This window comes from Cavia porcellus, unplaced genomic scaffold, assembly GCF_034190915.1.
Source record: "Cavia porcellus strain 051 isolate PalLab524CR breed Dunkin Hartley unplaced genomic scaffold, mCavPor4.1 scaffold_25, whole genome shotgun sequence".
NCBI lineage: Eukaryota > Metazoa > Chordata > Mammalia > Rodentia > Caviidae > Cavia > Cavia porcellus.
The window spans coordinates 8,701,173-8,773,261 of record NW_026947508.1 but is presented as its reverse complement, the minus strand read 5'-3'; the positions used below and the strand labels follow the sequence as shown (position 1 = coordinate 8,773,261).

The window sequence follows — 72,089 nt, the reverse complement described above, 5'->3', positions numbered from 1 at the left end:
GAAAATTGTGCCTACCACCTGCTTGATCTTCATTCAAAAGTCTTTATTTGTTCTCAATTCTGGCTTTAGATCCTTCCTAGATCCCAGGGACCCATCTTCTTCCTTGTTTTCCTCTTTATATTGCTATATTTCAGTGTCTGTGAAGCAGTAAACTGCACAGGATCCCAAAGTCACTCAGACACAGAGTAAGAGAAAGCATGATTTTATTGCCAGCATCCCTCATGACTAGAATCCATGTGAGAGCCAAGTACAAAACTGTATTTCCACTTTCATATTGCTTCTATGCTATGAGGTCATTTATCATTGGAAAGCAGCACATAGCAATCATAGAAGCAAATGCAGTGGCTAAAAGGAAAATGAACCATGAGGCAGGAACTTCACATAGACCTTTCCAAGTCTGCCATGCTCCACCGACATTTAACTCACAGCTGAACCAGTGATAGCTGATGTCAAAACCATCAGTCTCTTTAGGGAGCTCAGCTACATCAATTTCCCAAAGCAATTATCCTGTACAGTTAGCCCATAGTTGCCCAGCTTTACCATAGTGGGTGTTCTTCTCTCTCATCTGGACATCAGATCTCAGACAGTCTCTTGCTTTTCTTCCTTCTACTCTTCCACCATCTCCCTCAAAGTCCTTGTTAACTAATTTTTAGGCATGCCTAACTTCTTCAATCCTCAGTTCTGAAAACATAGTCAAAGGTCTTTTTTCCTTTTTTCTTCTTTACGGTTTTTCTTCTCTGCAGTTTGCTTTCTTCTCTCTTCTTTTTCCTCCCTCTCTCGCCCTCCCTCTGTCCCTTTCTTCCCCCCACACCTTTTTTTGCAAGTTTGTGATTAAACCCAGAATTATGCATACTAGTCAAGGCTTATACTGTATGGAACAGTATCTTCAAAGATGTTTACAGGATTTTGATTCACTTGGCCATGAAAGCATATACCTATAATACCAGCACTCAGGGTGTTTGAAGCAAAAATATTTTAAGTCCAAGTGCAGCATAGGTAATTTAAAGACTTAGAGAGAACTTCTTTCAAAATAAACTACATAAAATGGCACACACCTGTAATCCCAGGACTTGAGAGGGTGACGCAGGAGGATCACTGTGAGTTTCAGGCCAGTTTGGGCTACACAGAGAGCTCTAGGACAACTTGGAATGCATAGTCAAGAACCTCTCATAACTAAATGAAAGAAAAAATGTTTTCAAACATTGTGTGCTAGTGTTTGGCTATCATTCCAGAAGCTGTGGGAAGAAGAATGCAAATTCAGTAGCATACAGAGACACATAATATAGTTCAAGGCCACTCTGGACTATATAGTATGTCTGTCTAAAAAAGAAAAAATTCTCATAGTATGTCTCCTATTTAGTCCAGATTGGCCCTAAATTTGCCATTGTCCTACCTAAGGAGATCTAGGGCTAGCTAGGCCCTGTCTCAAAGTAAACCAATGTGCTATATACCTGTAATCCCAGGGTGAACAAGGAGGATGTCTTTGTTCTTGTTATTGTTGTTACTTGGAATTGAACTCAGGACTTGACATTTGCCAGGCAAACACTGTGTTACTGAGCTATATCCCTGGCCTTTAGGAGGATGTCCTTGTGTTTGAGTGTGGACTACATAGTGAGTCTATGTCCAGCCTGAGGTACATAGTAAGATCATGTCTCAGAAACCAAACAAAACAAAATTTGGTGTAGCTACTCTTGTAAAGTATGACCTCCCTCAAACAGCTGCCTCCCCTGAAGCTGTAATTCTTTGTTCTGTTACAAAATAAAATTAGCAACTATGTACCTGTAACCAAAGTCTATGACATCCAAGGATTTGCCTTCCTTCCAGGATACAGATAAAGGTGACAACTTTAAGCAGAATCCTATGACATCCTGAAATTTTAGTTTTTACAAGGCTAAATTACAGAATGCTCTGCCCTTGTCCTGTTTCATGCAAACTTGCTCACCCACCTACAATTTCCAGGATGAAGACAAAATGAATGAAATTTTATCCACAAGTCTCCACCAGGCCACCTAGGTTTCCACCTAGTAAAATCCAGCTGTTTCCTTGTTGGTCTCTCTGATCTCTTGAATTCTGCAATACTTGGATCTCACACCCATAATATAGATGTCTGGGAGGCTGAGGAGAAGGACAGATCCCAAGTTCAAACCCAGCTCAGGCAGTACCTTGTTAGTGTGATTATCTCAAAATTAAAAATCCAAAAAAGCACCTGGGGATGTGGGTCCTGGAAAAGATGCTAGCTTCAATCTCTATACCCATAAAAAAGCCAGTTATTGCTGGAGTACAGCTAGGTGTTTTAACCCACCCAAAAAACAAGGCCCCATGAGATGAAAAACTGGTCAAGAACTCTGAGATGAAAAACGGGACAAGATGACAACATTTTTTTAAAAGAAGCGCTTTTATTTTAGCTGGCCCAGCGACATAGTACAGATGGAATTTGCAAATCTGTGCAACTGAGTTAGAATTTTGGCTGATTCTTATAGTTCATTTATGATTAGCTCATTGATCATTAAGTACATAGTGATGAGAAACAGAAACACAGTGGGCCTTTGTTCCCTTCTGCTTGAGGTCAGAGGCATTTCACAGTGGGTGATTAGCCAATGCATAGCCCTTGGTCTGCCAATTCCAGGAACATTTGTCTCTCATAAAGGGAACAATGGTTGACACAGCATCACTTGTTTCTTACAAGGGGAACAAAAGTTGACACAGGAAACAAGTTACTGGGGTGGGTGGAATGACACATACAGAACAGCATGACGACGTGGTCAGTTAATCTATAACTGTGTGGTTGGTGCTTGGCTACTAGGACAATAAGCATAGAGAATGACACTAAGTGGCAGAGAATACTGCGTTCAAACTCTTGTACCACACACACAGTGAAAATAACAGTTCATTTGAGGAATAAGGAATTTATATTGTGAAGATTACCACACTGAAGGAAGTGTTCGGTCTCAGTGTTCTGAGACCAAATCTCTCAATGGGTACGGATAAATGTGGGAGCAAGGAATTACTTGATTGGTTGCAGTTTCCAACTATTGGTTTTCCTTCCTTTCTTTTCAGTACTGGGGTGGAACCTCTGTCACTCTATCACTGAAATTTTGATCAGCTGAATTTTTTATTTTGAGACAGGGTCTTGCTACATTGGCTAAGCTTGACTTCCCATTGTGATCATTTTGTTCATGGAGTGTGTTGGATAACAGATGTGAGTTACTAAGTCCAGCCAAGTTTCATTTTATTTGATAACCTTGGTGTAGTGATGCTAGGTATACAATCACATATTTGTTCACTGCTTATAAATAACTGAGATAAACTTTCTTCCCATCTAACCAGAGCATTTGCTCACAATGACCCAAGTGCCGCTGGCCTCATTTTCAAAGTTGAATGGAGCTTTCAGCAATGCTTAAGGCTTAGTTGTTTTTGTTTGCTTGAAAACTTCTTCAAATTTGGCCCTCAGATTACTTTAGTTGCTGTTTTTCCCCTCTTCTAAATGACAAGTCTTAGTCTCCATTACTGCTATACATAGAGTCCCTGGGAGAAAGTAATTAATGAGTCAGGGGTAATATTCTGTTAAACAGTAAGGCTAGCAGGCCCCAAATGGTATCTGGTAACCCATAATGGAATTTGATGAATCACCACCCTCCAGGAATCCTTCCAGGTGTCCTCTGGCTATCTTGGACCTCTGCAGAACATGAACAGGGAGGTCATTGCCTCAAGGGTGTATGGGCTCTACACAGGTACTACTTGAACACTACATAGATTATGTCTCAAAAGTGTGTAATCTTCTATAGTCTAGTGGTCATCTTGCTGGCACAATTGCTTGATCTCCCTTGTAAACTCCTTAAAAGCTCTTAGACGAACAGCTTTCATAGGTATCCTGCTCAAGACCTGATTCTGGCTAGGAAGAGATCTACTTCCTTGCTCTTATATCTTTTAAATAAATTTGCTTGCACCTGGTGCCTCTTTGGTCACCGTGGACCTCACCCTCTTGTTCAATATGATATGTGGAGGTTCACTCAAAATTCTTAAAGGCGGTAAATAAAGTCTCTACTTCCTTACACTCTGTGCTTTCACTTTGCAGTGTTGTCCCCACAGTGATGTTGGGACCCCATCCACAGATTAAAAGTGATTAGTACAGTGGCCAAACTTAAAGTCTTAGGGGCCATGTTTCACTGATGTGAGCTGAACTGATTCCCCTCTAGCATGAGTAGAGAAATATCAGCCAATGCTAACCCGAGTTATTTTATTATTTTATGTTTTATTTTATTTTGAGATTGGAGCTCACTGTGCAGTTCAGACTGACCTTGAACTCACGATATATTCCAGGCTGGTCTTGAACTCATGGTAATTCTCTTGCCTCACCCTCACCAGTGCTGGGATTACAGGCCTGCAGCACCACGTCCACCACACTTCAGTTTTTCTTACCACTTTAGTTCATCTGCTGGCAACGACTCCCCCATTGATGGTTCTGGGCATATCGCTCCTTTAATTCACTCTGTGCACTGGAGAAAATGAATTGTCTTTCTCTATCTTGACTCTCTTTCCTGATGACCTGAGTCAAGAGGTAAGAAAGACCTCCCTGTGTCTTGTGTCATCTTAGTTTAGTGCTTGCTCTTTTGTGGACACCAGTCAGGGAGTTGAAAGCCTTCAGGGCATCTCTCACTCTCATAAAAGGTTAACTCACTCAGGCCCTCTGAGGACAAAATTCTGTAGCAAGTCTGCTAGGTTTGTGTTTACACAAACAGATCAAGTTTCTTTGCCACATAATCTTTTGCTTTTAAATATTTTGCCCTGGTTGCTTCTGAGTTCCGGTAGTCTCTCCAATAATCACTTACCTTTCTGAATCACATTCTTCTTGTCACTAAGCCTCTTCTCAACCACTCTCACCTCCTAAGTGGCTCTCCTACACTCCTGTAAGCCAATAAACTGGGGCTTTTAGACAAAAAACATGGTTTTCATTTCTAAACTTCCATGAGGTCAGTTTAAAAGCCTAGACATTTGGTGAAAAATAAAGTTCTTAGGCAATACACCGCCTACACTGGGTCAAAATCAATGACAAATTCAAGGTTGAATCCTCTCTAAAAGTACCAGAGGAGGACTGGAGATATAGCTCAGTGGTACAGTGCTTGCCTAGCATACCCAGACCCTGAGTTCAGTCCCCATCTATCCCGTGACACACACACCCAGACAGAAAAAAAAAAAAAAAACAGAGGAGGGAACAAGCTTTCCTGGTAACCTCTGAGAGTTAAGAAGAGCCCACTGGGACATATCTTGGATGACTACTAAATTTACTTTTAGATTCCAGTTTAAATTAATATTTTTCTCTGACATACTTAAAGTATTTCTTTTTATACATTTAGATAGTTCTATTCCTATAATTAGTGGTTCATTTCTGATTTCTCTTTGACTGAGATAAAATTCTACTCAGAGCAACTTTAGAGGTCTGTTAGTCAGTCAAACTGAATTAAAATATAAACACACACTGAGACCAAAAAGTAAAACCAGAATACTACAGACATTTTAAATTTCTAGAGTCTTGTTACAGAAAGAAATAAGTAAATAAGATACAAAAGAAAACATTAAAAGGTTTTAAGTATAAAGATATATTTTTGACATAAAAAGATTTCATATAAGTTTAACCAACATGGAAAAAGAAAATATAACAGCAAAACTAGAGCCCAAGTATGTCAAAAGTTTTATAAATAGATATAATTATACCTATATTCAGTTATATATGCTTGGTTGATTTGTGACTTCCATGAAGACAGCAGAGTGATAAGCAGCAGAGAAAGAGCCTTTCCGAGATTTGCTGCCTAGACACTGAAATACAGAAGCTCAAGGAAGATGAGAAGGGAAGTGAGTGCCATGGACCCCGGAAGGATGTGAAGTGAGAATTGAAAGCCACAGGGAGAGCAAAGAGAGAAACCAGCTGAGAAGGAGGGGGTAGTAGGTGGTGCCATCTGCCTCAGTTAGGACTTCTGCATGGGAGGAGTGGTGCAAACCTGTGGACACCCAGTGACTGGGTGACTGCTGGCAACGCCAGAGGCCTCCAAGAGAGAGATGCGGCAGTACAAAGAGGAACGGGTGGTCCAGACTGCACTGGCTTGTGAGTAGCATGGATTTGGCCATTCTGGGAGCACTTGGAGAAGGGCCAACCAAGTTCAGAACTTAGAACAAATGTTGGCTTCATTTAGCAGCTCCCAGCTGAATTTGAGCCTGCAGAAGGTGCATAACTGCTGCCAGATGAAAACTGTAGTTTCAACCCCATGGTCAGAAATTAACCTGAACTTCAGGGACAATGAAGGCACAGGCTCACTGAGGTTATCTACTGCCCCACCATAAAACTACTTCTGACTCGCTGGGATGAATCAACATGGATCTGGACCCTCTCTACATATTGTCTAACAGTAATAGCTATTGTCTCCACCTTGAATGAAGAAGAAACTCAGAGAAACTCAGAGAAAACAGTGGGGTTCCTGTCCAGGTCACTAAACAACCATGTTTCTGGGATATTGCTCATTCCTGTCCCTTCTTCCTTGTCCACTGCTGTTTGTAAGAATTTGGCTGCACTGTTATTCTCTATTCCACCTCATCTTCCCAGCATAGACTGGTCCCACTAGGCCATACTGCAGAAATAAATAAGCAAACTACTCATTGACACCCAACTTTCTAGTTCTTGGTGGGGCCCATCATCCTACTGCACCCCAGTCCTCAGACACCCTCTCACACTAGCATCTCTGCAATGCATACTCCTTGTCCACCAAGGGTCAATGACTCACCATGGGCTTGGGTATTTGAGTTGCAAGTGAAGGCTGGAGAGTAGAGGGTGTGAACCAGGAGATAGATGGCAAGGGTATGGAACAGAAAGGGACTGAAACTCCTAGGGAGGGAGAAGGTGGAAGAACTGGATAGGGATCACAATAATCATTTTTGCTCCTTCTCTTTTTCCCCTCTGCTGCCTGGCCTCAGTTTGTTGTATGGTCTTGGTCATGTGACATAACCTGATCAGTTCCATCACCAGCAAGTCAAGTCCAGATGATTGACTCGGTTTTCCTTCAGTGAATTTGAGCATGTGTGGTTACGACAGAATCCAGTCAGGCAAAACTTTACATTGTTACCCACTCAAATTTGCTGCCTTCTTGCTGTGTCTTTGACATAGACCTGAAATCTGAGACCCAAGTTGATGCTGCTGTCTCCTCTTTCATTACAATCATTACAATCAGTCCCATTAACGCAAGTTAGACAAGATCATCAGCTCATTTCAATTTCCAAGATTCCTGAAAAATAATTAATTTCTCCCTCTAACCCTTCACTTCCAGATCACTGCCTATTTCATCCACCACTCCTGGGTGAACAAAAAAAGTTCTTTTTTATAAGCAGTTGTGAAAACCATGTAACAGCATCATACAGCATTTTACAGTTAAGATGAGCAGTGCTAACTGTGAGATGCAGATTCCCACATACATCTCTTAGATACCGGAATTGACCCACACATAAAGCCACAAAATCTGTGGTTAATAATTTTAACAAATACAAATTAAACATTTGAAAGGCAAAGGAGTATGCCTAATGATGGATGCTTCTATAATTCTAGCTGTCTTGGAGCCTGAGGCCAAATGGGGAAAAACTTCAACTAAGCCTAGGGAATTTGGTGACTTAGGTCTTTTCTCAAAACAAACAAACAAACAAAAGATCTGGAAATAGAGGCAAATTTCCAGCTAGGCAGTTTGGAGAATTGTCACGACCCTATCTCAAAATGAAAACTGAGTTGGGGTATAATGGTACACATCTCCACCAATCCCAGCCCTCTAGAACGCTGAGGTAGGAAGATCATAAGGTGGAGCTCAATGTGGGGCACTTAGCAACTGGGTGACAACCTGGCTCAGCATTTAAAATTAAAAAGGGATGTAATTTATTTCAAAGGCTCTGAGTTCGATGTTCAACACAAATAAATGAATAAATAAATGGCTGGGGGTGTAGCTCTGTGTAGAAGCAATAGGTTTAATCTCAAATACCAAAACCACAAAAACCTTGAATGATTTTGGGTGATGAGTTCTTTGAGTGGAGTCAGGCCAAATCTATGAGAAGGAAACATGGAGGCCATGCAGTTAGGACAGGGCATTCTTCATGGGACCATGTGAAAAATCTCACCACAGTTTAAATACATAGGGCATGGTTTTGTTTTGTTTTGTTTTTTGTTTTGTTCTTGAGGGATCAATGTATGATTGTAAAAATTTTATGTATATAGATGGAATTTGAAAACCAAATAGCCCCTACAAAATCCTAATAAAAATCTCTCAAACCAATACTCCCTGAGGGCATGGAGGACCTGGTCATTGGTGCCCTAGAAGGGAGAGGGTGGTTCAGATGGCATCAATTCAGTGAACTGGCTTGAGAGGATGAAGTCCAAGTATGTGAGCTGAGCTGAGGGGCCAGTGTTACTGGCCACATCTGGGGAGTCACAGTTTTCCATGTCTAAGAACCACAGATAGAAGAAGCTAGGAGCCCTCAGGAATGTTGAAGAAAAAAATGTGCATCAGAGACCTGTGAGCCTGTTGCAGTGGCAGCCACAGTAGCAGATCTTTTCTTCCAGACCAACTTCCTTCTGACAGGGGCATTTCAGGGGTGACAGTCATTCCCAGTGGATTTAGTGTTTCATCATCTGGTCTCAGCTGACAATAGTCACACACTTAGGTTCGGGAGCCCTCTTAGACCTGAACTTGCAGATAGAGTTGGACCAGGAGTCACCATCAGACATACAATAGCACTTTTCTTTTTCCAAATGAAGCACAGTAAACTCAAATCAATGCTTCCCCCCATAGCATTCAAATGCTATGCTTAACCATCTAAAATACTAAGTTGAGGAATGACCCTGTTCTACATCAATTCTTTGACATTTTCAGGACACAATGAAAAGGAGACCCTATTCTGCCCTACCCTAACCTATGCTATTCCCCCAAAACTCCTTTATTGTCATTCAATTTAGATTGGGTCTCACAAACTTGGGTATCACTGACCCCAAACACTAAGCCCCTTTGGTGAAAGCTCTCCATTTTGGTGTTCTTCCAGAAAATTCCTTTCTTCACATTGCTATTCTTGGTACAAATGCACTTCAAGTAAGATTGGGTTAAAATGGAATTTGCTGAGAACAGTTTTGTAACTCCCAAGCAATTGTTTTATGAATTAATAATGGCCCAGCAGGGCCACTGTGTTGGGCGTCCCTTCTATTGGAATTATCAGAAATCAAGGAATTTACCTCAAAGTCTATCCAGCTATTTCAGTGAGCATGGTAGAGCACACACACAAAAAGAACTTCCCTGCTACTTTGGGGGATCCAGAGGGAACCTGTGAATACTGGAGAGTGACTCTTCTTGGGTTTCACAGGAAAACCTGGATCCCTTTGTCTGAGTGCAAGTTTGCTGAAAGGACTCAGGGATCTACCCTGAGCACTCACAATCATGTCTCAGGCTTTTTTTGTTTGTTTGTTTGTTTGTTTGTTTTGGTAGTAGTAATACTAAGGATTGAACCAAGACTTTAGCATTGAGTTTTACCAGCTTTTTTTTTTTTTTAAACGAAGGATCAGACTCAAAACTTCATACTTGCCAGGGAGGTGCTGCGCCTCTGAGTTATCACCCTGCCCTATGTCCTTTTAAAATTTTTTTTATGTTGGATCAAATGTTTCAACCTCCTGCCTCAAACTCCCAGAGTGTTGCGATTACACATGTGCATTGCCACACCTAGTTACACATTCCCTTAATCCTAACACCAGTGAATCAGTCCCAGCAGCACATCCTTGTTCCCAGCAGGACACAGTCTAGATTGAACCACCTCAAAAAACCCCATCTATGACTGCATGTAGCTCTGGGGGAACATCTATATATAAGCTGTAGCGATAGTTTCAACAGTGAGTGCCTTCTTTTTTTTTTTTTAATTTTATTTAAGAGGAAAAAGAGAAAAACACAAAACAAAACAAAGCGGTGTAAGGTTACACATAATACAGAACTACAAAAAAAAAAAAAACATAACAGTAAGAAATCACCTGTTAATAGATTACATATTATCATCTTGGAAATAGTTGCTCAAATCACAGTATCAAAGAATACAAAGTGGACATTCAAACAGAGAGACTGCAAACAACTGTGTTCAATGATCCAAAAACATTAATATAGTCAGCTATTTAACACCCCTAAACATACTTGCTGTTATATCCGTTAGAGCTCTTTTTTTTTTTTCCTCCCTCTCTTTTTTACAACAAAATTTACACATTTTGGACTTTATTACTCCTTAGTTCTTATTACTTTTTTTGGGGGGGGGGGAGATAATAAAGTCAAATATGGCAAAACAAAGCTGTCAGTCAAAACCAAGGATAGACATAGCACATGATGTAGAACAGAGTACAAGGTTATCAAAAATGGTTATCAACCTTGTCTCTTGTTTCCTTAAAAAGAATTGTCTATCTCATTAGATATTATAAAGTTGGACAAAACAGTAGAGAACAAGACCAATAAAACTGAGGCATTGTAAACATTACAGGACTTCCAAAGGAGACAATAGTCAAACCAGAATGGGCATCTTAGTGAATCTTATTGCCTTCAAAGTAGTTGCCTATACCCCCAAACTTGATACTATCGCACAGAATGGAACAGAGTCCAATCAGTCAAAACAAGATCGTGGGAGTATTACAGGACTTCAAAACAAGTTAATAGGAAATCAAAAAGAGTTACTATTATATATCCTAATTTTTAAAATTTTTCCCCTTAATTAAAATAAACATAAGAAATAACTAAATAATTTTTTAAAGAATAAGGGAGAGATTGAGTTAAAACAGGACATAACAATATAACAATAGAGGTCAAAGCATGACTGTTTCAGCAAACTAGTGCTTCACCACCAAATAACCCGATTTAATAGTAGTTACCATAGTATCTGTCTTTTTCCTTGAAATATTTGGATAAAACTTCATATACTATAGCTTCAAATATTTCCATATCAAGAAGCCCAGAATAAAGCCTTTATAATTAATAAGTGAAAATTTTATAAGGCTTCAAGGCCACATAATGGGGAATCATGATTACCACATATTTTTATATATTTGAATCATTATTTACATTAGGGAAACTATTCGGTATTCACACATGCGAGATTGATTTATTTCACTTATGAGTATGGTCTCAAGCTGCGCCCATTTATTGATAAATATCTCAATGTGATCCTTCTTTATAGCTGAATAATACTCCATTGTATAGAAATACCACAACTTTTTTATCCATTCCTCAGTTTATGGACACTTGGGTTGTTTCCAAGATCTGGCAATTACAAATTGTGCTGCTATAAACATAGGTGCACATATATCACTGTGGTATGATGCTTTCAGTTCTTCTGGGAATATGCCTAGAAGTGGAATAGCTGGGATAAATGGGATTTCCAATCCCAACTTTTTGAGAAATCTCCAGACAGACCTCCACAAAGGCTGTACCAGTCTACACTCCCACCAACAATGCAGGAGAGTTCCTTTTTCCCCACAGCCTCTCCAGCATTTGTTGTCGGTTTTCTTGATCCTGGCCATTCTTTCAGGAGTGAGATGGTGTCTCAGTGTGATTTTAATTTGCATTTCTCTAATGACCAATGATGATGAGCATTTTTTCATGTATTTATTTGCCATTTGCATTTCTTCATCTGAGAAGTGCGTATTCATCTCAGATGCCCATTTTAGGATTGTATCTTTAAATTTTGGAGGTCTGAGTTTTTTTAATTCTTTATATGTTTTAGACAAGAGTCCCTTGTCTGAGAGAGAGTTCACTAAAATCTTTTTCCAGTTTGTGGGTTTTCTTTTCACTATGCTGGAGATTTCTTTTGACATGCAGAAACTTTTTAATAAGAAGTGGTCCCAGTTATTGATTCTGGGAAGTATTTCCCGTGCGGTTTGAGTCCTGTTCATGAATTCTCTACCTACTCCTATGTCTCCAAGGTTTCTACCCAATTTGTCTTCCAATAGATTTAGTGTTTCTGTTTTAATATTCAGATCTTTCACCCATTTAGATTTTAATTTAGTACATGGTGATAGACATGGGTCTAGCTTTAGTTTTCGGCAAATGGAGAGCCAGTTTTTCCAGCACCATTTATTAAAGAGACTGTCGTTCTTCCAGTGAACCTGCTTGGCTCCTTTATCAAAGATAAGGTGGTTGAGTGTGTTTGTAGTTGTGGTTGTATCTTCTAATCTATTCCATTGATCTTCAGCTCTGTTTTGATTCCAATACCATGTTGATTTTAATACTGTTGCTTTGTAGTATAATTTCAAGTCAGGGATTGTGATGCCTCCTGCTTTGTCTTTGCTGCTTAGAATTGCCTTTGCTATTCTAGGTCTCTTCTGGTTCCAGATGAAATTTAGGAGTGATTTCTCTAGATCTATAAGGTATGTTGATGGTATTTCTATTGGGATTGCATTGAATCTGTATAACAGTTTTGGGAGAATGGCCATCTTCACAATGTTTTTCTTCCTATCCATGAGCAAGGGATGTCTTTCCATTTTCTGAGATCATCTTCAATTTCTTTTTTTCAGTGTATTATAGTTTTCACTGTATAAGTCTTTCACTTCTTTCGTGAGAGTAATTCCTAAATATTTCATTTTTTGCTTGCTAATGTGAATAGTCCAGTTTCTCTTATTTCCCTCTCTGTGATTTTGTTGTTTGTGTATAGGAATGCTATTGATTTCTGAGTATTGATTTTGTATCCAGCCACATTACTGAATTTATTTATTGTATCTAAGAGTCTTTCAATGGAGTTTAGGGGGTCTTCTATGTAGAGTAACATGTCATCTGCAAACAATGATAATTTAACTTCTTCTTTTCCTATCTTTACCCCTTTTGTTTCTCTTTCTTGCCTAATTGCTCTGGCTAGTACTTCCAGTACTATATTAAATAGGAGTGGTGATAAAGGACATCCTTGTCTTGTGCCTGATTTTAAAGTAAAGGCTTTCAATTTTTGGCCATTTAGTATGATGCTGGCTGTTGGTTTGTCATAAATGGCCTTTATTATATTGAGGTAAAGACCATCTATTCCAATTTTCTGTAAAGTATTTATCATGAATAAATGTTGGACCTTATCGAAGGCTTTTTCTGCATCTATAGAAATGATCATGTGATTCTTATTTTTGGCTTTATTGATATGGTGGATTACATTTATTGATTTACGTATGTTGAAGCATCCTTGCATTCCTGGGATGAATCCCACTTGGTCATGGTGTATAATCTTCTTGATGATTTGCTGGATCCTATTTGCCAATATTTTATTGAGGATTTTTGCATCTGTGTTCATTAGGGAGATCGGTCTATAGTTCTCTTTTTTAGTTGGGTCTTTCTCAGGTTTTGGTACTAGAGTAATATTTGCTTCCAGGAATGACTTAGGATAGGAAGGATTGCTTCCCTTTCAATTTCATTGAATAGTTTGAGGAGTGTCAGCATTAGGTCTTCTTTGTATTTCTTGTAGAATTCTGCAGTGAATCCATCTGGGCCTGGGCTCTTCTTGGTGGGTAAGGACTTAATTACATTTTCAATTTCAGTAACAGAGATTGGGTTATTCAACAGTTTTATATCCTCTTGATCTAGCTTTGACACTTCATATGCTTCTAAGAAACTGTCTATTTCTTCTGTGTTATCAAACTTTTGAGAGTAGAGGTTTTCGAAATAGGTGTTGATGATCTTCTGTATTTCTATTGGGTCTGTAGTAACTTCTCCTTTTCCATTTCTTATTGCATGAATTTGAGCTTTTTCTTCCCTTTTTTTTAATAAGGTTGGCTAGGGGCTTATCGATTATATTTATTCTTTCAACGAACCAACTCTTTGATTCGTTGATTCTTTGGATTGTTTTCTTAGTCTCTATTGCATTGATTTCTGCTCTGATTTTTATAATTTCCTCTCTTCTTTTGGCTTTGGGCTTGACTTGCTCTTCTTTTTCTAGCTGTTTGAGGTGTAGCATCAAGTTATTTATTTGTATTCGTTCTGTTTTCCTGATGTGGGAACTCAGTGCAATAAATTTTCCTCTCAGGACGGCTTTCATTGCATCCCACAGATTCCTGTAAGTTGTATCTGCATTTTCATTTTCATTTAGGTATTGTTTAATTTCTTCTTTAATTTCTTCTGTGACCCACTGATTACTCAAGAGTGTGTTATTCAGTTTCCATGTGTTTGTGGGATTTTTGCAGTATCTTTTATCATTAATTTCTAATTTCATAGCGCTGTGATCCGATGACATGCAAGGGATGATTTCAGCTCTTTTGCACTTGTTTAAATATGTTCTGTGAGCTAATATATGGTCTATTTTAGAAAATGATCCATGTACTGCTGAGAAGAATGTGTATTCTGATGTTGTTGGGTGGAACATTCTGTATATGTCTATCAAACCCATTTGTTCACAGGTATGATTCAGTTCTGTTATTTCTTTGCTCATTTTCTCTCTGGTTGATCTGTCCCTTGGTGTCAATGGCGTATTAAGGTCTCCTGTTACAATTGTGTTACTGATAATTTGAGTTTTCATTTCTGTTAATAATTGTTTTATATAACTGGGTGCTCTGGAGTTTGGTGCGTATATATTTAAGATAGTCATCTCTTCCTCTTGGAGTTTTCTCCTTACGTGTATGTAGTGACCTTCTTTGTCCTTTATGGTCATTGTTGGTTTAAAGTTCATGTTTTCTGCAAACAGAATGGCTACTCCTGCCTTTTTTTGGATTCCTGCTGCATGAAGAATTGTTTTCCATCCTTTGATTTTCAGTCTGTGGGTATCCTTCTGGGTTAGATGGGTTTCCTGTAAACAACATATGGTTGGATTTTGTTTCTTGATCCATTCTGCTAGTCTATTTCTTTTGATTGGTGCATTGAGACCATTTACATTAATGGTTATTACTGTTAAATGCTGGTTAATTGTAGGAATGTTATCTCTCTGCTGTTGCATCTTTATCTTTCTGTTCTGTTTAATTATTTGCTTTGCTTAGTGGTTTTTTTCCTTTGTGTATCTAAACTGTTTTTCAGTATTTCTTGCAGGGTTGGTTTGGTGTTCATCAAGTTCTTCAGCTGTTCTTTGTCATGGAAGTATCGTATTTCACCATCTATTTTGAATGATAGTTTTGCAGGATATATCAGTCTAGGTTGGAAATCATTTTGCTTTAGGATCTGGAATACTTCACTCCATGCTCTTCTTGACTTTATTGTTTGTGATGAGAAGTCTGCTGTGATTCTGATAGGTTTTCCTTTATAAGTGATCTGTCTTTTCTCTCTGACAGCTTTTAATAATCTATTCTCGTGTTGGATTTCTGGGATGGTGATTATTATATGTCTGGGTGTAGTTTTATTTTGGTTCTGACTATTTGGAGTTTTATATGCTTCACTGATCCTGATGTCAGTTTCTGATCTCATGCTTGGGAAATTTTCAGCTATTACTTCTCTAAATATCTCTTGATATCCTTTATGTTGTCTCCTTCTTTTTCATTAATCCCTATCATTCTTATGTTATTCTTCTTTGCATCGTCTTGCAGTTGTTGAATTGTTTCCTGATTCCTTGTTATTTTTAAAAGATCTTTCCTTTCCTGTTCACTAGCTGCAATCCTGTCTTCAAGGTCTGAAATTCTATCTTCACTTTCATTGAGGTGGTTTTTACAACTTTCAGTGGAGTTTTTTATTTCCTGTATATCTCTGTGCATCTGCATTATGTATTCTGTTTGTTTCTTATATTGCTCGTCTAGGGATTCTTTTTGTTTAGTTCCTCCAATTTTTTATCTGTGTTTTCTTTAGATATATTTAGAATCTCTTTCATTTCTTTTATCATTTCTTCTTTTATCTGGGAAATTATTTCGAGTTTGAATTTCTTTAAAGCTTCCTGGAGTTGCTTGTCAATTTCAGTAGCTATTGTGTCTGATATATGAGGTGGATGGGATATATTTTCTTCTAAATACATTCCTCCTAGGGTTTCCTGAGATGGGCTGGAGGTTTGAGGTTGTAATTTGGTCTTTCGTTTTGTCACTTTCCTGTATTTCTGTGTTTCAAGTGTTATTTGAAAGCTTCCTCAGGATCTGTTGAAAATCCCCTTCTATGTTTGGAGCTACTGAGACTCTGGCACCACACTACCCCAAGCCATTGGGCCTGCAGAACCAATGGCCCTCCTCTGCTTGTTCAGAACTCCGCAGTTCCAGACAAGCTGGGCCTCAGGGATACTGTGCACCCACCTGCCCCTTGGAAGCTCAACAACTCTTCAATCGCAGCCAGGTTAGGGTACTCACCACAGGCCGTGGTGCCTCAGGAGCCTGTGATCCCTCCCTGCTTGCAGAGATATCCACAGTCCTCCAGACAAAGGAAGGCGTGGCAGCAAAACAGGCTGGGCTCGGGGATAGTGTGGGCCCGCCCACCCGTCTGAAGCTCAGCAGACCTCCAAGTGCAGCCAGGATGGGGAGGCGGATGTAGTGGCCTCTAACCCACTGCTCCACTTCACTGCACCTGGAAGCCTGGGGGGTCCGGAACAGTCTGAGATTTGGGCAGAGTGTGCTGAGCACTCACCACAGGCCGAGGTGTCTCAGGAACCTGCGATCCCTCCCTGCTTGCAGAAATATTCAGTCCTCCAGACAAAGGAAGGGGCTTCTGCAGGCACTCCAGATCCGCCCAGCTCCTCCTCTGCACACTGATGGCTAGGTGCGGCTGGGCTCGGGGGACAGTGTAGGCCCGCCCACACGTCGGGAGCTCAGCAGACCTCCAAGTATAGCCGGGATGGGGAGGCGGATGTAGTGGCCTCTAACCCACTGCTCCACTTCACTGCACCCGGAAGCTTGGGGGGTCCGGAACAGTCTGAGATTTGGGCAGAGTGTGCTGAGCACTCACTACAGGCCGAGGTGCCTCAGGAACATGCGATCCCTCCCTGCTTGCAGAGATATTCAGTGAGTGATTGCCTTCTTATAGCAAAGGATACCACAGGGAAACAGACAGAGGTTTACTTTCTCGCAATAAATATATTATGCTCTTAACCTCTGTTATTCCTAAAAGTTATTCTTTGAGTTTAGGGAACACAAACTTGTACTAGAAATCTAGCAGTTTGGAAGTTTCTTTCTCTTATATCACCTGGACTCTTGTACCTTGCCCAGTCTGTGGCTCAGCTGGGTCTTTGTAGGAAGCAGAAGTACATAGTGTCCTCTAATAAAATCTCTCAAACCAACACTCCCTGAGGTCTCAAGTTCAAGTTTAACATTATCCCCAGTAAGGCACTGGCTCAATGGTCTGTCTGCAGATTCCATGTCTTCTTGCTGGCTTACTGGATGTACAATCTTAAGAAGGTTGTTCCTGAGATTACAGTAGAACTGAAAAATTCCTATCACACAGCAACATTGCCTCAGTTGTTTCCAGTCAGGAGGGAAGACAGGATACTCAAATAGATACTTGGGGGAATAAGGAAAATGGTGAAATGGGCAGGTGATGAAGGATGGAAGGAGAGAGATGAGTGGAAAGAGACAAGCAACAGAAAGGAATAAGGATATGTCAAGTACATGCACCTACTCCCAAGGATGAATGTAAGCTTCATTTTTAGCAAACATGGATCAATTAAGATAAACTAAAAGTAGAAAAATGAAAAAGGAGCTGGAGGTGGTGCTCGAGTAACCCTAGAATAGGGAACCTGAAGACAGAATGTGCGCAATTTGAAAGATGGCACAAATCTGGCTTTCAACTGAATCATCTTATTTGTTCCCAGGATAAAACTGGATAATCAGTCCCCTTTATGCCCAAGTCCTGAATGTCAGTGTGCACTTAACCTGCAATAAGTATTGAACTTGAATTTATTCCTCCACCCTCCTTCCCTGTTCTCTCTCCTTGTCTTTCTTCTTTCCTTCTTTCCTTTTTCCTTCCTTACTGTCATTTTGTAGAATGTGCAGTAGTGGGTGCCAAAAGTGATACAATGAAAAAGATTAATAGAAATACAACCACCAATAATTTTAATTTTTCTTTAGAGCATAAAAATGTCTCTTGGTTGTTTGGTGTTGGTGGCAGACACAGCAGGTGATCTGCCAGACACAAGGGCACTTTGAGCCTGCTATGATGGGTACATGCTGGTGCTAAGGAAGGAGAAGTGGAGAGGTAATTTTCTCCTTGAAGGTGATAGGAGAAAGCCACTAGAGGTGTTTTTTTGTAAGTCTAAAGTGTGGGATACTGAACTTTTGAGAAAAAGAAAGGCTTCTGGGACCAAACTTGGCCAGGGCTTGGGCAGGGAGGCCCATTTAGAGTGGAGGTTTATGGGGAATATCGAGACAGAGACTCAGGTCATATGGCAATGGTCCAGATAGGATTCCTAAAAGAGACGTGGTGTCATACACACACACAACTATTGACTGTTAAGCACCAGCTTGGATTTTCTGTTTGTTTGTTTGATTTTTGTCTTTTTGAGACAGGGTTTCACTATGCAGTTCAGGCTGGCTTTGAACTCATTTTGTAGTTCCAGCTGGCCTCAGACTTGCAGCCTTCCTCCTGCCTTAGCCTCTCAAGTGCTGAGATTACAGGCGTGCACCACCTTGCCTGGCAAGCACCAGTTTATAGTAGGCACCGTATACTAGGCTTACTGTAGTGAATGCAGAAAATGGGGTGGAAGCATATGGTAGAGAAAAATTCTTCAAGGAAAGCCTGGGCTATAATTAATCTCAAAGCGAAAGCGGCCAGATTATGGACTGACCATTCTTAACCCAAACTGGCCACCGTGTCAGGGCAAAGTCTATCCCGGGTGAAGGTGGAAAAGTTCACCCTAAGTTGTTCACCTGAACTCATGTAGAGCACCAACCTCATTCGCAACCCAACAGCAGGCTCTTCCTTCCACAGATCTTGCAAAGTACTGTGAGGGTGCAGGGCAAGGCCCTGTGTTCTCCCTTCTTCACAGCCAGTGCCTGGCTCCCCAACCTAAATAACCCTGGGTGAGCTGCCCTCCAGCCTCATTATCACCTCTCAACAGCTCTTCCATTTTCCCTGGAGTTTTTTGATGAGCTTTCCCTCCCTTGAGACACTTCTCGAGGACTCATACTTACTTGTGAAAACACAAGGGAGTCCATTATTATTTTGGCTCCAGTTTTCCCTCCCGTGAAATGAGGAGATCAAACTTCTGGTTCTCTGGGACAATGTTAGCTTGTATTCTGCATGTGCATGGTCCTGAGGCAATGTTGAAAAGTTTTAATTCAGAGATAGGAAAGAAACGAACCCTGGGGTTTGAAGGTAATAGTACCATAAAATCCAGCTCATGATTCTCAGGATCCCTCTGGGGGCAGACCTAATTCCCTGGGTTCTTCTGCACCTTTTTATTGTCAGGCAGATCCAGAAATGCTGTGAATTTCCAGGTGTTTCTGGCTGAACTGCTGGTAGAGTGGTAGGTTTCAGAAGTGTGAGACAGGGTGCAGGCAATGGGGAGGGACCAGGATGGCGTGCTCCTTCCTGGACATTGCACACACTGGTGGTCTGGGGTAGGAAGAAGTATAAATACTTTCTCTGAGGCCAGGCTTGGAGGCAAGCCACCTCTGCTTCAGTCGCTCATACAGTCCATAGTTTGTAGGGGGACCTGCAAGAGAAACACATTTGGTTGTCATGGGTTTTGAAGAATTTTGTACAAAAGAGGCATGAGAATGGGTGGTGGGGCCCTACAGGTTTCCCCAGGTTGCTCTGTCAGAACATAGGCTGGCAGACCTAAAAGAGATTCATAAATATCTCGCCCCGCTCTCTTTTTATTACTGAATTTCTTTCCATACCACCTTTCTCTGTTTGAAATTATCTTATTTACTGGATTTTAAATTATCTTATTCAGGAATGGTGCCATCTACCTCTGCACTAGAATGTCATATTACATGTTAGGACTTCTCTGTGCTTGGTATCACTATGTCCCAGGCACCATAACATGTGAGGAATGTCATCTGAGAATTATTGTGTCTCTATCTATCCAGCCAATGACTGATGGGCAAAAAGTGGGGACGTTGCTCTCCACCATCTGTGTACCAGGTAAGCACATGGTATCTAGGTGAAGGGTCATTACAATATTACCTCAGTGTCAAGAAGAATGGTAGACGGTGGCCCTGAGTGGAAAACAAGACTCATTTATTCCCATATAACCTCATTCTGCAGCTCCTTTGGGGTCAGGGCCCCTCATGTTGGGTCTTCTGCATGAAGTGGGCTCGCCTCAGCCCTATGCATTTATAGTCTCCTTACAGACCAACAAAGGAGAGATGTCTTAAGTATAAGAATACCAAGAAGAGGAAAATCAGCCTTCTCTGGCAGCCACAGCAACTTCTGTCTACTCCATGTGCGGAGGGCGGGCAAGCTTGGGTTATAATTATGCCGGTTGTAATGGTCATCATATGTGCTGATCAGATGGCGTTGTACAGGCTCCTGGTGGTGGGTGGTCAGGTGTTTGTATGGCAGGCCCTAGAAGGACAGACACAATGAGAATGTTACTAGTCAAAGTGAGGCACCCAGTTGGCAGTGGATGGAGATAGGAACATGATAGATGCTATGATACTGATTGACAGGAAGACTCCATGAACTAGCAAAGAGCCACAGGACTATTGTCTTGTTAGAGATGAGATCTCCTTAGATGAGGTGGTGGTTAGGATGTGGTTTAGGAATGGTTGCATGTGAAAAGTGCAATCAGAAGCAAGTTATTGACTCTCTGTATTACCTGTCACTGGCAGCTATTCCCAAAGCCACCAAATGGGAGACGTGTTGGTCCCATTTTGATGTAGTCCACCTTCAAACACAAGTCCCAGCCCGCTGTTATCATTTCTCTGAATTCAGTCCCCAGCCCTCCCCCTACATAGGCCAGATCTTTTCATCCAGAATGTGCTACGGTGACAAATAATAATAAAAGGACATTTGATTGAATAGGAGAGGCAGAGGCACTCACAGGACAAACAATTTGTGAGCTGAAATTATACCCCTAGATTTGCCTACAGGCTCATCCACCCAAACACCTGTTTCCAAGCCAAGCGAAAGATGCTGACACCAGCCTCGCATCTGCCTTTTATTTCAATCAGTGACTGTGGGAGGAATCAGAGCTGTTCCATGAATTGCTTTCCCTTGTGAAGAATTATGGCTCTTAGGGTGGGAAAGAAGGGCAGGGAGTTCCTGGATAAGCAGTTATTTATGGGTTGAAGAAAACTATGTGGTGTTTGCCAGAGTCAGTGCTTTTCTTAAGGAAATCTTGACCTGGAAGGGAATCTCAGGGGCCTAGGATGATTTCCAAGGGAGAGTAACATGGGTTTCCATTGTTTAGGCCTCTTGTGTGGCACAGACAGGGGCATCTACGTCTGCTAGGCTCTATTATATACTGCACCCAGAATGCAAGGGGGAGTTCCACACATAACTTGGACTACAAGAACAAGGAGATGGCAGGCACAGGCACAGACAAAAAGCGGGGTTCCCAAAACCTACACTGCCAGGTGTGAGCAATGTGCTTTCAATGTCAGAGAAGTGAGCAGCAGAGCTTCAAATCTGCAGAAGGAGTCACTTTGCCTGGGGGCATTGGAACAAGGAAAGGAGAGTTTATCTGTTGTTTCCTTGGGCTCTGGGTATGGCCCTGATATCTTGATTGTGTGCACAGGATTTTTGCTACAATCAGGTATGATAAGGTGACAGACAGACAACTTTCTTGGAGACAAGAATTTATTACTTCCTCTTCTCATGAAGAAGGTTGCACCTGATACCCGGGGCCACAGGATGCAACACAGGTTAGTCAGGAGGTGGCGGGAGGGACCCCTGACAGGCCAGGCCAGGCAAATTTGAACAAGTATATAGTTGCAGAGTTTCAATAATTTCAGAGGCTGCAGGGTATAGCGATCTCTAGTTTTCCAGTAGTAAGCCCTATGGTGTTTAAGAAGTCAAGAAATAGTGGCCAGAAAATCTTAGATAAGGAGATAGTTAGGGTGTAAGTTTAGGGATTACTGGTTTGCATATGACTGATGCCTTGAGAAGCAAATGGCCTAATATCTTTAGGAACTACTCTAGCTCTCAGACATGACAAGGTTAGTAAAGTCACTGAGACATCAAAGCTTCATAAAATTTAGAAAATTAACAACAAAATTAGCCTAACTAGGCCACACCCAGCCTCTTTCAAGCAGCAAACAGGGGCCAGAATCCAGTACGGGACCCTGACTGCGCGTGGGATGAATTTCAGCCTATGGGGAAAACTGGGAACTTGGCTCCCAGGTGGTAAGACCATGATCTGCATCTGAAATCACGAAAGGACACAGGGAGTCCCAAGGGCCCAACTGGCCCACACTCAGTGCTCCAAGTGGCAAGCAATGGCCAGCAATCTTCCTGGGAGTAAAAGTGGGCCAGGTGATTCCCAGTGCACCGAGGAAGCTCTGAAAAATCTGCGCAAAACCTGAAAATAGGTGAAACTCCAGCTGGCATTGAAGAATGTGTCCCTGCCCTGGGACTTTGGCCTAGGCTGCCACGACCATCCTGTGTAACTCCTGCCAGCCCTGGGGTATGTGTGTTGCCCTTGGACTTTGGCCCACACAGCTGCAGGCTTCCTGTATGACTCCAGTTAACACTGAGGAACACCACGCTGCCCTGGGATTTTGGCCCAGGCCCAGTGGATGCCTGGACCCAGGACATCTGCTGGCTCCTCCAGGACACTCCCTACCTCCTGGACCTAATACTGCTGTTGACCTTCAGCTCCCACCCTTTCTCCCAAAATCTTGGGCTATAGCAAATTAACTGTGCAATCTTGAAGGGAGATTTAGTAACTGCCTCACCCAAACAGAAGATTTCAGCAGACTCCACTCAGTGTGGTGAGTATGCCCCTAAAACAGAGGTATAGAGTGGGTAAATAGGTCCAGTAGTAAAGCTCCCTCCCACTAACTGTAAGACCTTGGTGATTCTGGCAAGAGTACACACAGAAAGCATCAGACAGGGTAAGGAGTGTGCCAATAAGGACTTCCCCAACTTGGAGAAAATTCAAAGGGCTCATGAGATACACAGGCACACAATAGGGGCACAGTAGGGCCTCAGCCAACACAAACATTATAGACAGGGAGATTTGGTGACCTGGAATAATCTGAAGATAAAGTAATAGCAGGAACTAAAAGCTGACCTACGTCAATACTATTAGGCTTGTCAGCCCAGGAAGAACATAAGACTCACCCAACAGGCCCTGCAGTAGGAAGTCAGGTGAGTGGCCTATCTCTTCATTGAGTGACCCAGCAATTGGACAAACACCAACCTTACATTAGGACCCCGAGATTCAAACTACCAACAGTTAACGCTAGTGGGACTGAAGCACCAAATGTTAACTTGAAAGGGGAAAATGGCAAAATGAAAAAGCAAAATGTAATCTCAAACATCTAGTCCACTAGGAGCAAGTACAGGAGACATTGAAATAGAGGACTTCAAAAGTAACACATTTAAAAGCTCTGAAAAGATAGCAAGTGAAATAAAACAACTCCATGAGGCTATAGAGGAAATCAAATTAAAAGTAATCTCCCATGTAAAGATAGAAATAACAACCTTAGTGAAGGAGTTGCTGAGCACAGCTAGAGAAGAAATACAGAAAAAAGTACAGGAGCATGGGAAGCTGATTAAAACCTTGAATGAACAATATCAAAACAAGCAGAATTCAAGAAAGAAACTCAAAGAGACATGCAAGAAACAAAAATTGCTATTCAGAGCTGGCAGAACCATTTAAATGAAGCTGAGGATAGGATTTCAGACTTTGAGGACAAATCACAATTAGCAATCATGAAAGAATAGAACTTTTAAAATAGCAAAGCAGCATGAAATGACAATCCAACAGCTTCAAGATGTTGCCAAGAGAAACAATATAAGCTTAATAGGCATGAGTGAAGATGCAGGAATCAATGCAAATGACATAACTAAAATATTCTCAGATGTAATAGCAGAAAATTTCCCAAACATGGGAAAAAATCTGATATGCACATACGTGAAGCATATAGAATGCCAAACAGTCATAACCAACTTAAATCTACACCCAGACATATAATTAAGATCCCAGATATACAGCATAAAAACAGAATACTAAAAGCTGTTAGAGAAAAAATGCAACTCCTCAGTCACGGAAAGCTCATTGGAATCCCAGCAGACTTTTCAGCACAAACCCTCAAGTCAAGTTGAGTTTGGAATAAGATATTTCAAGCCCTAAAAGAAAACAACTTTCAACCCAGACTGATGTACTCAAAAAAACTTTCATTCAAATTTAATGGAGAAACAAGATACTTCCATGACAAAGAACAAGGTAAGAAAGTCTGGTCCACCAAACCAACACTACAAAGAGTATTAAAAGACATACTAGCTAGAGATAAAAATGGCCACATTCCCCAGAACAACAACAGAAAGAAATCACCAGGTAGGACAAGCAATTAAGAAATGGGAAAAAAAGCAGAAAACAAACAACTGTCAAAGTCAAGCCAATACATATCAGTGATATCCATAAATGTAAATGGCCTCAATTCACCTATCAAAAGAAATAGATTGGCAGAATGGATCAAGAAACACGATCTCACAATATGTTGTGCACAAGAAACACATCTGACCCAAAAGGAAACTCATAGATTAAAAGTCAAAGAATCAAAACAGTATTTCATGCAGCAAGAACCTAGAGAAAAGCAGCGATAACTATTCTATTTGCAGACAACGTGAACTTCCAACCTAAAATGATTAAAAGAGATAAAGAAGATCAGTACATAGTCGTTAGTGGAAAAATTTAAGAGGAAGAACTAACATTATAAATATATACGCACAAAATGCAGGAGCATTCAAGTATGTAAGACCAATGCTCAGGGACATGAAAAGCCAAATACACAAGAACATAATTATAAGAGGGACCTTAACAGCCCATTGTCACAAAGAGATAGATCAACTAGACAAAAAGTCAGCAAAGAAATAATAGAACTGAATCATACCTGCAAGCAACTGGACTTAGTAGATGTTTACAGAGTGTTCACCGAACCACATCACAATACACATTCTTCTCAGCAGCTCATGGGACAGTCTCAAAAATAGACCATATATTATCCCATAAAACATTCTTAAGTAACTGCAAAGGTATTGAAATTATCCCATGCCCAATATGTGACCATAGCTCATTGAAATTGGAAATTAATGGCAAAAGAAATTATGAAATCTGCATAAAAACAAAATTTAAATAACAACCTTTTGAACAATCAGTGGGCTACAGATGAAATTAAAGAGTACACAAATCAATACCTACAATTCAATGAAAATGTAGAAACAACATATTGCAATCTGTGGGGTGCAATGAAAGTGGTCTTAGGAGGGAAATATATATGTATAAAAGAGGGAAACATATAGCAATAAACATCAAAAAAAAAGAATGAGCACAAATAAACAAACTAATGCTTCATCTCAAGCTTCTAGAAAGAGAAGAGCCAGTTAAACCCAAAGCTCATAAAAGAGAAGAAATTTTAAAGATTAGAGCAGAAATCAGTGCAATTGAAACTAAAAAAAGTACAAAGAATTAATGAATCAAAGAGCTGTTTTTTGAGAGAATGAGCAAAACTGACAAAACTCTAACTAACCTTATAAAGAAAAAGAAAGAAAAAACCCAAATTCAAGCAATAAGGACTGAGGGGGGGAAATTACTATAGATCTCATGAAAATTCAAAAGATCATAAATACCTACTTTGGAAATCTCTACTCACATAGAGTGGAAAACACAGAGGAAACATGAACTAAAAACATGAACTTTCAAAGCTCAGTCAAGAAGATAGCAATTTTGAATAACCCAATATCAGCTATTGAAATTGAAAATGTAATTAAAAACTTACCAACAAAGTAAAGCCTAGGTCCTGATAGATTCACCGCTGAATTCTACAAGAAATTTAGAGAAGATTTGATGCCAGTACGCCTTAAATTCTTCAATGAAATTAAAAAGGAAGAAATCCTCCCTAAATCATTCCTGGAGGCAAGTATTACTCTCATACCAAAACCAGAGAAAGACTCAACCAAGAAGCAAAACTATAGGCCAATCTCACTAATGAACATTGATGCAAGATTCTCAATAAAATACAGGCGAATAGAATGCAGCAAATCATCAAGAAGATTATACATCATAACCAAGTGGGATTCATCTGAGGAATGCAGGGATAGTTTAACATATGCAAATCAATAAATGTAATACACCACATCACCAGAGCCAAAAACGAAAACCACATGGTCATCTCAATAGATGCAGTAAAAGCTTTCCATAAAGTCCAACATGTGTTCATGATAAAAACCCTGTAGAAATTCAGAATACACGATGTCTACCTCAATATTATAAAGGCCATCTATGACAAACCAACAGCCAACATTATACTAAATGTACAAAAACTGAAAGCTTTCACTTTAAAATCAGGAACAAGACAAGGTTGTCCACTCCTATTCAATATAGTTCTGAAAACACTAGCCAGAGCAATCAGACAAGAGAGAGAAATAACAGGAATAAGGATAAGAAAGGAAGAAGTTAAATTGTCACTTTTTGCAGATGGCATGATACTTCATAAAGAAGATCCAAAAAACTCCATTTAATAGCCTACTAAAAGGAATAAACAAATACAGCAGTTTAGCTGGCTACAAAGTAAATGCTCAAAAATCAATAGAATTCCTGTATGCAAACAAAAAAGTCACCGAAAGAGAAATTATGAACTATCGCCTTTCACAATAGCATCTTAAAAAAAATGAAATACTTAGGAATCAACCTAACTAAGAATATAAAAGGCCTACATGCTGAAAATTATGCTAAGCAAAAAAAAAGATATTGAAAAGGATATTAGAAAATGGAAGGATATTCCTTGCTCTTGGCTATGAAGAACCAACATTATGAAAATGGCCATACTCCCCAAACTGTTATGCAAATTTAACACAATCCCAATCAAAATACCATTAACACACCTCACATATCTAGAGAAAACACTCCTAAAATTCATTTAAAAACAGAAGAAACCTAGAATAACAAAAGTCAATTATGGGCAACAAAGGTAAGGCAGAAGGCCTGACTTCAAACTATACTACAAAACCACAGTGACAAAATCAGCATGATACTGGCAAAGAAATAGACCTGAGGATCAATGGAACAGGTAAGAAGATGCAAGTACAACTACAAAGACATTCAGCCACCTGATACTTTACAAGCAGTTTACAAGCACCTGATATTTTACAAGCAAAATGAAAAGACCTGACAGCCAATGTTACAATTCCCTGGAAGGATATCCTCTTTAATAAATGGTGTTGGAAAAATTGGCTCTCCCCATGCCAAAGACTGAAATTAGATCCATGTCTATCACCATGCACAAAACTAATGTCTAAATGGACCAAAGATATAAATATTACAGCGGAAACACTAAATCTGCTGGAGACAAGGTAGGTAGAAGTCTTGGAGACTTCGGAGCAGGTAGAGAATTCATGAAGAAAACACAAACTGCGCAGGAAACACTTCAAAAATGGGTATCTCATATTACTGCAAAGTTTCTGTACTTCAAAAGAAATCATCAACAGACTGAAAAGAAAAACCACAGAAAGGGAAAGAATTATAGCCAGCAACCCCTCAGACAAAGGACTTATTTCCAGAACATATAAAGAATTGAAAAACATCAAGATCCCAAATTGAAAGACCCTCTCCAAAAATGGGCATCTGAGATGAACACAAAGTTCTCAGATCAAGATATACAAATGGCAAATAAATACATGAAGAAATGTTCACCATCACTAGTCATTCAAGAAATGCAAATTAAAACAGCACTGAGATTTCATCTCCAGAGAAAATGGTTGCCATCAAGAAATCAACTAATAACAAATGTTGGTGAGGCTGCGGGGAAAAAGGAACTTCTCCACTGTTGGTGGGAGTATAGACTGTTGCATCCACTATGGATATCAGTATGCAGATTTCTCAGAAGACTAGGATTGGAAGTCCCATTCAACCCAGCTATTCTGTTCCTAGGTATTTTCCCAGAAAAACTAACAAGGTCATATCACAGTGATATATGTGTACCCATGTTCATAACAGCACAATTTGTAATAGCTAAACCTGGGAAACAACCAAGATGCCCATCAACCACAGAGTGGATGAAAAAGATGTGGTATTTTTATGCAATGGGATATTACTCAGCAATAAAAACAGATGATCATGAAGCTTTCATAGGCAAATGGAGCCAACTTCAGGCTATCCTCATTAGTGATGTAAACAAGAATCATATTAATAAATACCACATTGTGTCTCTAGGGTAAAAGGTAGTAAGAAACGAAAGAATAATAAACCCAAAATATATAATTGCTACTGTAAAAAGGAGAGGGGAAAAAGTGCTCTAAAGATATAACTGCATGGATGTTGATTGATGACCATATTACTAAGTTTTCTTTGGATAGTTGAACAGAACTATTAGCAATTTCACTGTTTGAATGTCCACTTTGTATGCTTCACTTTTGTAACTTGAACAACTATTTGTAAGAGGACAATATGTAATTATCAACTAGTGATTTCTTACTGTTCATTTTTTTGAAATTATGTATTATTTCTACCCTTTTTCTGTTTTTTTTTCTTTAAATAAAATAAATAAATAAAAACAAATTTAAAGCTGGGTGTGTTAGTACAAGCCTTTAATTCCAGTACTGGGGAGCCTGAGGCAGGGGTATTACAAATTCTAATTCCACATGGGCAATTTAATGAGATTTGGTCTCAAAATAAAAAATGAAAAGACCTGACTGCCAATGTTGCAAAGGCTCTGATTTTAGTTTCAAGTATTGCCAGTAAAAAAAAATAAATGGATAAATACAAAGGAATAAAAATATGATTGGTAGACCTCCCCAAAGGAACATTCCCTGAAGAGAGTCCTCTGTGGGTAATGGTAACCCTGCTACCAAGGGCAGTTTGGAGAACAGACAGCATATGCCTATGAACAGAGAGGAGTCACTAGGAAGCAGAGCTGACAGAGGTGATGCAACCATGTGAGGGCAGTATTGTGCCAGTACCCAGCACAGAACAGGTTTTGGAACAGAATTCTCAGGAATGAGCTTTCAATTGTATTTGCATTGGAATTAGAGGCTTTTTAATTTTAAGCAGGCTGTATGTTAAGCTCTGGTTCAAGGTTTGTAATAGGGCTTAACGTGTTCAACAAAAGCTAACTAATACTCTGAAGTATGAGAACTAAGCTAACTTCCCCCACCCCACCACCACACAAACACATAGGTATTGCCCTCTGGGGTTCTCACTGTGCCTTGTTTCTGTTCAAGTGCTTTTCTGTCTTCAGCACACACTAATGGTGAGGGTGAGCAGCCAGAGCATTGGCATGGAACTGGGATGCCTGCAGAAAGGTGGGTGCCAGTGTGGTTCACATGTGCCTTTGTGTTCAGCCGTGCCTGTGCAGCCCAGGAACCCAGCAGACAGCCCAGAGCCTGACACTGTTAATCCTGACATGGATCTGGGAATGCTAAAGATGGACTTGCAAAAAAGTTATCATCTGAGTCATGCCTTGCCTGGTTTACAGCAATGTCAGCTTCTCCTTCCTTTACCAATAAGCCATAAATCTTTGGAAGACTCTCATTCCCTATGAGCACATATCTTAATAATCTCATTGGGTCCTTTGCAGCTGTAAAATGCTGGCATTCTGACAGGTTCCTGCCAATTGACGAGGTGCCTCCCTGCCACTATTGTGAGATTAAGCAGGTGTAAGATCAGTGGAGTGGGAGAGAGGGGCCAGCGATAAGGGCAATAGGCTGACAAAAGAAGCCTCTCAGGATTCTTTGGAGTGTGACATGTTAGGGAACAACTGTGCCCAGGATGTGAGCACCCACATGTTCACTCTCCCAGGGCACACCCACCAGAAGGTACCAAGAGCAGTAAGGGAGGAGGAAGCTCTACCTGCTCTTCCTGGAAATGTCATCTGGTTGGGTCTGAGGCTGAAATAAAGAACTGACTCCATCTTGTTTGTAGAATAAATTTTCAGGTTCATTGACCTGATGCACAAAAAGAACTTTCAGGATGCATCAGTACAAAAGACACAAGAAGAGCTTATTAGAGATATGGGACACACTACAGAGCTGAGCATGGGTGCTCAGAGAAACAAGAGACACGAGAGCCAGAGTTGAGTACATTTGAAGAGGTGTCTTCAAGACAGGTGATCTAGGATGTTTGTTCTCACCGTCCATCAGGTCACATTGCAAGTCATCTACTTTGAAGTTGAGATATGCTCCCCACCGATATTACTGCTTTTTTTTTTTTTTTTTTTTTTTGTCTTTTTCATTTTTATCGGTACCGGGGATCGAACTCACGACCACCTGCTTGCAAGGCAGGTGCTTGTGCCGCTGAGCTAAATCCCCAGCCCCCAAGATACTACTGCTTTTTAAAGATGGAGGAAGCACAACTTACAGGACAAAAAGACAAGTTAACTAGGATTTATAATTATATTGTAAAACACTAAGAAATATTTTTTGAATGAGTTTTATGGAAGGGTTCACATTTTAGTCACATTTGGGCTGAGCACTGCTGGGAGGAGCACCTGGCTGATATCATAAACTCAGCACCAGGAATGAATGAAAGGGAAAGAGTTTAAGAAAGGAAGATGCTTTATTTGTAAGGAAGAGCCGTCAGAAGACAGAAAACTGCCCCAGAGTGAGTGCAGGAGGTTTGTGAAAGATGGATTCCTCCAAGCACGTGACCCTGGTTTCTTTTATTAGAACTAATGACTACTTCCTCCATGTGGGTACCTGGAACATGTCACATCTGATTGGCTTTCTGGTTGTCTTTGGGCACCTTTGCCTACATGCACATTCCTTTTGGTGGGCTTTAATTGACTGTTACCTAATGTTTTGTGATACATAAATTGAGGGGGTACTTACAGAAAGGTAGCTTAGAGTTAGTGATTAAGAAGAGTAATGTTTTTGGTATCTAACATAGTGACCCAATGTAGTGCAGTGTGTGTGTATGTAATGTAATATAGTGACCTTAGGGAATACACACACACATACACGCACACACACATATACATGCATAGATGCATAGATGTAACTGTGTATAATTTTATATACTAAGAGTTAGATGACCTCCACTTGTTTCCTTTTCATTTGTTTGCAGTAGGGGAGGGGATAACTAGCCAGATTTCTATGCTTCTGTCTTTCATCTGCTATGTCTATCAGTTCTTACTCTGGTAAATTCTTATATTTAAATGTGTTAGCTAGGGCCTTTCTAGGTCTAGTTTCTCTCTTTCTCTACCTTTGTCCTTTTAATCGCTAAAAGGATTAACTACAGAGGCAAAAGCCACTTGTGCTAAGATTTTCTATTAATATCTTTAATAAAGCCTAATGAGGCCCTTATTGTATTCTTTCCTAACTGTTGACCGCTTTTCTCTACAGGGCTGTTACCACCCTGAGATTTAACATCACCTGCTCATAGAAGCAGTGATAGGGTAACACTGATTGAAGTCCCTGGCAGCAAGATGCTCATGAAACTGCTCCTGATTGCCCAGGACATGCTGAGCCTGGAAGATGTTGGCTTGTATGTCATGAATGTGGGGAGGACCCCACGCCTCTGTGTGGGACCAGCTTTCTCTCTTACCTCAGCTCTTCTCTTCCCATACCACCTGGAGATCTGGTCTGGCTTGTGGCCTGGAAAAGCGACGTACTCCTTTCTGTGAGTGCTCTGGGGGACCTGGTCAGTATCTCTGGTGAACTGAAAAAGAGAAAATATTCAGCAGAACCTCTAAGATGCCACTGTTTGCAAACTTCTGCTGTGACTGCCCTCACCTTCTGGGTCATCAAAAGACTGGCAGACAAAGTTAAATACAAGCCAGAATATCCTACACAACTGATTAAAGGTTCAGGGGTTGGTTACCAGCCATCTGCATCCTCAGAAGCTGCTTCTGGCCATACTGGCCACCTCCTCATGGCCCTCACCTGCTTCCTTTCTCACCTACATTCTCCGCACTCTGTCACTTATCTGTCTCTTCTTTCCTTTCTCTTTATTGTTTCTCGCTGTTCCCAACTCCACACACCCTCTCTCTGTTTTCACTATATCATATTTTCTTGAAATTCAATGTGCTGTAATATTAAATATTTACAGCTTTAACCATTATCAGCCAGGGATGTAGTTCAGCAGCCTGGCACCTGCCTGGCAAGTATAATGTCCTGAGTTTGATCCCCAGCAGCAAAAACAAAAAACAAACAAAACAAACCCCAAAAACATTATCAGTGGACAATTCAGAGACATTAAGTACATTCACATTGTTGTTCAACCATTCCTCTCATCTATCTCCAGAACATTCTATTCAAAACTGAACCTCTATCCCTGTACTGAACTTGAGCAAAATGATTTTACTCTTGTCAAGTGGAGTGTTGCATACAATACATTAGCTCAGAATGGTCCACAGTGTGGTCCAAGTCTCCTAATTTTATATGGTCTTCTATTTGGTTATTCTATCTAATATTAAAATATTACTGTCATTGTATAGCAGTCTAGCACTCCTTTTAATTCTGTCCATTTTTGCTTCACATAATTTGGAGCTTTGATATTCTATGGCTTTAAGCTGCTAATACCTTTCATTTTAATTTAAAGATTCTGCTTTGTGTGCCTTGTAAGGCAAGTGTGCTTGAGATGAATTCCCTTAGTCTTCCTTTATTTGGAAATTCCTTAATTTCTTCATCATTTAGAACAGTTTTGTGGGATCTAGAATTTTCAGTTAATAGATTTTTCTATTACTTAGAATCTATTACCTCATTAACTTCCAGCTTCTAAATTTTCTGCTCAAAATATACTGACAATCCTAGTTATGGTTTGTGTTTGGATGACCCATGCATTCATGCAGGCAGCTGAATCTAGTATTTGTGACTGGTTCATTGTCTAGCGGTGGGATTGGTGGTAGGAGTGTTGCACCTGCCCAGGGGCAGAGACAGCATACAATATAGAGGAGGGAGCGAGCTGTACTTTTCCACTTTTGCACATTTCAGTGTTGTTGCTTGTGGCCACCATGAACAACTGCTCCTTAGCAATGGCACCCTTCCTTGAAGCCAACAGAGTATGGACTGAAGTATGGACTTCAGAGTATGGATTGAAACCTCCAAAAAAATGTAAGCTAAATAAACTTTTCCTTCCTTCATTTTGGGTGTCAGTTGTTTTGTCTCAACAACAAGAGAAAAATGACTAAGACAATCTTGATGCAGATTCCTTTTACGTGACAGACTACTTTTCTCAGTGCTTTCAAGATTCTCTCTTTGTCTCTGGTTTTCAGTGATTTAATTATGGTACATGTCAACATGGATTTCTTTATATGTATGCTGTTAGTGTTCATTGGCCATCTTTGATTTAAAAAACCATCCATTACTCAAATATGGAAAGTTTTCAGTAGTTATATTTTGAAACAGTCTTTTTGCCCTTTGAGGTCTCTACTCTCACTGGCATTCCCTTGACATATCTTTTGATGCATTTGATGGCGACACATGAGTTCTTTAAGCTCTGTTCACTCTTTTCATTTAGTGATATTTTCCTCTGCCTTTTCCAATCTGCTGTTGAACCCATCTGTTAAATTATTCGATTTATGTATTGCATTTCTCAGTTTTAAATTATGCCATTGGTCTCTTTTTCTTGCATTGTCATTTTGTTCAAATGCTGTTTTCTTATTTTACTTTTTTTAAAAATAGCTTTCCTAAACAAATTGAAGACAGTTAAGTCTTTTTTACTAGTAATTTGATATTTATGCTATTTGTTAGAGACGTTTTTCTATTTTATTTTATTTTATTCCTTTGGGTGAACCATGGTTTCTGATTTATAGGCCAACTGAATTTTCTGCTGTTGAAGATTAAGAATTTGGAAGGGTGTGGGGAGGGAAAGTTACCAACTCTCCCAGTCTCTGTAGACTGGATTTGTGCAAGTAACACACAAGCAGATCATGTTCTAACAAGCAGATCATGTTCTAAGTCTAAGGTCAGTCCTCAGGAAGGTTGAAAATATTCTTAGGCATTTGCTAGTATACTTTTTGCCTAAGGGTGTATGTGCTTTTTCCAGATTTTCTTTCCATATGTTTCTTTTTAATCGTTTTAATATTTCATAAATCTTATCCCTGCTCCTTCTTTGGGCTTTACATGTTCTATAGTCCTCTATCGATAATATTTACCTAAGACATTTACAAATCTGAAGTCCCCTGGTGGCTTTCATTAGCTGTGTCTGCTACTATTCCCCATGATTCTTCCTATCCTGGGAAACGAGCCATGCCACATTTTCCCCTTCTGAGTTCCAAGTTAGAAGAGCTAGACTTTGTCTCGGTAGCCCAGAAAGGTTAGAATTACTCTTCCTTCTTTGGGACAGGACTAAGACCTGGCTTACCACATTCCTCAGATTACAGGCTATGCTATGCTTTGCTGAGGAGTCGATGAGGACAGAACAAATAAAACCTCCTTGAAATGTCTATCATTTTGAATATGATCTTCTCTTTGTTGAATAATCAGTTGGTTGCTACAGACTTTTACTGCTTTTAAAGCTCCTATAATGTTTTAACCATTTATGGGAACCCATGAAGTAGGATGTGAACTTCTTGGCCCCATATCTTGACATCATGCCAGCTCCATTCCATATGCAATATTCTCTCTACATAAGACCAGCTCATACTATCCCTGAATACTATATCACTCTAAGGTACTGAATTCACTGCTCAGCCAATCCCTCTGGTCCTTGACACTTCCCTTACACTACCTGCTCCCCCAGTGAGACCAAGAGCAACTGGAGTTGGTGGTGGCCACAGACCATGTCTAGCCAGAGAGGTGAGGTCCACTAATGTACTCTATGAAAACAGCCTTTTTGGGTTCTCAGACATTGCCATAAATCTTTTGTATTCTTCCCACAGCAAGGCTGCTGAATCTCCCTTTTTCTTGCCCATTTTCTAAGACATGAAGATGTCTAGATGTCTCTCAATTGGCACAAATGAAGATATTCAATTTCCAGGAGGCCCACTGAGACAAAGAATTTCCCAATGATAAAGCATTAAGGAACAACAAGAACCTATTCTATATTTTGTTTGGTGATTTGGTTTGCTTGTTTCTTTCAGGACATGAGATGACTCATTTAATTTGCTTTTGTTTTTTAATTAGTAATTACATGTGCATAAATGAATCCTAATTTTTTTCATTCCTTCACATCCTCTCCCTTCCACTCTCTCTATCTTTTTGTCTCTTTTCATTTTGCCAAATATTTATCACCCTATTTCTTATTATCTAGTAACTTTTTACTCTACATTTGTAATGTAACTTGAAATCCAGCGTTGTGTTGCCTTCTACTTTGCTCTTGTTACCCTGGAATGCTTCAACTATTCTGGGTTTCTTCTAGTTTCATATGAATTTTACGGGTTTTTTTTTTTTTTCCTTTTCTGAGACAGGATCTCATCTTGTAGTTCAGGTTGATCTTAAACTCAGTGTATAACTCATACTGAGTGACTTCAAATTCATAACAATTCTCCTGCTTCAGCCTCCTATGTGCTGGGATTACAGACATGTACCTCCATGCCTGTAATTGTTCATGTTTTTTTATTATCAGAAAGCTGTTGGTATTTAGATTGAGACTGCAGTAAATCTATATTTTAGTTTTGAAAGTATGCACATTTCTCTATTTTAGTTTTGCCTATCAAGGAACAGGGACTATCTTTCCATTATATGAAGTCTGATTTGAAATTACAAAGTGAAACATACAGGCAGGGCTGGATTGTAAATCAAGCCCTAGAGAACCATGGCACATCATTGGACATCAGTGCAAGTACAGAGATTGCCACACTTTCTTCAGCCAGTGCCCTAACCTGGGAGGGGCTTGGCCAGGTAAAGTGGAGAAGATAGTCAAAGAAAGGCATAAAGGACTTGGGATAGGATATATTTAGATGTCTAGAAACATTGTATTGAGAATAGTACTGAGAAATAGAACTATACTGACACCTCCACTATAGTACTATATATTCAAAATGTACCAAGGACTAGATGATTACTTCAGTGTGCCTTATGTAGAGCTGAAATTCCCTAGCTATCTTTGATTTGAAAGTAGGAATGAAGCTGGGTATGATGATGCATGCCTTTATTCCCAGCACTGTGGAAGGCTGAGGCAGGAAGATTTCATATTAGAGCCCAGCCAAGACAATTTAGCAATCTGATGAAACAGCTCAAGAAATTGTTTGAATAAAGAATTGGGAATGTAGCTCAGTGTGAAGACCCAGGGTTTAATCCCCAATAGTATAGCCAAGAGACAGAGAGAGAGAGAGAGAGAGAGAGAGAGAGAGAGAGAGATGAATTTACCCCTACATCTGTCAGTTTTCCCTCTGGTCTGCCCTGGGCTCTTCCTCCTTACCTTCCTCCTCTCTTCCACCCAGTTTCCAGTAAGGACAGCAGTTGAGTACTTCTTCTCAATCTGCCAGCCTGGTGTAGAGAATGACTGTGGGTTTAACGCAGTTGAAAACATGATGAGGGCTGTCCCAAGTTCTTACACCTGGACAGGTTCTGGAGAAGGCAGAAGTGCTATGGAGACACTGTTTGAGACAACGTTTTCCTCTTCCCAGTCATCCTGCTGACTGGGAAGTGGATGGCATGCTTCTAATGTCAGAGAATAAAACAGCCCTGTTAGTTTGCTTACAGCCTCCAGGGACAGTGACGTGACTCTGGATTCTCTATGTTGACTGTCTCCCTGGTGACAGACTCTGTGTATAAATACTCTTCATAAGGGAACAGCTGATTCTTCAGGAGTAAAACTGAACCCACAGAGCCAAATCCAACCAACAACTACCACTACAAAAGCAGTAATGAAAGGACCTGGTTTCCATGTTTGTACCTTGAGATGGGCATCATTCTTGCTGCATTTTTACAATTGAGGCAATTTGAATTCTTTAGTAGCCAGGGGAGATTTGAATGCTACTCCTACATAAATGATGAGTGCAGGTGGAAGAGGCCTATTCTAAGACTTCTACATGTGTTCTCTCAAAGCAATCCTCTGAGGAAGGTGCCACTATTTTACCCATTTTGTAGATGACATTATTGGAGCAAAGACAGATTAAGCAACTGTCTGAAGTCACATTGCTACCAAATGAAACATGTGGGACTTCAATATATTCCAATTCAAATCTTCAATCATTGGGTTCTCTTCACCTCCTGTTTGCAGTTCTCACTAAGAGGTTTCCAGGAAAATCCTTGTATAAGTGCTTGAAGCTAATACAGTATGATTTTTCTACACATTCCTCATTCATTCTTTTATAGCATTTTATATTCCATGTCATGGATGCTGAAGTGGGGTTGCAAAGAATTAGTAATCAGATGTTGGCCCTATCCCACAGAGCCCAGTTTAACAGGACAAAGGCCATTATCTTGCTAATTCATTACAGGAAAAAATCCAGAGTCACTTAGGTATTCACCAACAAAGGGCTAGGCTCAGCTTTATAACGAAATACTCTTCAGCTCTTAAGAAAGACTATCAGATGTCCATTACATACAACTAGAGTAAAGAAGCAGGACCCTGCTTTCAGTCTGCTTGCTACCAATGAAGACACTGAGTTCCTGACAGCAGTTTAAGGAAAGGATTTTCCAATGACCTTTAAACAAAAACAAAAGAATTCCAGGAAACTGTTGGAAGTGCTAAAATTAAGTGCTTGGTCGTGAAAGAACATGGGAGATAATGTACCAGTAAATAGGAAAGAAACTCTGTTTAGGGATGGCTAAAATCTTGGTATGGTTGGAGCTAAAAAGGATGGCTTTCTAATAAAAGGTCAAGGACTCATATATGTTGTATAATTACGTTTTGCTTAGCTTCCATTGTAAACTGTAACATGAAATTTCATTAAAAATGATTGTACAGATGAATAAATTTTGATAAAACAAAACCCTACAAAACCACCAGATATTTTTCAGAAAGTTTGCCAGCATACCACCAGTTATATCTATCAGTATTTATCATATCTGAGACTAAAACATATATCTAGAACATATTGATTAATTTTAAAATAATAAAATTGGTTATTCAGATTAATGGTTTTCATTTTGGCAGATTCAAAACATACTATGGTCATAGTATTTTTTGATCATTTTTACTCTTGTCAGCCCCTTGTATAGCTCTCCTCATACATAATTAAGTTTTTAATGAAAATTAAATCTCTTTTTCAAAAGAAAAATTCATTGAGAAGTGTGGTATCATTTTATGGTTTATTTGTTTTTGCCTTTTTGAGAAAAGGTCTCACTATTCAGTTCAGGCTGCCTTTGAATTCACAGTGATCCTTCTGCCTCAGCCTCTAGAGTGCTGCTGTTTTTGGTTTTTACAAATATCTAAGTTGATAAAAGAAAGAAGTGTAATTTGAGGATACACTACTTGTGGTTTAGGGCTGCTCCCTAACTCGTGGGTTTTGCCCTATCTCTCAGTAGCTAGTATCAGAAATAAGTAAATCTGTGGCACACTCATTGTCTACAGAGAATTAAAGATATGCTTAGTATGGAATCAGAAGTGATTTGATATCAGAAGTGTGATGAGTAGAAAGAGATCATAGTAATAGTACCTTTGATACTACAACAAAACTTATCGAGCAGAAAGTAGTCTGTTAAAAGTTACATTGTGGGATCTAAAAATACTTAGTGGATTTGAAAACTGTTGCTGTTGGATTTCATGTTATAAAGCATCTTTTTGTGACTTAATAAAAATTTCTTGGCCACTCAGAAAACAGTAGTTTACTGAGCTGTTGGATCTTCAAATGTTAACATGCTTCATTATGTAATATTTTTAAAAATTCTCATTGGTTAATATCACTGTTGATCTCCTCAGAGAAGCACTGAGGTATTAAGTTGTTAGGCTCGGCTTCAGCCTCACACTAGTCCCCGTGGCTCATGGCGATGGTCTGTGTCTCCTCCTTCACTGAAACCATATATTGTTTGTATGAGGAGAGTGGAGCTGTGGCTTCCACATGGTTTGATGAAAATAGATCTGAGACAAGAACTTACTCCCAGCTGCCTCTGAACATAATGTTTGACAGATCTTGAGACATCAAGTTCAGCTTCATGCACCAACCTACCTGTTGTCTTAGAACCCCCACCAGGCAGGACCAGAGTTTACCCAGATACACATAGATATGAGGGTACTGGGATTATGAGGCATATATGGTGGAATGAGGAAATCAAGATGACTACCAACTGGTACAAAAATTACATGAGGAAAAAGAGAACAACATCACTCACAATGAAGAAGTTGTTAAAATTTTCAAGCCAAGAGAAAAGTAGAAAATTAAGCATTAAATAAAGACTTTAGAAAATATGAGAGAGGCTCCAACATCACCACATTGATAGACTTTGAAAAGACTGTGTGGTGAGCTACGGGGGAAGAGAACAAGAAATCACCAAAAAGCAAGCCCTCCCTCTGAGTTGGCACCTTGCAAGGGTTCCTGGGGAGGAGAATCAGACTCAGCCTTTTCCTGTGAGTCAGTACCATTTGTGGGCTACAGGGCAAGAGGACAAGAAGTCACCAAGAAGCAAGCCCTCCTTGTGAATCAGTGTAATATGCAGGCAGTAGGTAGAAAGCCAGACTCCAGCCCCTTCCAGCATGTGGGTTGGGACACAAGAAAAGCCAACATTCCCCTATACCCCGCCCCACCTATAAGTGACCAGCTAATCCAGAGAAACAGGCTGTGATGATGGCTCCTGAGGTGGAATATAATTTAATGCTTGTAGTGTTTAGAATTTCACTGACTTTGCAGGTCTAAAGCCAGTGCTCTGATCATCTACTCAGAGGATTTTAGTGTAGCACAGATGGGGGATCACCTTCTGAGTGTGGTGTCCATGGGTGATTCCTTATTGTCTTGTTTTGAAGTCCAATATCATTTTCATTGTTTTGTTGGGTTGGGTTTTTTTTTTTTTTTTTTTTCTGTTTTGTTTGATTTTATTGTATCCGATAGCAGGGGCAGCTATTTCAAAGATAGCAAGATATATTATGGTAGCCATTTTGGATTTTCTTGTTTAAAGGTTTTTTTTTTTATTGCATTCATTATTTTGCTTTTATCGGTTTTATTCTGTTGTTTTGTTTGATTTTTACTATGTCTGAAAGTATCTGCAGCTATTTTGAAGAAGGCAAGAGACATTATGATAACCATTGTTAATTTCCTGTTGTTGTGAACTCCTGTGTCACTTGCACTGGTTTGTTTTGATTGATTTTGTTCTATTTTATTTTTCTTGGTTTTAACCTGTTTTTAAAAAATGCGTTTTGTAAAAACAACAGCAGCATCAACGACAACAATAAGAACAAAACAACAACAACAAAATAACCCTGCATCATGAATGCTCACTTTGGCTTTTGAACATGTAAAGAACACAGACTGCAAATGATTATATCCGACATTCACAGACTATGATACTCAATTTCGCATAAATGAGATTACTGGATTATTTTCACAGTATGATAATTAAGCACAGAAATGTGAAGCCCCATAATGTCATGTTTGATCACATAGAAAGCTGCAGCTAGTAGACTGGGGTTTGGCTGAATTTTATCAACCTAGTTAAGAATAAAGTGTTTGAATTTATTCATGATACTTCATAGGTGTTGAGCTACTTGTGGAATGTTAGACGCATGATTACAGTTTGGATGTGTAGAGTTTCAATTTTATTCTGGCAAGTATGATCTTCTAAATGAAATCATTTTCCCAGAGACATAAACATTATGATCAGTTGGTGAGGATAACCAAGAGGGGACAGAAGATTTATACGACTATATTGACAAGTACAGTTTTGAATTAGATACTCACTTCAGTTATGTATTGGGCCAACTCTCTTATAAATGATGAAAACACTTTGTGACAGTGAAAACTAGCACCTTGTCACCACTGAACCCTCAGATTTTGAAAGTAAACTGCTGCAATGTGACTGTAGTACAGTTTACTGCAAGAGAGGCCACAGAACACCAATATTTCTATACCGCTGAGAAGGACCTGATTTGAATGGGTTTATCAACATGACAGGGGACAGCGTACCTGTTAGTAGCACCAAATGCCAGGGATTTTTTCAGTGCCAACCCTTTCACTCTGCAAATCTCAGTCAGGCTCACCAGTGATTCCTGCTACCAGACACGTTCAAGTGGCTGTTCCAGATGCTCCTGCTGCTCAGCATATTTGTCCTTCTGTCTCCAGGTACCTGGGCAGAAGCAAGGAAGTCCACCTTCTCTTTGATGCAGGTTGCACCGGTGCAGAAGAGTGAAACACTTCTAAAGTATCTGTCTGAACCATTGCTTGTGGATTTGTAGAAGCTCAGTCATAGAAAATCACAATATGCTGAAAAACAGTTGTGAAGTTCATAGAATTTTCCCAAATTCTGGCTTTAGTTTGAAACTTTAAAGTTTCATCATTGGCAATAACTTTTTCAGTTGTTTTTTTTTTTTTTTTCTTGAAGTGATACAGTTGCTGCATGAACCTTCAACAAATCATTTGGAAAACATTCAAATTTTAATAATTATAGTTTGCCTACAAGTGGTTCTGGCAGGGAAGAGAAAAAGCACTAGCTAACTGGTCAATCTGATCATGGATGATGACAACACCTAGGGAATGAATATAAGCCCAGAGAGTTGAAAGATTCAGAAACTATGGGCATGACCATTTGAGTAAAAATGATGTCTCATTTTTAACAAAAATTCCAGCTAACTGAACTCAAAATTCAAATAGTTGCATACCCAAATGAAAGAACCAGACTATGGCAATGTCTGATTCATCATCTGTTTCCAGTTTCATCACAGAAACATCAGTCATTTGGCCACTACTAAATCAAATTAAGAAACACTTTGTCAAATGATGCGGCAGCACCATGTGGGTGAAGGATGCAACAACATATTGGCCCTCAACCAAGTTCGTGACTGTGGAGTCCATGCTGACCCAGTCACCTACTGACTGGGAGCTGGCTCCATATTTTGTTTCTTCTTGGCAGGGAACAGAAGAACCACCAGACAATTAATCAACCTGGTTGTAGCTTAAGACATGGTCCAGGAAGCAAAGATAAATTCAGAGAGTTGGCCAATTCAGACATTATGGGCAGAAGCACTAGCCCCAAGAAAAGTTCGTGGCTATTATATGCTACCAAAACTGTGGGGGACTTTACATTGAAAGTGGCTCCTTCACAACAGGTTAGAATTAGAGAAGAAACCCAGTGAGGTGTCCACAATATTACCAAGGAGTGTTTAATCAGGTGCTATTGCAGAAAGGAGTTAATTGTTTAAGTCTGAGCCACAAAATACCTGAAAAACAACTCTACTTCAGGGCTTCCAGTGTTACACTTGCGCAGTGACTAGGCGAAAGACAGCCACAAAAGACAGATGTGGAGAGGGTGAGGACTGAACCTAGATAAGAAGAAGTTTAAGCCCAGGAAAGGGAGGACACAAGCCTCTTTCTATACTGAAAAGACAGACCCCATGAATGCAAGTTTCATCAGTGTTTGAATTTGAAGATGTTAGCATTAAATCCTGTAGTCTGCTTGGACCCCACCCCCACCCCCTGCAGCCTCCATCCAGCAGAGACCATTGGTATGCATTCCCCATCTACCAAGGCCAGCAAGGACACACCCTGGCTTGGATGATTGATACTGTCTGTTGGTGCATGGACAAAGAGGTCTCTGACATGGTGGAGGCACTCAGAAACCCACAGATAATAGAGCGAGGTGGAGAAACTCATGATTTCCTGGATTCTCAGACTTCAGATCTTGAAAAGAGACTTCTAATTCTAATTTTTTTAAAAATCAAAAAGTTTACTCAACTTTTTCCCTTTCTTTCATTGATTTTTTGGAGGCATTTTCCCCTTTTTTAAACTTTTTGCTAACTTTTTCTTCTGTCTCATTTTTCTTTAGTTTGCTATTTTTTTTCTTATTCTGCTTTTTCCTTATTTTTGTTCTCATATCTTCAATTTTCTTTTACTCTGCAATAGAATGCTCTGTCAGTTTTCTTTTCTTATTCTTCAGTAATTAACTTCACAATTTTACTTCTTTCATTCTCCAACTCTCCAGCACCTCTGTCTTTACTGTATAACCATTGAGTTTTGTGGATCTTTAGATCATTAACCCTATGCCATTACTGTTGAATACCATTCTATTGCATCTGAAGTTATAGCTGTTGAATTTAGTATGTTAATCTTAGTATGTATGCTATAATTAGAGGTGTCTTTCCTATGGTTAAGAAAAATACTTTATTGGTTGTTAGCGTACATCAATATCCAGTTGGTCTTTGCTGATTTTGTTGTCATTGCCGAGGTGGCAGAGTTATTACTAGTAATTGGTTTTCTCTGTATGCCAATTCCTGGATTGCTTTCATATCATTTACAGTAATGTGACTCATTCCTAGAGAATTAGGTGCTGGGAAAAGTGTACTAAAGCCTTCCAAATAAATGGAGATGATTAGATCTTGCTACAGAGGCAAAGGCCAATAATTACTCACACCTAGAGTACATCACTGAAGACATTAACTAAAACAATCGTCATACTAGCAATGAAGTCTTCCAGTATAATCAACTTGTAAGCCTTAGTGAAAACAACAACAATAATAGAAATATGAGACCACAGAGAAACAAAATGCCTCCCAAAACTCCCAAGTCCTCCAACACTGATCCAGGGCATCAAGTAGAGAGAAAATCAAAAGTCACACATTGGAACTACTAAATAGAATAACAGAAGCAATTTTTAAAAATCCAAATCAATAAAGTACCTGATGAATTCCAAGAAGGTATAACTAAGGGAATATTGGACCTAATAAAACAGTCAATAAGTCTACAGAATAAGTTAATTAAAAAACAAAACTAGCTGAGCTAAACAAAAACATACAGAAAATTCATTTCCAGAACAGAAAAGAATCAGAATTCATGAAATGGTACCCAACAAAAATTCAGGAGACTAAAAGTTCTGTCAAAAATAATGTAGCAGGTCAGTGCCAAATTATTCATGATATCTTAAAAAGAACAACAGAATATGAAAAATGGATCCAAAAGCTGCTATATAATACCAAAAAAATTAAACTAAGATTAATTGGAGTTCGTAAAAACTCAGGAGACAATGTAAAAGGCATAAAGGCATTTATAGAAATAATAGGAATAATATAAATATAGAAATAATTTCTATAAAAGGCATTTATAGAAATAATAGAAGAAAATTTTCCAAATATAAACAAAAATTTAACATACATATAAATGAGAGATGTAGAACCCCAAAATAGCTATGATCAGAAAAGAAACTCTCTACCATGGTAAGATAGCACAGTCAAGATCCTAGAACTCCAACATGAGGATTAAATCTTAAAGTGTTAGTGAAAAGCAACAATTACTCATAAAAGTAAAACCTACTAGAGTAACAGGAAACTTCTCAACAAAAATCTTAAAGTAACCCTCAAGGAAAACAAAACTTCAAGATCAGACTGATAATCTGCAAAACTGTCTTTCAAAACTGATGAAAAATACACTTCCATGACAAAAAGCATCTAAAGAAACTCATGGCCACCGAACCAACACTTCAAAAAGTTCTGAAGGATATTCTATAAAAAGAAAAAAAAAAATACTATGCCAACATATCCAATGGAATTGTAAGGGCACAGTTATACAACAGCAAATTTATAAACATTTTATAGCAAAGTTAAAAATCATTTAGAGGCCTGTGACTATGCTCCTGCTGTTTGTCATGTGCCTGCTAATTTCAGCCAGCCTTTGACTGTCTGCATCAGCTGCTTCTCCTTGATAATGTCGTGGGTCAACTTGACTGTATCTAGTTTCAAAGCGCGTGTTGTTCTCTAGTTAGAAAATACACTATTGTTTTCAACTTGCTCCAAGGACTTCATGTTTGGGCCAGACTAGTCCAATCAAAGACACATTTAAGTCTACTTGCTCTGCTCAAAGCTCCTCCCCTCCTTCCCAAGAATCTACTTAGAACTAGGTTGCTTGAGGACACAAGACTGAATTTATGTAAGCAATCATGTAATAACCTGCCCTTATCCTTGTACTTCTTTCTTGCAAGCTATAAACTGAACTCTTAAGCTGACTCATGGCTGGTGATTTGGAACTGATTCCTACCAAGCCACAAGTGTAATAAATTATTGCTTTCTAACTTCTGAGTATGAAGAGTCTTTCATTTGGTTTGATACTGGTTTTTCTGCAATAGAATAAATATATTAGCTAGAGTGAGTACTTAATTAGAAGGGAAAAATAGAGAATCAGAAACAGGAAAATAATTCAATGATAGGCATAAATAAATAACTTTCAGTATTTACTCTCAAATTGAGTGGTCTCAGTTCCTCAATCAAAAGACAGACTGGTAGACGGGGTCAAGAAACAAAATCATGCAGTTTTCGGTATATAAGAAACACATTTAATGCAAAAAATTAATAAACTAAAATTCAAAGAATGCAAAAAAATAGTCTATGCAATGATAACCTCAAATTTAGCAGAAATATCTCTCTCCTTTTCAAACCAAGTGAGCTTCAAGTCAAAAATGATCAGAAGAGGCCCAAAATGCCACTATACTGGTTAAGGGAGCAATTCAACAGAAAGATAAAACTATTATAAACATAGATGGAGCACATCCAGGCACACATAAGTTTATAAACACAATATGAGACACAAATGATCAAATAAATAGCAATGCAGTAGTATCTCTGTTCACGAATACTTGTTTGTGAATAATTCAGTTCATGAACAGAAGTGTTTGGGAAATTTTTGCTTACATCTGTGAACTCCGCACTGGGCAATGAACATGACTGAAGCCATCTTCCCTGCATAAACGCAAATGCAGCCTTCTCCCCAGCTCTGATGCATAGTTCTGGATTCCTCTAGTTGACATCGTGGTTGCTTTTATTATGGGGAGTTTGTATCTGTACATAAGACATCTTAATTATTTTTTTCCCTACTCCTCTCTATTTCTTTCAACAGTCTGCCCCTTACCATTTGGTACTGGGGACTGAACCCAGAGCTTTCATGTTGAGCTACATTCCCAGCACCTTTGTAAAATCTTTTGAGATAATCTCATTATGTTGCCAATTTATCCAAGCTGTGTTCAAAATTGCTTTCCATCTGACTCAGCTCCCAGAGCACTGGGATTACAGGTGTGAACCACCATGCCCAGGCCTTTGGATTATTTTATTTTATTTTTGTCTTTTTTTGAAACAGGGTTTCACTCTGCAGTTCAGGCTGAGCTTGAGCTCCCTATGCAGCCCAGGCTGGCTCAAACTTGCAATGTGGATCATATAATTTTAAAGATTTCTTCTTTGTTTTTCATTTTCTGTAGTTTATTCTGTTCTGTATAGGATATTTCATTTATTATTTCTTGGGTTAATTTTTTGTTTGATATACATATTTCGCTTTTTACAGATCAAATTTTCAACTTTTTTATGTACTGAATGTTCAGATTACCATTTTTATTTTCTCCTCCTCCTCCTCCTCCTCCCCCTCCTCCCCCTCCTCCCCCTCCTCCTCCTCCTCCTCCTCTTCTTCTTCTTCTTCTTCTTCTGTCTTTTTGAGTCAGGATTTCACTATGCAGTTCAGGCTGGCCCTCCACTCACTTTGTAGACCTGCCTGGCCTTGCATTCACAGCAATCCTACTGCCTCAGCTTCCCAAGTGCTGGGATTGCAGGAATGCACCACCATGCCCAGCAATACATCCTGGTTTTTAAAGATTCATTTCATTCTCTTGGCTATAGAATCACTTCTTAAACTGACAAATCAGTTTAGGGTTATTGCAGAGGCAATGGCGTGGTTATAGAAGGGTGGATTTGAAACTCAGACTTTACTTGAAATTCTGGTTCTAGCACTTATGAACCATTTAACTTTGACCAAGTTACTGGTATGCCAATATTGGTTTCTCAATTTATGTTTCATGTGTTTCTGAAGATGGTAAGTTACCAGTTAAGCACCCAGCAAAGCTTTCATCATATACAATAGGTCAGTAGATGTTTGAACCAAATTTGGGCCTGAACCAAGTTTCTTATAATAAAATTTATTTCTTTCCCTGCAATAGAGAATTGTATTTGGGAAACTGAAGAAGAAAAATTCCAAGAGAAGGAATTTTAGATTTGTTTCTCTCTCTCTCTCTCTCTCTCTCTCTCTCTCTCTCTTCTCTGTTTCTCTTTTTCAATTAACACAGGACTGCTCAACCACTGAGCCACATCCCCAGCATTTTTCATTTTGGGACAAGGGACCTCACTGTGAATACAATAAGGAAATAATTGTATCTAAAGAAAAACATTTGTCTAATCACAACTTACCCTGCACCAGTATTCTTGCAACTCATGCCCTAGATATAATTATCTCCATGTCAGGCAAGCAAACTGAAGAGCCAAGAAGTTAAGCAAATGTTAGGCCTCAGGCTGGTTTCAGACAATATATTCTTTATGCTTCCAGACCCTCTTGAGAATTGTTGTCAGTATGATATAAAAGGAGAACAGGAGGGGAGGATTTTATGCTAATTACTCTTAGAGGAGCTTCAGCTGTTCTCCTCAGCTGAGTTCTGGTCTTTGCCTTTACCAAGGACGGATGGCTCTGGTTCTCTTGGAGGAGCTCTGGTCTTTGCTTTCACCTTGAGCACATCTCCTAGTTCTCAGCACAGATTCTTTGGCTTACAGTACTGGCTTTTCAGCCTGCTGGTGTGAATCTCTAGCTTCTGCCAGCAGCCCGTGGGCTTTCTGACATAGATCCTGCAATCTTCCATCATGGATTCCCGAGCCACCTGATATGGACTTGAGTGGGACATTGCCATGGGCTCTAGATCTTCTCCTGGACTTGTACAGGACATTGCAATGGACTCCAGGCCCTCAGATGGAATCCTCATATATCTAACATACAGACGGAGATCTCTTGGAATCTTCTACATTTGACACTGTAGACAAATATCATGAGGTACTCTTATATATTTCTGTGTCTTGCATTTAACTTGCTCTCTTGCAAACACTAATACACACTTAGAGTCAGAGCCAAAGAAAGAAAGAACCACAGAACCTGATATTTTCAGAGCTGGGGATATAGCTAAGTGGTAGAATACTTGCACCTCATTATACAACAAGAGTGTATCTCTTCAATTTATAATACAAAGTTTTGTCTTTTTGATGATAAGCACAAGATGTTGTATGTATATGGAGAAAGACACCTTGATTTTTTTCTGTGAATAAGAATCCTAGTAACTGCCTTATCTTCAACTCTGTGCAGAATTTTGCAAGGAAGCTAGCTGAACTGTGAGGGCAGATTGTTCTGCTGCAAGAAAAGAACAAGCTTGGCAAGTTGTGGAAGGAGGATCCAACTTTTTGACTCTGACATTCTTTGCTTGTAAGATAGAGGCAAAGTTACCTGAGGCAAAACCCCAATAATGGTTCCTTTCATTAAACGACTTTCCTTTTAAAGTGTAGATATGCCATGCCAAATCTATCCCAGCCTACTGAGTATATCAAACCAATTGTTTTGCTTTCTGCTTTTGGGATTTTTACTATAGTGTAATTACTTCACATCCAACTGAGATCTATTGGAAAAGAGGAATGCAGTGGGCATTTTAGTGGTATCTATCAGCCTACAAAATATCTTCAAACCACAGTTCTCCTTTGTTTACCACATAGGCTGAAGGAAGTAGGATGAGCAAAAATGTTTACTTTGTACCAGTTAAAAACTGGAAATATGAAATGTATCCATCCCTGAGGACTGGGTAAAAATTGTAATATAGCCACATCAAAGAATTCTATGCTGTAGCTACCCAAAGTAAGATGAATTTGTTTTTTTTTTTTAATGTCCTTTTTTTTTTTTCTTCTCTCTTTAAATTAAAAAAAAATAGTGAGGGAAAGAAAGTGTTCTAAAGGATACAATTGCAAGTGTGTTTAGGTGTGTTAAATAGATGACCATATTAATGTTTTTGATTGGATCATTGAACACAACTGTTTGCAGTCTCACTGTTTGAATGTCCACTTTGTATGCTTTAATCCTGTGACTTGAACAACTATCTCTAAGATGATAATGTGTAATCTATTTAATGGGGATTTCTTACTGGTTTTTTTTTTTTTTTTTTTTTTTTTGTAGTTCTGTATTACTTGTACCCTTATACTGTTTTGCTTTGTTTTGTTTTTTCTCTTTATCTTTTTAAATAAAATAAAAAAAACAAAAACAAAGTAAGATGCATCTATTTTTACTGGGCTAGATATCTAAAACGTATATTTTTTTGGTACTGGGAATTAAACTCAAGATCTCACACTTGTCAGGCAGGTGCTTTGCTGTTGACCTATATTCCCAGCTAAAATGTATTACTGAGGGAACACAATAATTATTGAGACACACAATGCCACATACAGAATAATGTCTTTTAAGTAACAAGAAGGGAGGTAGACAGGCAGAGCATTGAGGAAGCTGAATCAGAAACTAACATGGTCACCCCTCCCCGTCTCCAGTGAGGTACAAAAGAAAAAAAAAAAGGAGGACGTGATACTAAAGGGAAAATTACATAAAAATGTATATTCACACCTATGCACTTATACATGCATGTATATTCCCACTCTAGGGCTACTATATTGCTGCTCTAGATAAACACAGGTATCCCCCTACATAATCACTAACTCCAAGTGACCCTGTCTGCAAGGTCCCTGGTAACCAACACAAAATCCCAGAGATAAGGCCCTGATGAGGACAAACCGATGGAAAAATGTCAAACAAAGCCCACTGTGTGTACAGAGGCAGTGGCACCCAGGTTAGGGTCCTATGGCCTATAATCTAAAACACTCCAGGGAACCAATCAGGTTGTAACAAGTTCTGGGTTACAACCTGGGAGGAAGAGTCTTTATCCTCTCATAGAAAGAAGCTGAGGGCAAAGACCCTCAGGCAACTATATCTTCTTACAGGGTAGCTTTCTGTCTGCTTATCATTTAATAATACATTTTTAATCAATATCAATAGAGGTAGATCAAGTTTTAAAGAGATGAAAAAATTTCAATCATTTTAAATGTCTAAGGTCTAGATGTAATATGTATTGCACAAGAGAACATTTATTGTTATTTTGCATGTATTAAATTTAACTGTAAAGCTTAGTTTTGCGTATATTTTGTCTTTACATGCATCTCTCTATATATAGTCATATAATATGATAATAGTAGTTCTTGTAACCAACCAAAACTTGATTATTGAAGCATTTTAAAGTTAATATTTAAATAAACTTTAACTCTTAAAACTTAGTTTCCTAAATAATTCAAAGCCTTACAATGGAAAGAATATGAAATTATCTTAGCAAAATATAAAACCTTTGTTTTATAATCTAGTTTTGTAAATTTAACCAAAAGCATTTTACTATCTTAAGAAAACCTTATTGCTTTAGACATAGAAAATTAAACCTTTTAATTATAGCCAAATTAAAAATATACATGTTTATATAAATGTATTTTTTCCTAATAACGTTTGTTGGGGTGGGGCTCCATAAAACTGGGGAAAAACTGGAGAAACTAACCCATCAGTGGGAAAACTGAAGCAAATTAGTTCAGGCTGTGGCGTTTTCAGTCACAGAGAATTATTTATTCTTGTACTATTTTAGGCCTCCAGGACCTCACAGAGAAAATTTTATATTAGTTAATATAAAATTATACATTAAAAATTTAAATATCATTCAACTTACATTTAATAGACTAGCATACCTTATGTCATTGTAAGCCTTAAGAAGCCAAGAAACTTGAATTTACATTTAGCAACTGATGTCTTATATGTTCTTATGAACATTTATAAGCTTTAGTACCACTTATATTTACTTATTTATTCTTAACAATTGCTTTAGAAGAATCTTGAGAACCAAAGCATAACACAGTAACATTGATTTAAAGTACTTTAACTGATGAATTTTAATCAAGGCACAACTCCTAAATTACGGTACAAGGAAAACAATGGTCATCACATTTATAAAACAATTTTAAGATAAATATTATCTTAGTTGGGTAACAAGTCACCAATTTTAAAGATATCTTTATTCTTTTTTTTTTATTTAAGAGGAAAAAGAGAAAAACACAAAACAAAACAAAGCAGTGTAAGGTTACACATAATACAGAACTACAAAAAAAACATAACAGTAAGAAATCACCTGTTAATAGATTACATATTATCATCTTGGAAATAGTTGCTCAAATCACAGTATCAAAGAATACAAGGTAGACATTCAAACAGAGAGACTGCAAACAGCTGTGTTCAATGATCCAAAAACATTAATATAGTCAGCTATTTAACATCCCTAAACACACTTGCTGTTATATCCGTTAGAGCTCTTTTTTTTTTTCTCCCTCTCTTTTTTACAACAAAATTTACACATTTTGGATTTTATTACTCCTTAGTTCTTATTACTTTGGGGGGGGGGGAGAATAAAGTCAAATATGGCAAAACAAAGCTGTAAGTCAAAACCAAGGATAGACATAGCACATGATGTAGAACAGAGTACAAGGTTATTAACAATGGTTATCAACATTGTCTCTTGTTTCCTTAAAAGGAATTGTCTATCTCATTAGATATTATAAAGTTGGACAAAACAGTGGAGAACAAGACCAATAAAACTTAGGCATTGTGAACATTACAGGACTTCCAAAGGAGACAATAGTCAAACCAGAATGGGCATCTTTGTGAATCTTATTGCCTTCAAATTAGTTGCCTATACCCTCAGACTTGCTACTATCGCACAGAATGGAACAGAGTCTAATCAGTCAAAACAAGATCTTGGGAGTATTACAGGACTTCAAAACAAGTTAATAGGAGATCAAAAAGAGTTACTACTATATATCCCAATTTTTAAAATTTTTCCCTTAATTAAAATAAACATAAGAAATAGCTAAATAATTTTTTTAAAGAATAGTAGTTACCATAGTGTCTGTCTTTTTCCTTAAAATATTTGGATAAAACTTCATATACTATAGCTTCAAATATTTCCATATCAAAAAGCCCAGAATAAAGCCTTTCTAATTAATAAGTGAAAATTTTATAAGGCTTCAAGGCCACATAATGGGGAATCATGATTATCACATATTTTTATATATTTGAATCATTACTTAGATTAGGGAAACTATTCGGTATTCATACATGCGAGATTGATTTATTTCACTTATGAGTATGGTCTCAAGCTGCGCCCATTTATTGATAAATGTCTCAATGCGATCCTTCTTTATAGCTGAATAATACTCCATTGTATAGAAATACCACAACTTTTTTATCCATTCCTCAGTTGATGGACACTTGGGTTGTTTCCAAGATCTGGCGATTACAAATTGTGCTGCTATAAACATAGGTGCACATATATCACTGTGGTATGATGCTTTCAGTTCTTCTGGGAATATGCCTAGAAGTGGAATAGCTGGAATAAATGGGATTTCCAATCCCAACTTTTTGAGAAACCTCCAGAAAGACCTCCACAAAGGCTGTACCAGTCTACACTCCCACCAACAGTGCAGGAGAGTTCCTTTTCAACCACAGCCTCTCCAGCATTTGTTGTTGTTGGTTTTCTTGATCCTGGCCATTCTTTCAGGAGTGAGATGGTATCTCAGTGTGGTTTTAATTTGCATTTCTCTAATGACCAATGATGATGAGCATTTTTTCATGTATTTATTTGCCATTTGCATTTCTTCATCTGAGAATTGCGTATTCATCTCATATGCCCATTTTTGGATTGGATCTTTGAATTTTGGAGGTCTGAGTTTTTTTAATTCTTTATATGTTCTAGACAAGAGTCCCTTGTCTGAGAGAGAGTTCACTAAAATCTTTTCCCAGTTTGTGGGTTTTCATTTCACTATGCTGGAGATTTCTTTTGACATGCAAAAACTTTTTAATAAGAAGTGGTCCCAGTTATTGATTCTGGGAAGTATTTCCCGTGCAGTTTGAGTCCTATTCATGAATTCTCTACCTACTCCTATGTCTCCAAGGTTTCTACCCAATTTGTCTTCCAATAGATTTAGCGTTTCTGTTTTAATATTCAGATCTTTGACCCATTTAGATTTTAATTTAGTACATGGTGATAGACATGGGTCTAGCTTTAGTTTTCAGCAAATGGAGAGCCAGTTTTTCCAGCACCATTTATTAAAGAGACTGTCGTTCTTCCAGTGAACCTGCTTGGCTCCTTTATCAAAGATAAGCTGGTTGAGTGTGTTTGTAGTTGTGGTTGTATCTTCTAATCTATTCCATTGATCTTCAGCTCTGTTTTGATTCCAATACCATGTTGATTTTACTACTGTTGCTTTGTAGTATAATTTCAAGTCAGGGATTGTGATGCCTCCTGCTTTGTCTTTGCTGCTTAGAATTGCTTTTGCGATTCTAGGTCTCTTCTGGTTCCAGATGAAATTTAGGAGTGATTTCTCTAGATCTATAAGGTATGTTGATGGTATTTCTATTGGGATTGCATTGAATCTGTATAAGAGTTTTGGGAGAATGGCCATCTTCACAATGTTTGTTCTTCCTATCCATGAGCAAGGGATGTCTTTCCATTTTCTGAGATCATCTTCAATTTCCTTTTTCAGTGTAATATAGTTTTCACTGTATAAGTCTTTCACTTCTTTCGTAAGAGTAATTCCTAAATATTTCATTTTTTTGTTTGCTAATGTGAATAGTCCAGTTTCCCTTATTTCCCTCTCTGTGGTTTTGTTGTTTGTGTATAGGAATGCTATTGATTTCTGAGTATTGATTTTGTATCCAGCCACATTACTGAATTTATTTATTGTATCTAAGAGTCTTTCAATGGAGCTTAGGGGGTCTTCTATGTAGAGTATCATGTCATCTGCAAACAATGATAACTTAACTTCTTCTTTTCCTATCTTTACCCCTTTTATTTCTCTTTCTTGCCTAATTGCTCTGGCTAGTACTTCCAGTACTATATTAAATAGGAGTGGTGATAAAGGACATCCTTGTCTTGTGCCTGATTTTAAAGTAAAGGCTTTCAATTTTTGGCCATTTAGTATGATGCTGGCTGTTGGTTTGTCATAAATGGCCTTTATTATATTGAGGTAAAAACCATATATTCCAATTTTCTGTAGAGTTTTTATCATGAATAAATGTTGGACCTTATCGAAGGCTTTTTCTGCATCTATAGAAATGATCATGTGATTCTTATTTTTGGCTTTATTGATATGGTGGATTACATTTATTGATTTGCGTATGTTGAACCATCCTTGCATTCCTGGGATGAATCCCACTTGGTCATGGTGTATAATCTTCTTGATGATTTGCTGGATCCTATTTGCCAATATTTTATTGAGGATTTTTGCATCTGTGTTCATTAGGGAGATTGGTCTATAGTTCTCTTTTTTAGTTGGGTCTTTCTCAGGTTTTGGTACTAGAGTGATATTTGCTTCCAGGAATGACTTAGGAAGGATTGCTTCCCTTTCAATTTCATTGAATAGTTTGAGGAGTGTCGGCATTAGGTCTTCTTTGTTTTTCTTGTAGAATTCTGCAGTGAATCCATCTGGGCCTGGGCTCTTCTTGGTGGGTAAGGACTTAATTACATTTTCAATTTCAGTAACCGAGATTGGGTTATTCAACAATTTTACATCCTCTTGATCTAGCTTTGGCACTTCATATGCTTCTAAGAAACTGTCTATTTCTTCTGTGTTATCAAACTTTTGAGAGTAGAGGTTTTCGAAATAGGTGTTGATGATCTTCTGTATTTCTATTGGGTCTGTAGTGACTTCTCCTTTTTCATTTCTTATTGCATGAATTTGAGCTTTTTCTTCCCTTTTTTTTAATAAGGTTGGCTAGGGGCTTATCGATTTTATTTATTCTTTCAAAGAACCAACTCTTTGATTTGTTGATCCTTTGGATTGTTTTCTTAGTCTCTATTGCATTGATTTCTGCTCTGATTTTTATAATTTCCTCTCTTCTTTTGGCTTTGGGCTTGACTTGCTCTTCTTTTTCTAGCTGTTTGAGGTGTAGCATCAAGTTATTTATTTGTATTCGTTCTGTTTTCCTGATGTGGGAACTCAGTGCAATAAATTTTCCTCTCAGGATGGCTTTCATTGCATCCCACAGATTCCGGTAAGTTGTATCTGCATTTTCATTTTCTTTTAGGTATTGTTTGATTTCTTCTTTATTTTCTTCTGTGACCCACTGATTACTCAAGAGTGTGTTATTCAGTTTCCATGTGTTTGTGGGATTTTTGCAGTATCTTTTATCGTTAATTTCTAATTTCAGAGCGCTGTGATCCGATAACATGCAAGGGATGATTTCAGCTCTTTTGCACTTGTTTAAATATGTTCTATGAGCTAATATATGGTCTATTTTAGAAAATGATCCATGTACTGCTGAGAAGAATGTGTATTCTGATGTTGTTGGGTGGAACATTCTGTATATGTCTATCAAACCCATTTGTTCACAGGTATGATTCAGTTCTGTTATTTCTTTACTCATTTTCTGTCTGGTCGATCTGTCCCTTGGTGTCAATGGCGTATTAAGGTCTCCTGTTACAATTGTGTTACTGATAATTTGAGTTTTCATTTCTGTTAATAATTGTTTTATATAACTGGGTGCTCTGGAGTTTGGTGCATATATATTTAAGATAGTTATCTCTTCCTCTTGGAGTTTTCCCCTTACGAGTATGTAGTGACCTTCTTTATCCTTTATGGTCATTGTTGGTTTAAAGTTCACGTTGTCTGCAAACAGAATGGCTACTCCTGCCTTTTTTTGGATTCCTGTTGCATGAAGAATTGTTTTCCATCCTTTGACTTTCAGTCTGTGAGTATCCTTCTGGGTTAGATGGGTTTCCTGTAAACAGCATATGGTTGGATTTTGTTTCTTGATCCATTCTGCTAGTCTGTTTCTTTTGATTGGTGCATTGAGACCATTTACATTAATGGTTATTACTGTTAAATATTGGTTAATTGTAGGATTCTTATCTCTCTGCTGTTGCATCTGTATCTTTCTGTTCTGTTTAATTATTTGCTTTGCTTAGTGGTTTTTTCCTTTGTGTATCTAAACTGTCTTTCAATATTTTTTGCAGGGTTGGTTTGGTGTTCATGAAGTTCTTCAGCTGTTCTTTGTCATGGAAGTATCATATTTCACCATCTATTTTAAATGATAGTTTTGCAGGATATATCAGTCTAGGTTGGAAATCATTTTGCTTTAGGATCTGGAATACTTCACTCCATGCTCTTCTTGACTTTATTGTTTGTGATGAGAAGTCTGCTGTGATTCTGATAGGTTTTCCTTTATAAGTGATCTGTCTTTTCTCTCTGACAGCTTTTAATAATCTATTCTTGTGTTGGATTTCTGGGATGGTGATTATTATATGTCTGGGTGTAGTTTTATTTTGGTTCTGACTATTTGGTGTTCTATATGCTTCACTGATCCTGATGTCAGTTTCTGATCTCATGCTTGGGAAGTTTTCAGCTATTGCTTCTCTAAATATCCTCTTGATATCCTTTTTGTTGTCTCCTTCTTTTTCATTAATCCCTATCATTCTTATGTTATTCTTCTTTGCATCATCTTGCAGTTGTTGAATTGTTGTTTCCTGATTCCTTGTTATTTTTAAAAGATCTTTCCTTTCCTGTTCACTAGCTGCAATCCTGTCTTCAAGGTCTGAAATTCTATCTTCACTTTCATTAAGGCGGTTTTTACAACTTTCAGTGGAGTTTTTTATTTCCTGTATATCTCTGTGCATCTGCATTATGTATTCTGTTTGTTTCTTATATTGCTCGTCTAGGGATTCTATCTTTTTGTTTAGTTCCTCCAATTTTTTATCTGTGTTTTCTTTAGATATATTTAGAATCTCTTTCATTTCTTTTATCATTTCTTCTTTTACCTGGGAGATTATTTCAAGTTTGAATTTCTTTAAAGCTTCCTGGAGTTGCTTGTCAACTTCAGTAGCTATTGTGTCTGATATATGAGGAGGATGGGATATATTTTCTTCTAAATACATTTCTCCTAGGGTTTCCTGAGATGGGCTGGAGGTTTGAGGTTGTAATTTGGTCTTTCGTTTTGTCATTTTCCTATATTTCTGTGTTTCAAGTGTTATTTGAAAGCCTCCTCAGGATCTATTGAAAATCCCCTTCTATGTTTGCAGCTACTGAGACTCTGGCACCACTCTACCCCAGGTCATTGGGCCTGTGATATCTTTATTCTTATCAACTAACGTAAATTTGTTCACTCTTAAGTCGGTTAAACAAAAAGCATTTGGGCTATAGCATGAGTGTCCACTTATATAGAATGTTTGGAAGATAATATGTAACTAGAAGTCAACATACATACATTAATTTGGTTGTATTTGATCTTTATGTTATTAAACTTTAAGTCCATTATTTTCAAATCTTATAGGTCCCAGGTAGACCTTGATCCTATTAATGTTTTGAATCTGGTTATCTCCAAAAATCTGTACAATTTTTTTATATGTGCTAAAGCAAGCACACAACTGTTTTGCTTTGTTTTGTTTTGTGTTTTGCTTTTGATAGCCCTAACAGAACCAGAAGTCTGTAAAGGCAAAAATTAATAAATATAAAAGAAATTGATGCAAGCTCAGAAATAATTTTTAAATGAAGCAGCTACACATGCCTCAACTAATTATTAAAACAGATTAGCAGGCAGATAAACAAAAAATAATGGAGAACACATTAAACAATTATGTTTAATCAATGTTTCCTTTACTTTTTTTTTTTTTTTTTTTGCTATGCTGTTACAATAGTCTCTTTATTTTCAGGCTTATAATTATAAATAAACTAGTCACTTAGAATTTTTTCTAGGGGATATCAATTATCTCGTTTGCGTAAGTTACAACAATATTTCCTTTAATGTTTTAAACTATTTGGAATGTGTTTTCTTTTAGCTATGTAAATTTATAACCAGTAAGAGGAGGAGAAAGAGATAATAGTGATACATTGCCAGATAGGATCTTAATTTTAATCTCCTTATAAAATCAAGTTTGAGGCCTTTTTACTCTAACCCGCAGTTGGAGAAAAATTAACTTTAAAATCCTTTACCTTGAATAGGCCCCGATTGTATAAAACACAGCCTAAAGGTGACACTTTATGGACAGATGTTGTGTTATCCGCATTTTTAAATAAGACACATTGTATGTCTTGAACATACACATTGTGTACTTTTTGGAAAGAGATAAAGAAGGAAAAGTAAGACAAAAGAAATGGGTGGCAGTCTGTTTAGGTCCTCAGATTCAGGTTGTGTGCACTGTCTGCCCTAAACCACCTCCTGCCATGTGGCAGTGGCAGCCTACACTAAGTCAGGCCACAAACACAACCTACCCAAACCTGGCCTGGCCACAGGTGCATCCCACCTGCCTGAGGTTATGCCACATGTACAGTACCCCCAAACTGAGGTCAGGCTGTGTGCACAGCCTACCTAGGACTGGAGTCGTGCCGTATCTGCAGCCTGCTCTGATTTTTAGAACCAAAACCACCCGCGGAAAAAGCTCTGACCTGTCACTCAAAGTTGGAACCATCTGTGATCGGCAGCACTGCCCTGTTTTCGGTCATCAACTTGTCTACCTGTCCCTGCTAGTAATTCAAAAATCTACTGCTCATCTTCAAAACAGCCATTCTTCTTTTTGGCACATAGCTATTCCAACATTTATTAACAGGTCAGGAAGTAGGAAAAAGTGCTGTATACAAAAGCTGGGTTTTACTCAAAAATTTACTCTAAAGATCTGAAGGATCTTTGTATTTAAGGACCTGTAACATACACATGAAACTCAGAGAGAATTTTTTTAAAGTGTGGAAATGTCACATAGCAACAATATACCACATATTAATTTAGATGGGGAGATAAACAAGGCCAAACACTTATCATTAAAAATATGGGAAACAAGTAAGATGGAGGAAAAAAACAAACTAGCATTAGAAAAGCAACCTGGGAGGCCCAGGAAAAAATACCTCACAGTGGGGCTCAACAGGTGGACCTAGGACTCAGGAAAGGTTGAAATGATGCTTTTCACACAGGCCTGTGAGCCTACCAGCTGCAGAACACAGAATCATGCACCTCCTCACCCCACTCCCACCTGAGTTTTCTGACAGATGAAAATCGAGTAGGAAAGAAGGGACAAGGGTGCGATTGGAATTTTCTTATGGGAGAGAAGAGGGGAAAAGTCACCAATGGTGGACCCCTGCATAGACTTCATCAGGTCCTGTGGATAGTATCAGATAGCACCTGAACGACCACTTGAATCTGCATGGCTTAGGACATGTTTCCAGTCATTCAAAAATGGGAACTGACCTCCAAAAGAAAAGAAGATCTAAGACGTGTAAAAAATCTCTTTCCTAATATCCCGTTACTTGGTGAGTTCCAAACCTCCTGACCAGGGAGATTCATGGGCCACAGAGGATGACAATCAGCAATGTATAGTATGTCTGTAGAGAGTCACCAGGAGAAAAGTCTCCCATGCTTTCATAAGAAATCTGGCTTAGAAAAGGCTGTGATTCATCCTGATGTCTGACACTGACAGAAAAACTGAGAGGCTGTAATACATGATTCCAAGGTAAGTCCTGAGGAGACTTAACTGACCTTGATAGACAGCAAGAGGTTAATTTTAATTAACACAGGTTTCATTTTAACTTGGTTTTAAACACCCAGAATAAAAATATAATAAAAAATATAGATCAACTTTAATCATCTCTCTATATTCCATCTAAAATAACAGCTCTTTACTGTAAAAGATACCACGAATATTCTCTATCTTTCCTAAATTGTGTATATACTCCAAAATGACAAGCTATACTCCAAAAACAGATAACATTAGACATTCTAACAACATTATGAAAGTTAAATGTTATATATACATTCCTGATCCTTTTAATGTCTCTATGATAATTCAAGATATTCAAGATATTCAAGAGATAACCTAATCTAATGATTAGGTTAGGGCCATATAAGATTCTAAAATTCCCTAGACTTTCTCCTTATCCTTGTTATAAAGAACAATCACTGGGTCTTCCTGGTAAAGCATTTGTTGGTTATATTCCCAATAAATAGCCTTGTTAATTGTATTGTTTGGCCCATCCTTACTTAATAGTTTCTTTGGGTTTCTCTTTACCACAACTGTGGTCAAACACCCATTATTAAAAGCTAGGCTTCAAGATCAACAAAAACCAGGCCTACATACTCCCAAAGGGATGAGGCAAATGATAACACTTAGCTTAATAAAGTCTAGATAGACATCATCATCTCAAGACCCCAGAGCATCATCTACCCCCCCAAATTAATCTTTCCACACCCACTCACTGCATGACTGACTTCCCATTAAGTTAATGCTATCCAAACAATTGACGGGACCCCTTCTGTTCAGCCTTTCTCTTCTTTTTTCCTCTGGCTGCCCCCAAGATCTAAACACTGGGGTTTGGGTTACCTCCTTTTTTTTCCCGGCTCTCAGTAAACACTTCTTAGCATCCCACTAAAGCTAGATCACACCGGTCCTTCCCAGGACTAAGACTCAGTTCCAGATCAGGCGTGGAGGGGACTAAAGCCTATTACATTTTGCCTGCTCTCTCCTTCATGAAAGTCACAATCTCACCCACATCTGTCAAGCTGACCACACTCCAAAAACACCCAAATGGCTTTTCCTTACTCTCCTATTCACCAATTAAAGAAGTCATTTTATTATACATTTCTATAGATTTTATTCTCAAATTTTACTACAATTCCAATTCAGTTGTCTTTTCCTTCAGAGATAAAATACTTCCCCCCATGTGTTTATCACAGCCCTAATTAAAATCCTTTCCCCTTATCTACAACCTTTGACCCAATTTGTATGACAGGCATCTTCACTCAACTGGGCCAAAGTACCTTTACGAAACCTTAATATTAATTCATTCTTTACTAAATGGCTCCAGCCCTGCCCTAGCCAAAGATCTCTACATTTCCATGTAAGCAACAGCATATATGGCCATTCCATGTCTGGATTTCCATATCTTCTAAGATTTTTCACTCAGTTTTTACAGGATCCTGTAAAAGTGATTGCCAAAGGTCAAATGCTGGTAATGACGTCTCTACAACACAGTCCTGTTCTTCAAGATTCTCTCCCACTAAGTTGTCCACTCAGCCTATGTGTCACACAGGGGGAAAAAAGCCATAAAGCCCAGCACCCATTTCCCTGTTTTAAAAAAAATAATAACTAAAACACAAAAATATCATATTCTGACTGGACCTAACTCTCCTCACCTGCAACCTGCTTGGCAGCAAAAACATTAGTCTCTGTGGGGGAACTCATATCAGCACCCAAAGTTGTCATCAGCAAACACAGGATTTAGTAAAGGAGAAAATATAGGACGAAAGTTTTTAGGTCCTAGGGACACCTGGAGACACCTGAAAATTTACACCAGACACTTCAAGGAATCTGCCCACTGAGGTGCAAGACAGCAAGAAAACTTCGACCACAGATGTTTACTGGAATCTTCCCACCTAATGTCTCTTGCTTCCTCTCCATCCCTGTAAAAGGGAGACACCTGTCTTTGTTCAGGGTCTTATCATGCTTGCCAAGTCCCTGCACGCAGGTGCAATAAATTGCACATCATGTTGCCTTTATACAAGCCTGGTGGCCTCTGCTGGCTCCCCTCCCCCTGTATGTTAAATATTATATAAAGTGCTGTTCAGAGAAAAATAAGTGCGTTATGAGATGAAAGCTGGGAATATTTATGGTATCTCAGGGAACTTTAAGGCGGTGTCTTGGTTACTTTTACTTTTTGCTCACTGCTGGAACAAAATACCTGACACCCAAAATTGAGGAAGGAAAGATTTATTTATCTTACAGTTTTTGGAGACTTCAGCCCATAATCAACTGGCTGCAAGACAGGGTGGCATGGCACTGGGGAAACACTTCAAGGAAGAAGCCAGAGCCAAAGCAGCCAGACCAAAAACAAAACAAAGAGGCAAGAGTAAGCTTCTTTTCCTCCTTTATATTGTACACAGGCCACGCCCACATTCCAGGGCCGGTGTAGCATTCACAAAAATCTCTGCACCCTGCTCTTTTTGGCACAGGATGAGATGTTTACAAAGTTTACAAAGCAAAGACCCTGGCTCCCTGCTGAGTCTCTCAGTTAAAATTTCTAAACTTCTCAAGTTGACACAATGTATCCATCTTGACACAATGTATCCATCATAATGGGATGACCTAAATTATGTTTTCCTACTGTTTGTCAGAATACAAGTTGTTGACAGTGTGTTTGAAGTTGAACTGTGCTGCCTATCAATCTTGTTACTTCTTTGGGGGTAGGGGAAGTGCAGTTTATAGGTGAAAGGTTCAGGTCCGGAACCTGAATTGTAGGCTTCCTATGTCTTGAAGAACATTAGGAATTTTTAAAATGAGTGTCCTAGAAGGAAAAAAAAAGACTTAAGTAACTCTTGTGTCTTGAAGCTACAGTTAAGTACAACTTTAGAAATCTTGATTTCTTTGTCTTCATTTAGCCTTACTTTACTTTATTTCACCCTTCCTCAATACCAGCCTCTGATTACCCAGGGATGAGATGAGGGAGAAAGTACTCACTCTGGACCAAAAGAGAGGTGGGGACAAGGTATGGAGTCAGGAAAGCAAAGGGGTCCTGGGAAGGGGTGAGATATATTTAAGGCAGGCACTGAAAGGAAAGGAGAAACAAATTTTGCTAATATTTTAACTTTGCCCTGTGTCCTGTTCTTACTTATCAGCTAACCACAGAGAATAAAGAAATTCAAGATGCGATTCATTGTCTTTGCCAAAATGTCCCAGCCCAGAGTTAACTGGCATCTCTTTCTAGAGTCGTCATGGAAATTTAGCGAGAAAATTCTTCCATCTCAGAGTGTCTGGTCTTAAAGGCGCATGGATGCTTCAGCAATATGCTGTGTCACAGGGACACCCAGGGGAAAGTTCAAGAAGGAGCCTACAAAGGCCACTTCTAAAACATCCAGGATTAGGGATGGAGGTATGGCTCAGTAGCACAAGTACCTTCCTGGCAAATGTAAGGTCCCCAAGTTCGATTCTCAGTATAAATAAATAAATAAAAACATCCAGGATTAGAAAACATTATAGTCAAGGAAGTAAAGAAAAGCAGAGAACAAAATAAGTAGACCTTTTAAAATATGATTCAGATCAGTTGGTAGCTAACTACTACATGGACAGAAAATGACTCACATCAGATATTCCAAGAAAAGAACTTCAATTGCAGGCTAACAGGCAATGAAGCACAACAAAAATTATTCTTGTCAGTAGACTGGGGTTGTGATGATGCACAGTCCTGGGCAACACTATACCCTTCAGCAAAGTGTTTAGTCCACTGGCTTTGAACCTAACCAGAAAGAATCAGGATGTGAATGATGTTAATCTTTCAGAACTATACAATGAGTTTAAGAATATCCTCTTGTTAGGATTCATGGGAGGAACACAAGAGTGACAAACTGAAACAACCCAGTGCCTACTGTGGTGTTGGCTCTCTTTAAGCATTTGTTTCCTTTCTCATTTCCATTCTAGACTTTTGTGAGTGGGTTATAGAAAGGATGGTGATGAATTGGTTAAAGCAAGGAGTGGAGAATTTGGTCCTGAAAAGAACCCAACCAGCCATAACTATAAGCAAAGTTCTTTGTCTCTCGCACCATCTGCAGAAGGAAACAGCCATGGAAGAGAGCCTTCACCTTAAGATCCTCCCAGTCCCTCATGGTAGAAGGAGGAAGCCCTATGTTATGATGTGTCTAGATGTCCCCCCAGAGCTTCATGTGGTCACACAGTTTTTGCAGAGGTGGCTGAATCTAGAGTGTGATTTGTAATGTAGTACGGAGATTAAAGGTGCTGATATTAAGGATGGGTGATCACTGGATTAGTCTGCTGATTGGATTGGCACCACAGTAATCCTAGTAGACTAAATATAATATAAGGGACACATGGAGGTTTGTCTTACTCTCTTGTGTTGATTTTGCTGTTTTCTACTACCATGAACTGTTGCCCCAATGTCCTGTGCCATTCTGCTTTGGTCCCAGTCAATTACAGACTGAAACCTTTATAAACTGTGAGCTAAGTAAACCTTTCCCCTTGTAATTGTGGGTGCTACATATTTTGTCTCAGCAACAAATAACTAATACAACCTTCATCTCCACTGGTCATGAACTTGCAGTAGCCTACAAACCCCTCATCACTTCCCTTCAGAAGATCTACAACCCCGCCTGTCCAAAAGGTCAGTGTAAGGTCAGTTTATGTTCCTTTGCCCATGTCCAGTGGCACTCCAATAGTAGTGCCTACCCTGGAGACCATGCTCCTCAGAGTCCAATATTCTGCAGCAGCTAAGTGGGCATCACAATATGTGTTTTCACTCAGTGATTCCATTTCTCCAACAAAGTCACCTGAAAATCAGGGGGGGGTGAGCAGATCAAGATGCTAGCCAATGGAATTTCTTTCCTGCCCCATACTTCAGTACAACTATTCAAGTGACAGAAAGATAAAGGAATGCACATACTACTTTGTGCAGCAGACTTGGATGTGGGCCTATTCGCATTTCCCAAAGAAATGTTTACTGTAAGGAGCAGGTGGTCAGCTTGCTCCGTGACTCTTAACATCTCTTGCCTCCTCCAAGTACTTTGCCTCAGGCTTCAATTTAACTTCGGCATGCAATAGAGTAAACACCACTCAATACACATCCATTAGGGAATTATTTACCCTCCTCCACCTTCAGTGCAAGTGTTCGCAGCAATTTAGACTTTAGTGGCACTGAGCCAGACTTGAAGAGCAGAGGAAATGTGACTTTTTTTCTTTTGTTTTATTATTAGCTATACATAAAATCCAAACAAACTTATGGTCTCAAACTTTAGCCTGAAATAATATAAATTCCTCGGAGCATGCTAATAAGGTCCAGAGATTATACTGTTGCAGCAACCTGGTACTGACCCAAAAGGAAGTCACTTCACGCTGAGGAGTTTCGAAGGCAATGATTTATTACTAGTGGACTTGTGGGAATCAGTTCCAAATCATCAGCCTCAGTTGAGGGTGAAACAGAAAGTTATATATACTTTGTAAGCAGGAAGAACAAAGAATGATAGCAAGTTATCATATAATTGGTTACATGAATTATGTTGTCAGGCAGACTTAACTAAAGAGAATTGTTTATTATGAGGTGGGGAAGTTCTGGGAAAGGGAATCCTGAGTGGGACAGATAGAGTGAAGTGTGTGCTTGATTGGGCTCTTTCATCCTGGGTAGAAAGTCTTTGAAACATATTAGAAAAACAGGCTATATTCTTGAGTGGGAAAACATAGTCCTTGTAGTGGGACAGTCTGACCTGTGACAGACTATCTATGAAAAGAAGTTGGGCACAGACAATCAGGGCTGGCTAGGTTTAGCAGAGTAATTATGTGACAGGGTAGGTGAGCACATCTTGTTTCAATACAGTAACAAGCTACTAATTGATTTTTAAAATTCCTTGGTATAAAATTTGTACTATATTACAAAATCCAGACCATGGTAAATGTTTGGAAAAACACCCTACAGTCTCAAAATAAAATAAATGGAAATGTTCTACCATAGGTAAGTAAAAGAAAATGTTTCTGAAATTCATCAGAACAGCCCCAATTTCATTGTTAAAGAGTAGTGATCTCAGAGAAAGGAAATGGTATTCCTTGAAAAGACATTTAATCAGGAAGTGTGGTGGGAGACTTCGTTACATCTGTCATGTTGGTGCCTGCCCACTTTTGTACTTCATGATAAATTATCTATTACCTTTAAAATGTATCACTTTGCAATAAACTGTACCTTTATATGACTGCCTGTATGTTTCATCGGAAATCTTTCATCAAAGACACACAGAACAGGAGTTGGGGGTTTAGCTCAGCGGCATAAGTGCCTGCCTTGCAAGCAGGCAGTTGTGAGTTCAATCCCCGGTACCGATAAAAAAAGAAAAAGAAAAAGAAAAAAAGACACAGAACTGAAGAGCAAATGTCACCTGCTCCTCACAGTGTTACAACCTGGCTCCACAGTGATGCAGGTGCTAGCGGAGGTTGACTCCGTTTTCCACTCCAAGGATAGCGTAGGACCTGGGCCTAACCCATCAGAACATTGCGATCCCCTGGTTTTGACAACTAGATACATCAGTAAGAAAACCAGTTGAGCCTGTAAGTTTCAATTTTTTTTTTCTGGAACTCCTGAGCATGAGACATTTCTATAAAAATAAACTTGACTCCAGGAAAATGTAAACATGAAACTGCTTAGTGTTACCATGTAGGGAGGTGAAGAGGAAGTCAACAAATAAGAGCAAAGAAAAGAAGAGATGGTTTCTTCTGGAAATGTTTGAGCTCCTAGTTTAAGCTATGCCTGATTTATCCCTGGAAGTCACTGCTACATAAACTAGTATAATTTTTTATATGATTCAAGCAATCTGAATTGGGTCTGTACATCAAAACCTAAAGAGTTCTCATTATACATCTTTGGCCATCTCACAACTTCTCACTACAAATATGGTTGGGTTTGGTAGGACTCAATCTCATGGGTCTCTGATTCAGCACTCAGCTTTGTTCCCAACTCCTCTCCTATAGTGTTATTTTGAGTCCTTGGTTAGAAGCTCAGCTTGACTTCAGGAGTCCCAGAGCTGCCATACTCAGGCAGCTCTGTCTTCAACGGCTGCAAGTAAGCAGTCACCATGGAAAAATCTATCCACCCTATCTTAACTCTCCCATACTAGGCATGCAAGACTCTTTTCCCAGAGGCTGGGGAACAACAAGAGATATCACTGTGTTCCCAAAGAGAGCTTCTCCACCTCTGCCATTACCCACCATCCTGGGGTAATGACCCACCAGAGAGTCACCTTCTTAGCCAAATGGAAAATTTCCATGAGATTGTGCATTATGGCCCTGGGCTTTTCCAAGGCCCTGCCCACTACATGCTCCTGTTGCACTCGGTCAAGCTGGACAGACTGAACTCTAGCTGAGGCTGAGAGAATCCTTTTTACGTAGTTTCACTCTCACAAATGGCCACTGAAGATGGTCAACTCAAATTTCTCCAACAGTGAATGTGGACCGTGACAGTTCCACCTCACCCTCCAAATCTGTCTCTTCCATTCTTCTCTATACAGCAGAAAGAACATGAATTGTATGGTTCTAGAACCCAGACTAGGATAGAGACAACTGCCTCTACCCCTACCTAACCTGATGCAGTGTCACTTAACACAGCTCCAGAGAGTTCTAGGGGTTGCTGGATGACAGTAGAGTTTTCTTGGGAAGTAAAGAGGTTCACAATTCCTTGATAAAATTGACTACAATATCCAGAATTTTCAGAGAGCAGGGGAAGTGGAAGAAACCTTCTTCAACGTGGGTAAGCACTCCATGAAAACCATTCTCTATGTGATGCCAAGTCACTGGCACGCCCAAGTCTTCTAGTCTCTTCTTATATAGGAGAGAATGGTCACAGATAAGATCATACTCACAGCTCACAATGCAAGCTTTTGGCACCTGAGACACTATGTCATCTTCTGTGATCAGGGGTGAGAATGTCCAATCTGTAGCAATTCTTGTCTCTAGGTAAGCATCTTCATTTAAGGGCTCGCGGGGTCTGGATTGATAGCCTCTCTTCTTAAACCTCTCGGGGATGTTCTCTGGACCCAACCATTTTCTGTACTTCTCCCAGACTTCTGCAGGCAAATAAGCACCTTTCTCAATTTTACTTTTCCAGGAAGTATTGATATTCAGGTGACAACACCAACAGTAGAAAGCAAGATTCCATGTGAGCAATGGGATGTTTTTGTTCTGCTGGAAGGAAGGGGACTGGAAGTCCAGAAACTGGAGAGCAGCATAGAGCAGAATCTGAGCACGAATCTTGGGGAGATCTGGACGATTCACAAATATTTGACAAAGGAAGGCTGCCATGCCTCCTCCCACGCTGTCACCACAGAGAATAACGCGAGCTGGATCCACTCCATATGCATCCAGGGACTTCAGGAAGTGAACAGTGGCCCCTAGGCAGTCTCTTGACATTGCTGGAAACTTGTATTTGGGTGACTTGCGGTATCTGAAAAAGAGTCAAGGCACATAGTTTGTGCTTGTCACTGCTAAGTGAGGCCAAAAATACATGCGTCTACCATCTGCTAGCACAGGTTTATTCTGCTAACTTCCCTTTTTGAAACCTGAGCAGATGAAGATGTGTGATGCTTACATGAAATGACAAGTGCAAACTCCTCTTACTTTTCAGGCTTGCAAAGTGGCAGCTGCCATTTGCACAGTTTCAGAACGCTCCAGTGGACAAGTCACTTTTACACAGCCCTGTCATCCAGCTGTTGGACAACAGCTTAACCATTACCAACACCAGCCTCATCTTCCTGCACCTGCATTGTGTTGGTTCCCTAACTCACATCTGTCCCTGCTTCCTGTTTTGTGATTCTTATGAGCACCTCCAGGCTTTCTTGGGTTTTGATTTCAACTCATCATACACACAGACTTCATGGGGGACCTTGTAGACTTTTTTCCCACCAGACGCCAGCAGATCACATATAGGACTCCTCCAAATCGGGTATGCCCACTCTAAGCCATGGCTGTCAGGGAGAGATGTAAACATCATGCTGCTAGACTTCCTTACTGCTCAAGAGATGCCACAAATCTAGATTTTTGTGAGATATTTCATCATTTTCAAATGCTGGAATAATCACAATTTGTAATAGCTAGATTTTGGAAACAACCCAAATGCCCATCAACCGAGGAGTGGGCAAAAAAGATATGATCTTTTTATACAATGCTACTCAGCCATAAAGAAGGATAAACTTGAGACAGGTGAATAGATGCGACTTGAGACCATACACGTAAGTGAAGTAAACCAGACTCACATTTGCAAATGTTGTATTGTCTCCCTAGTGTGAGAAGCTGAAAGATCCAAAATGTACAATAGATTTTGTAAAATGAGAAAAAACTGTTCAAACGGAAAGAGAAACTGGGATGGTAGAAAGAAGAAAAGAAGGAAGAGGAAAGAAAATATAAATAAATAATATATATTATTTAAATTATATACATATATAGTAGTAAAGATAGTTATACTATCAGTTTATCTTAGTTCATTGAAAAGTTGGTGTTAATATCATTTGGACAATTAAATGCCTATGTCTTGTACTCTTGAGTTACTAATGCAAAAATGACAACATATAAAATCAACTAGAGAAGATTTCTTAATGTTATCTTTTGAAATCTTGTAGCATTTCTACCTTTCTTTTTGTTTTGCTTTTTTTAAATAAAAAAGGAAAAATGACAATATGCAACATATTAGTGATTGTTACTCTTATCTTGTTTTGAACTTTTGTTTTTTCCTCTTTAAAAACATTAAAAAAATAAAATTCTTGTATATAAATTTATATATGTGTATATATGTGTGTGTATGTATATATATATATATATATATATATATATAGAGAGAGAGAGAGAGAGAGAGAGGAAGAGAAAAAGAGGAAGAAGAGAGGAAGAGACAGAGATAGACAGAGACACAGAGATGGAGACAGAAGAGACAGAGGCCTCTTTCTCTCTCTCTTTCTCTCTCTCTCTCTCTCTTTTTCTCTCTCTCTCTCTCTTTTTCTGACCACCTCTCCATCTTATTTTTTTATTCTCCTTTACTGGTCTTGTCACAGGAAAGCCAGGAGGCTTATTGTACTTCACCAAGGAAGACACACAGGCAGCTGATCTTTTTTACTGCCTGTGCATTTGAATGAAACTGTAGAAAGTCTGCTCAGAGGAACTACCATGGGTGCTGATCTGTCAGGCAACAGGTAGGAGGCCAGGGGGGAACCAGCTCAAGTCATCCCTGCCCAGTGTTTACCAAGGCCTCAAAGAGGGCTAAATTGGGGGGGCGGGTAACTTAGAAAGCAGCTAGGAGAGAGACTTGGAAGGTTTTTGGTTTGTTTTCATATTTTTTTCTTGTGTCCTTGTGTAGATCTCCGCCAAGGGAGATCTCCTTCTGGGTACTTGGAGATGAGGGTAACAGTGCTTGGCTTGTCCTGAGGACGGTGTGGGTACTACTGGCATTTCCAGAGGGAAGAGTTCATGTCTAGAATGTGCAGGGTTGTTCCGTTCCATCCTGAAGTTCTCCTGTAGGCAATATCTACATCAAATCTGCATTAAAAAGACCACTCTCCACCTGGCTTTCCAAAGACCAGACCTTAGGCCCCTCCACTCTCACAAACCCAAAGGCACAGAAGACTTTCCAGCCACGTCTCCTCAGTCTCTCATGCTTTTTCTTCACTTCCTTCCTCTCTTCTCCCAGCTATTCCTCTTGGCCTCTCTTCAACACATTTCATATTCCCTGCCCATCGATGGACAGCAGAGTGGGGTGCCTACGTGGCGCCTCCCTGATACTCACTTGATTGCCACAATCACCGAGTCGGTCTTCTTGCACAAAAGCGCACAGAGGCTGTGATGAGTTTCTGGAAAACACGAGATTTATCACATTCACCAGGAAGTCAGCTGTGTGGGCTGGCTCTGGCTAGAGTTTGCAAATTGGCTTCTAGGTATTGAATAAATTTCCTCTCTGCTCATTACTTCCCCTCTGGTCTGTGTGAACCACTTTCCCCACGATGTCCACACCATGACCCCTCCTGAGGGTAATTAGAAACATACAAGAGGTTTTGGGGCCATAGAGTGCAATAGTTTAGTGGGTAAACTTGAGATTCACACAGACCAGAGAGCAAAATTTAACTTTGCTTCTCCCCCCCTTTTTTAAAAATTCATTTTAAAATAGTGACATTTTAAAAACATGTGGTACTACAAGTTGGTTGACATTGCTGAAGCTTGGTTTTCTCATATATAAAATGAGGATAATGAGAATACACCTCCCCGGGAGCTCGAGCTTAATATAATACACATACAGGCTTCGTCTGGAATGCCTTTTCATGTGAATATAAATAACTATTAATTAATAAATATTTCCCGTTACTGTTATTTGGCATATAGACTGAACCAATACTCCATCACTAAATCCTTTATTCTCAAAGGCTACCTACCGTAAAGGGTCCCAGGCTCTACACACTGAAAGCACTGCTCAAACCAAAGTGTCTCCCCTCCTGATTCATGGGGGGAAAGATTAGGATAAAAATCATCTCTATTTTTAATTTTTCTTCATATCAGGTTTCTTTTTTTTAAACAATCTTTGGTGTTCCTGTTTGTCTGTTCCAAAATTTGTCTCAAGTATGCCTGATGTGAAACAGAATAATGCATTTTATTTATTTTTACTTAAAATATTCCTATTTCCAAGTGAATTCAGGTGATGTTTACACAGCATATACTAAATGCCACTGCATGGTACTTTATTATTATTATATTATTATTGATCTTTTTCAGGCAAGTTCTCGCTATGTGGTTCAGGCTGGGCTTGGGCTCACATTGTAGCCCAGGCTGGTCTTGAACTTGCCATGATCTGATCCTCCTGCTTCAGCCTGGGATTGCAGGAGTGTGCCACCACACCCAGCTTAAACACGTGGTACTTTAAAAGGATTAATCTAGTGCCATATACATTTCATTTCAATAAATACAATTTTGTATGAGTAAATATTTTTAACTATATATATATATATATATATATATATATATATATAAATTGGGTATTGTGGTATTGGGGATTTCACACCTGCAGATTCAACCAACTGTGGATCAAAAAATGTCTTCTTAAAGTGTGCCTGTAGTGAATACATGAGAGTTATTTGGAGAAGGTAGTCAATATTCCCCAAACATGTAGTATAACAACTATTTACATAGCATCTATATTATACCAGGTATGAGATGTCATTTTCTGGTGATTTGAAATGTATGGGAGATTATAAAAAAGGGAGATATATGGGAGGTTATGTAAAATACATTATTTTATATAAGAGGCTTGAGTGCCTGCGGGTTTGGGTGTTGACAGGGATTTCTAGAACACACACGTGTGCACATACACATACATACATGAATGTGGAGTGATTGAATCACAAGCTAATGTTTAAATTTTTTAAATTTATTACAGAAAAACGTATTGCTATTAACTGCCTCAAAATACTCCCTCTCCCTTTGAACACACTTATCCCATCATTCTGGCCATTTTCAGAAGCAGTCCTGGAAGTGCCCTTCCATGGTTTTAGTTGCACTATCATGGCTGTCTTGATGTTCCAAAGTTTCAAAATGTTTTCCTTTCATGGTCGTTTTGACTTTGGGGAACAGCCAGAAGTTCCAGAGTGTCAGATCTGAGGAATAAAGTGGATGAAGACACACTGTAATATTTTTTTGAGTCTGCCTTTCCCTTGG

At 39.0% G+C, this 72,089-nt stretch overlaps 2 protein-coding genes and 1 pseudogene across 3 annotated transcripts in view; 1 reads left to right on the top strand and 2 right to left on the bottom strand.

The window, feature by feature from the left end:
• Positions 1 to 17,848: 17,848 nt before the first annotated feature.
• LOC100720528 (cilia- and flagella-associated protein 107-like) lies at positions 17,849 to 45,862 on the bottom strand. Of its 2 annotated transcripts, none has more exons than XM_063235208.1 (4): positions 45,661 to 45,862; positions 31,555 to 31,668; positions 20,237 to 20,414; positions 17,849 to 19,557 (listed from the first exon to the last, which is right to left on the bottom strand). In XM_063235208.1, the coding sequence occupies exons 1-4, from the start codon at positions 45,712 to 45,714 to the stop codon at positions 19,376 to 19,378; spliced, it is 528 nt and encodes a 175-aa protein (XP_063091278.1). In that variant the 5' UTR covers positions 45,715 to 45,862; the 3' UTR covers positions 17,849 to 19,375. The 2 variants fall into 2 exon arrangements, with proteins under 2 accessions (XP_063091278.1, XP_003471241.1); XM_003471193.4 differs by lacking the exon at positions 45,661 to 45,862 and adding an exon at positions 36,313 to 36,619 and having other exon boundaries at positions 17,852 to 19,557.
• Positions 40,263 to 41,223, top strand: LOC100720794 (casein kinase II subunit alpha-like; annotated as a pseudogene).
• Positions 45,863 to 64,629: 18,767 nt separating the features above from the next.
• The window catches only part of Aadacl3 (arylacetamide deacetylase like 3), a 10,427-nt gene continuing 2,967 nt past the window's right edge, over positions 64,630 to 72,089 (bottom strand). Inside the window, exons 3-4 of the mRNA XM_003471408.2 lie at positions 70,174 to 70,237; positions 64,630 to 67,848 (exon numbers count right to left, since the gene is read on the bottom strand). Coding sequence (XP_003471456.1) covers positions 67,074 to 67,848; positions 70,174 to 70,237 — 839 coding nt within the window. The 3' untranslated portion in view covers positions 64,630 to 67,073. The remainder of the gene's footprint in view (positions 67,849 to 70,173; positions 70,238 to 72,089) is intronic.

What these genes read in the sequence shown, in the direction of transcription:
- LOC100720528 (XM_003471193.4), bottom strand. Translation starts at nt 36,423, where the DNA reads ATGTTTTCAACTGCGTTAAACCCACAGTCATTCTCTACACCAGGCTGG. An exon ending in GGGTGGAAGAGAGGAGGAAG is followed by an intron (nt 31,669 to 36,312) that starts GTAAGGAGGAAG and finishes TCTCTTTTTCAG; the next exon opens with TTCACCAGAGATACTGACCA. An exon ending in GGCTGATTTTCCTCTTCTTG is followed by an intron (nt 19,558 to 20,236) that starts GTATTCTTATAC and finishes TTTCTCTTGCAG; the next exon opens with GTCCCCCTACAAACTATGGA.